This window comes from Rhinoderma darwinii, chromosome 5 (genome assembly GCF_050947455.1).
Source record: "Rhinoderma darwinii isolate aRhiDar2 chromosome 5, aRhiDar2.hap1, whole genome shotgun sequence".
Classification (NCBI taxonomy): Eukaryota; Metazoa; Chordata; class Amphibia; order Anura; family Rhinodermatidae; genus Rhinoderma; species Rhinoderma darwinii.
In genome coordinates, this window is record NC_134691.1 from 143,738,090 (window position 1) to 143,810,178 (window position 72,089).

The following is a 72,089-nucleotide window of genomic DNA, read 5'->3' on the forward strand; positions in this document are numbered from 1 at the left end:
TAAAATATGTAAATGATATGTGACAAATATTAAGAGAGAAAACATAGTCTCCATAGTCTTCATCCACTATCATTTCATACATAGTGTAGCAGAAATACTACATGTATAAAGTAGTGGTTAATAACCTCAAAGGATTTTCCTATATACAGTAAATGATCGATAAAAAGACTGGCCAGGAGTTTACTAAGATGTTGCTAGACAATATGAAAAAATGTGCAAGAGAGGAACGTTGCACTAATAATATTCTCAGGGAAGACAGGGATGAGTTCAATGGAAGAAGAAGAATAGAAAATGATCAAATATATTACATGATATGGAAAGAAGAGAAATTCAGTTACTTACAGCCGTTCCAAACTAGAAATGACACTTACTGCAGGAAAAACCCGACAGTAAGTAGAACTTGTGCGTATTGTGATGTCATATCTGAGTAGAACCTGCACTTTGACCTCAGCAGCAACTTGTATCTCCATAGGAGGAGATGCAGACAGTGTCAGGGAACAGAGAAGACTGCCAAATAATGTATTCAAGAAGAGGAACAGAGTTTCTTTACAGAATTATAAAACAATACAATAAGTGATATATAATACACATCATTCATCATTTTCTATTAACATCTCTGTAAATAGTATTTATATAAACATCACTTTATGATGTCAGAACCGCTTGATTGTACGGAGATAAGTGGCGCTATATAGATGCTGCTCATCTCTTCCTGTAGTGTCTGTCACAGATCACTTTTGTAGTATTTTCCTTATGACATGAAGCTCTCCCTCTCTAAAGCTGCAGTGTATTGTACTACAGTACTGTGATCCAGATACAGAATACAGATGCTGCAGAACATCATAGTAACACACCTCATATCAAAAAGACCATTTGTTTGTGTTTTGTTTTTTCTATCAATCAGTTACGCTCTATTCACACTACACTGGCAGTGCACTTTCAGAATATGCGCAATTAAAGCTCAAAGTGAATACGCCAAACATATGTATGGAGTCCCATTGACTGTCCTTTCGCCATAAGCTAAGAAGCTATGCGTTGGAATACTTTTTTTTTTACTGTATGGAATTGCCGACTACAGTAAAGTCATCTAGTAAAAACTATATACCACGCGGTATACATAACTGTGAAATGGAACCCCTTGGGTGCTTTTTTCGTCTGTATTCCTTTACATTGGCATTCAATAAAACCTTCTGTCAGAGGTATACATTGGGAAATACTTCTGACAGAGCTGCCATCAGGGCAGTACTACTGGTACTGCTGTCAGGGGCCCGGCCACAATGATGAAAAAAAGGGGCCCGCCCGCTTCTCAGCAACTTTAGACATTTGAATGAAGGCCCAAGCGTTAGCCACTTGGGGAAAGGAACAGACCCTGCAATGTAATTGGGCCCATTCCTTACTCTGAAGTAACTAACGCTGGGGCCCTGAAAGGACTTACAGAAGGGGAAGTTGCAGCATGAGAAGCAGAAGCTCCATGTGGAGATCCCGCCCACCAGACACGTCCTTCTCTACAAAGCCGACTGGACCTGCAGGCAGGTGAGTGTCGTCGTCCCCCCTCTCCATGCTGCTTTACATTCCTTCTGACCCCGCTTGTAGAATATATATAGTATAGTATGTTAAAATGTTTTTTATCCCTTTCCCTCGCGTTTTAATGCCGCGATTTCCTTAATTGCGGCAAACATGGCACAGTTTTGCTGAGATTATTTAAACATCACGGCAAAACTGCGTGATTTGTGCCATGATTACCAAAATTGCATAAAAAAAGGATACTAAACATGAAAAAATAGTGCGGTTAGGCTATATTGTCATAGTGCTGTCAAATTACGTTTTTGCCATGATTTTGCAAAAACTGTGGCAAAAGCATGGGATTTGACCGCACTGTGTAACTAGACTAAGGCCTCATGCACACGACCATAGCCATTTGCACGGCCGTGATTTTCGGGTCGGCCGGCCGTGGAGTGACACCCGCGAGCCGCCCGCAAATCACGGGTCGTGCACATGGCCGCGCCCATTATTTCCTATGAGCCTGGACCGCAGAACGCAGCCATAATAAGACATGTCCATTCTTTCTGCAGTCCCGCAAAATCACGTACAGTTACGTGATGGGGACTGGTGTTTTAACGCATTCCCACGTAAGTGAAGGAGATGGAGCTAACTCAGGAGCTGAGCCAGCGTCATCACCGCCGGGTGGCAGCTGTATGTTACAGCTGGCACCCTGATGTAACGGCCAGGACCGGAGCTAGCCTCCAATCCGGCTGATTAACCCCTCCGATGCTGCGATCAATGTAGATCGCAGCATGTGAGGAGTTTTTAGCCACCTGCACCCCAGCATCGTGCAATGTATTAGAACATCAAACAAACAGTTGGAGCTTCAAGTCCCCTAGTGGGACTAAAGAAAAGTGTAAAAAAAAGAAAAATAAAACTTGTAAAAAATACAATAAAAGTTTCAAGTAATAAAATAAAACACAATCGCCCTTTTTCTCTTATCAAGTCATTTATTATTGAAAAAAATAATAAAGCCATACATATTTGGTATCGCTGCGACCGTAACCACCTGAACTATAAAAATATGCTGTTATTTATCCTGCGCTACCTCCTCCGCAGCGCACACAAGCCAGCCATGGAGGATTCAGCCGTGGCCGTTGAGAAGGGAGGTAAGATGGCGGCGCTTCCCGCCACTGCTCCCCCGCTGTACTCACAGGACGACGAGCTGCAGCAGCATCAGTCCCCGTCCTCATATAGTGCAGAGTTCATAGCTTCTCCTGCACCTGTTGATTATATTGCACTGGCTCACGAGGTGGCTAAGCGGATAGCTCCTGACCTGCAAAAAGCACTGGAAAAAACGGTGTAAGCTTCTCTGAACCGCATGCATGCGGATCTGGCACAAATAACTTCCAGGACTGGTGAATTAGAACAGCGTATAACGCTGTTGGAGGATGAAAACGAGCGCCTGCAATCCAAGCTTAAAGTGGTGTTGTCTACTACTACGCAGTTGGGGGACAAGGTGGAGGACCTAGAAAACCGCTCCAGGAGAAGCAACCTGCGACTTGTGGGTCTGAAAGAGGCGGTGGTTCATTCTGATTTGCAGCGTCTGTGTGAGAGGGCATTGCCAGCAGCACTGATTCTCCAGCGTCCCTGCCGGGTGGAAAGGGCGCACAGGGTAGGACCAGACCCAAGAAATCTTCCGTCAACAGACGGCAGCAGTTCGCTTCGCCACAGACAAGTCATCTTTAAGCTGTTGGATTACAATGACAAGGTGGCACTTATGAAGGCATATCGCAGCAGATCTCGACCCTTGGAGATAATGGGCATGAGGGTGCTACTTTTCGAGGACTATGCTATGGAGGTCGCGAAACGCAGTCGCTCTTTCAGCAAGACCTGCACTGCCTTATTCCAAGCTAAAGTGCGCTTTAACCTGCAATACCTAGCCATTTTACGGGTATTTCAAGCGAATGAACGGACCAAGACGTTTACTACAGCGAAGGAAGCTGAGGATGCACTTGTAGAATTATGCAGGAGCCGCCCATCGCATGAGGAGAAACGCAGTCCAGATCACAGTCCACGTCGCAAGTCAAGAGATGTCGGATGGAGTCGTTCGGATTTGGAGCGGACTTGGGCGGAAGCTCTCCTACCCACATCCGGAAGAGAGAGTGGAGGACGATCTAGGAACAGAGGGGACTCTCCGAAGCCGCAGAGGCGGCTGCGGGACCGCACCCGGTCTCCGTCTCCTGATTGATGATTGAAGATTCTTCAGGGCCCTTATATGTTATGGGGTGATTCTGTGGGCGCTGTAGACCAATCGCTGGGTTAAATTTTTTTTGCACATGAGTGCCTTATAGCGAAGCACTTTTTCTATTTCCATACGCTCTAATGTTATAATCTCTGCTTTCTGATATAATGTCATATATCTACTGCAGGGGGTCTGTGTCAGGGCCAGTTCTATGTTCTATCTTTATTTGCATCTCCGATTGATTCGCGGGAAAATTATGCATTTTATGTCTATCCTTAAACGCAAGACTACCGAACGATTGCGATGTGCATACACGGCATTCCTACAAGCCCCATCAACGACTCTGGGGGATGAATGGAGGGAAGCCAAGTGGCAATTTGATCAATGGTTAGATAAAAGACAAAATATTTATCGGTCCCAATTTGACGCTGATCTTATGCGGTTCGGAAATAAAGCGGGCAAATTATTGGCACACCTAGCGAGGGGGAGGTATACACAGTCACAAATTTTAACCCTTAAAGATACTAACGGCATTCCTACATCGGATCCAAAACAAATTAGCACTATTTTGCATACATATTACCAAGCCCTTTACTCAGACATGCCCATTGACTCTCAAAAAGGTAGGGAATTCTTGGAGAAGGTCAATCTGCCTGGACTCACTCAGGAGCAGAACGATTTCTTGAGCGCAGAGGTCACATTGGAGGAAATTACGAGTACCATTCGGACCCTATCTAACGGAAAAGCTCCGGGGCCGGATGGGTTTACCGGAGAATTTTTTAAGTCGCTGAGAGAGGAAGTTAGCCCCATCTTGGTGGAATACTATAATGTTTTACTAACGACAGGTACTTTTCCAGCTGAGGCCAAAACAGCGCATATAAAGGTGTTGCCCAAGAAAGGGAAGGATCCTCTTGACCCGGTGTCCTATTGTCCTATATCATTGATAGACCAAGACCAGAAGTTACTCTCAAAAATTTTAGCAAATCGCTTGGCTCTATATTTACCAACCTTGGTGGGAAAATCCCAAGTGGGCTTTGTTAGGGGTAGGGCAGCAGTGACAAATCTGCGAAAGGTGTTGATGGTGCTAGAAACAGTCAGGCATGATCTCCAGCCAGGTACCCGACCGGCACTCTTGGCGTTAGACGCAGAGAAAGCTTTCGATAACATACAGTGGGAATGGTTGGGTATGGTGCTGGATAAGATGCATGTCCAGGGAGCCTTTAGGATCTTTCTGAAAGGTGTATACGCTAATCCCCAAGCTCGCATTCATTCCTCAGGATTTCTATCGGCTCCCTTTCAATTGTATAAAGGGACATGTCAGGGCTGTCCACTGTTGCCACTATTATTTAATTTAGCACTGGAACCTATGGCTAGATTTCTGGAGGAATCCGCAGTGTTCAGAGGTATTCAGGTGGGGTCTTTGGTAGTTAAGATAGCCTTGTTTGCTGACAATGTTATACTTTATATGTCAAACCCTCAGGAGCACTTATTACCGGTTTTTCGTTTTTTTGCATGACTTTGGGCAATGCTCGGGGTACAGAGTCAATGTAGCTAAGAGTGAACTACTGGAGTTGGGTAAACCGTTACCTAGGACCTTTTGGCAATCCTTGGGATGTGGGATATCTCCGGTTAAACAGTGTATTACTTATCTAGGCATTAAGATAGGGAAGGTGCCTGAAACCCTGTATGGGCTGAATTATCCACCGCTATTTAAAAAAATACTGGCGGAACTCACAAGGTGGCGTCAATTGCCATTATCCCTTCTGGGGAGGTGCCACTTGATTAAGATGGTTAGTTTCCCTAGACTTTTATATCCCTTCCAAACATTCCCGCTTTTGCTGAAGCATGTGGATGTATCCAAATTGAATTCTTCATTTACAAAATTCATATGGGCAGGAAAGCGGCCTCGCATTGCACTCACTAACCTTATGCTAGGTAAAGATGAGGGGGGGCTGAAGTTCCCAAATGTCAGGGGTTATAACGTGATATGTCTCTTCCACCATGTAGTGGATTGGCTCCATGAAACGAGTCATTATTCCAACTTAGACCTGGAAAGGGCGTATGCCTCGCCCTGGAATTTGAAAGCCCTGTTGCACTATAGAGTTGCTTCTCTTCCGTGCCGTCTCAAAAGCTCCATTGTTCTGAGAGACACAGTCCTAGCCTGGAAAGCAGTTCGTAAATTCTTTGACCTGCCTCACTTACTCTCTAAACATATGCCGTTGTGTGGACATCCGGAATTCTTACCGGGAGTAGACAGTGGGGATAGTTTTACCTCTTGGGGGGAAGCAGGCCTTCGCAGCGCAGGTGACCTTATGCATGAAGAGGAAAGGAGATGGTTAACCAGGTCGGAAATCAAGGCCAAACTTAGGCCTGCAGAGGGTAATTTTAATTTTCTCCAAGTTCTCCAGGTGCGTTCATTTTGTACATCTCGACTAAGGGATTTTAATAAAGAAGCCACCACACATACTCTAGATGAGGTCATAGGTCCACCGTCCGTTCGGGCGACTATTTCGGGGTTGTATAGGGCACTCGGGGAAAGTTTTGTTCGCCCACATCCATAATCTATGTTCAAAGTTTGGGAGCAATGGACTCAAGATCCGGCTATAGGGGAGACCATATTGGAAGGTTGGGTGACGGTACGGAAGGTTATCTTGAACGAGAGCTGGAGGGAAACCTATTTTAAGTTAATGCATTCGGCTATTTATGACTTTAATATTCTACCGTCACATTCCTTCCCCGATAGCACCACTGGTTGCCCCAAATGTAGCACCCCCCTGACGAATTTGTGGCACGGAGTATGGGGTTGTGCTCATACTCAACGATACTAGGTGATGGTACACAACTATATTTCGGATCATTGGAAGGCGAAACTTCCAATGACGCCTCAGGCACTGCTGTTCCATCAGGCGCTACCGCCAGAGGACGATAGTAGTCGGGAGACGAGGTCTCCCCCCCCCTTGATACACACAATTTTACTGGTGGCCTTGAGATGCCTTCTCTGTAGATGGCTGGAAGCGGACACACCGGGACTTGACATGATCGTGTTACGTTTGAAACAGTTATTAGCTCTTGAAAGGGTGGAGGTGGAAAGGCGGAAAGAAGCGGGAGCTAAGAAGCTATTTGCTAAATGGCGAATATTTATTGAATCGCAATGCACAGCTGCCGAGGTGGCAGAAATTGTTACGCCTTTTAGGCACACAGCTTGGTATCATACGCAGCTTCTGGCAGGCAATTTAGGTGGCTTGCAAATTTAGCCTTGATAGGGGATGGTAGGGGGGAGATCTCGGGCTCTCGTTAGCACTGGTTTCTTACTATTATAGTCTAGGCACGGTTAATTTTTGCTGACCTAAGTCGCGTTCCGGGGTAGGGGGAAGAACTGTTCTTTCATTTGATATGTGAATCGAGACATATGCCATGTTTGTATGTTATTTTGTATTGTTTGCAGTTGCGTATTTTTCACTTATGACGCAACCTTTATGTGATATGTTTATAAGAAAACGTGAAAATTGTCAATAAAAATTATGTTTAAAAAAAAAAAAAAAAAGTGCTATAAATTAGGTATCGCCGGAATCGGACTGACCCGCAGAATAAAGTTAACATGTAATTTATTATGCATGGTGAACGCTATATAAAAAGAACAAAAAAAAAATGCCAGAATTGCTGTTTTTTTTTGTCACCTTGCCTCCCAAAAGAAAAGGATAACAAGTGATCAAAAAGTCGCATGTACCCCAAAATGGTACCAATAATAACTACAGCTCATCCCGCAAAAACACAGCCCTCATACCACTACGTCTATGAAAAAATAAAATTGGTTAAGGCTCCAATAAGTCAGGAATTAAAAATATCCAGTTGTGCCGGCCCGAGGGGAACATTTCTTCTGTTTCAAGAGGCGAATTATCAAGGCACTAAAATTAGGGAACTAGGAAGGGGAGGGCCCAAACATATCTGCTGGAAGTGAGGGTGCCCACATTATACCAGGACAACACTTCTTAGTAAAATTCCCCAAACTGCAAATGTTCGGAGTGTGGACCAAAAGGAGCATAATGAAGGACATTTATCAGTGCGACATCGGCCTGTACAGAAAGGATTGCTTCACAGCGTAAAACACATCTATGGATTATTTTATTCTTTTTTTTACCTTATTATTATACCACCTGACTATGCCCCTGATGTACTCTGCCCAGTTTACATATGCCCCACATTATAAATGGAAACACCAGTAAGACTCCAAACAAAACTACTACCAAGCAAAATCCATGCTCCAAAAGCCTAATGGCGCTACCTCCCTTCTGAACCCTACAGCGGGCCCAAACAACAGCTTACTTCCACATATATGGCATCCGCATACACGGGAGAACCCTTTTAACAATTTTTGGGGTGTGTGTCTCCAGTAGCATTAGCTGGGCATGACATATTTGCCACTGAAATGGCATATCTAGGGAAAAATTTAACTTTTTACTTTGCACCTTCCACAGCGCAATCATTTATGGAAAAGATCTGTGGTGTGAAAATGCTCACTAAACCCCTAAATAAATGCCTTGAGAAGTGCAGTTTACAAAATGGGGTCACTTGTCAGAGGTTTCTTTTATTGTTTCACATCGGAGCCTCTGCAATTATGAACCAACACTGTTTAAGTTAGGCCTCAATTTTACATGGTACTCTTTCACTCCTGAGCCTGGTCGAATGTTCAGGCAAAAGATTACGGCCACATTTAAGGTGTTTCTAAAACCGGGAAACACAGCATAATAATAAGAGAGCTGTCTTGTTATGGTGGCACAAGCTGGGCACCACATATTGGCATATGTATTAAAAAAAATCCCATTTTAACTCTGCAACATCGAGTGCACACAAATTTCTGCCAAACACCTGCGGAGTTAATATGCTCACTACACCCTTAGGTGAATACCTTGAGGGGTGTTGTTTCCAAAATGGGGTCACTTCTGGGGGGATCCACTGTTTTGGTCCCACAGGGACTTTGCAAATGCGACACAGCACCCAGAAACCAATCCAGCAAAATCTGTACTCCAAAAGCAAATGGCGCTCCTTCCCTTCTGAACCCTACTTTGTGCCCAAACAGCAGTTTATGACAACATGTGGGTTATTGCCGTACTCGGGAGAAATTGTTTTACAAGTGTTGGGGTTCTTTTTTCCTTTATTTGTTGAGAAAATGAAAAATTTTGAGCTAAAACTACGTCTTATTGAAGAAAAAGGATTTTTTTCATTTTCATTGCCCAAATCCAATAAAATCTATGAAACACCTGTGGGGTCAAAATGCTCACTACACCCCCTAGATGAATTCTTCAAGGGCTGTAGTTTAGTGAATGGAGTCACTATTAGGGAGTTGCCACTGTACTGGTACATTAGGGGCTTTGCAAAAGCGACATGGTGCAGAGAAACCAATCCAGCAAAATCTGTGCTCCAAAAACCAAATGGCGCTCCTTCCCTTCTGATCCTTGCCATGTGCCCAAACAGCCGTTTATGACCACGTATGGGGTATTTCCGTACTCCAGAGAAGTTGCTTTACAAATGTTGGGGTCATTATTTTTCCTTTATTTGTTGAGAAAATTAAAAATTATTGTAAAAAAAGGGGTTTTTTTTGTATCTTCACTGCCCAATTCTAATAAAATCTATGAAACCTCTGTGAGGTCAAAATGCTCATTACACCCCCTAGATGGATTCTTCAAGGGGTGTTGTTTCCTAAATGGAGTGACTTTTTTGGCGTTTCCATTGTTTTGGGCTTTGCAAATGTGACATGGCCTCCGCAAACCATTCCTGCTAAATTTGAGCTCCAAAAGCCAAATGGCGCTCTTTCCCTTCTAAGCCCTGCCTTGTGTCCAAACAGCCGTTTATGACCACATGTGGTGTATTGTTTTACTCGGGAGAAATTGCTTTACAAATGTTGCAGTGCTTTTTTTCCTTTAGTCCTTGTGGAAATTAGAAAAAATTAGCTAAACCTACATTTTCTTTGAAAGAATGTAGATTTTTATTTTCACGTACTACTTCCAATCATTTCTGCAAAAAACCTGCGGGGTCAAAATGCTCACTATACCACTAGATAATTTCCTCAAGGGGTGTAGTTTCCAAAATGGGGTCACCTTTGGGGGATTTTCAGTGTTTTGGCACTGCAAGAGCCCTTCAAACCTGACATGGTGCCTAAAACATTTTCTAATAAAAAGGTATGGCCCCAAAATCCACTCGGGTGCTCTGTTGCTTCTGAGGCCTGTGCTTCAGTCCATTACCACACTAGGACCACATGTGGGATATTTCTAAAAACTGTAGAATCTGAGCAATAAATATTGAGTTGCATTTCTCTGGTAAAACGTTCTGAGTTACAAAAAAAAATTGATTAAATATGAATTTCTGCAAAAAAAGAAATTAAATGTGAAAATTTGGCGTTTTTAAATGGGGTGACTTATGGGGGGTTTCTAATATATAAGGCCCTAAAAGCCGCTTCACAACTGAACTGGCCCCTGTAAAAATAGCCTTTTGACATTTTCTTTAAAAAGTTATGCAATGTTAAATAATTTTGTGTCAAAAAAGACAAAAGTATACTAGGTATGATACCTTTATTGGCTAACCATAAAAGTTCTATATGCAGCTTTCAGAGCACACAGGCTCCTTCGTCAGGCAATTTACAAATGAATGACTGAGAAAAAAACACAACATTTAAGATGTTACACAGACAATTAGTACATGAGGTGATACATCATTAAGAAAAGCCGGGGCAATAAAACGGAGGTTATAGGGGTGATGACTTAGGAGTTAAGGCATCTGGAGTCAGTCGGATGGGGGATGTGATGTGTGTCCATGTAGTGGCTCATATATCCAGGTGTTAGATTGAGGCCTTGTGTCAATGACTGGAATTTTATTATCATCTTGAATTCCCACATTTTTCTTTCTCTATTGTTTTTAAAATTACCCTTCAGAATTAGGACCTTTAAATCTGCCAAACTGTGATCTAGTCCAGAGAAATGTTTTCCCACGGGTGTATCCACCTCCTGTTTTATTGTATGTCTGTGAAGATTCATCCTGGTTTGTAGTTTTTGTATGGTTTCTCCAATGTAGATTCCTTTATCTATGTACCTTGTACACAGGATCATGTACACTACATTGGAGGATGTACAGGAGAAGGTGCCAGTGATTTTATAGTCTTGCTGCGTGTTTGGTATGTGGATGGTGTTTGATGACAAGATGTTGGTACACGTCTTGCATTTTCTACTGTTGCAAGGAAAGGTGCCAGTCTCTGATGGTGATGAGAGGGACTTCTGACCAGGAGATTCCTTAGGTTTGGTGGCTGTTTGTATGCAAGGAGATGTAAATCCGGGAATATTTCCTTCAGTTTATTGTCTTTGTTAAATTTAGGTTGGAGATCAGCAGCAATTTTCGTCAAGCTGTTCATTTGTGGGTTGTATATGACCACTAGGGGTACCCTGCTGTTGTCTTCCTTCTTTTTGTACTCCAGAAGATTGCTCCTTTGAATTCTCATTGCTCTGTACATCTGATCATCTATAATCCTTGGGTGGTATCCCTGTTGTAAGAATGTATACCTCAGTGATAGCAGGTGTTGTTTTCTGTCTGAACAGATTCGTATGTACCGCAGAGCCTGGCTGTAGATGATGGATTTCTTTATGTATCTCGGATGGAAGCTGTTCCATCTCAGATATGCTGGACGGCCTGTAGGTTTATGGTAGATTGTGATTTGTATGGTATTGTTTCTCATGTATATGGTCATGTCCAAGAAATGTATTTGAGATTTTGAGTAGTTGGGAGTGAGTTTCATGGTAGGATGGAACTTGTTGAAGTTTTTATGGAAAGAAAGCAGTTCATGTTCAGAGCCTGTCCAGATTATCAACAGGTCATCAATATACCGGAAATATTCTAGAGGTTTAGTTGCGCTGTCGATAAAAACTCCTCCTCTAGTTTGGCCATGAACAGGTTAGCATATTGTGGTGACACATAGAGCTTCCCATACATTGCAGATATATGTCTTTGTCAAATTAAAAAATAATTGTGATGGTGTACGAACCTGATGAGTTGTAGGGCTGGCTCTGTCGCTAGATTGTTCTCCTCATGGGAGATGTTAGAATACAGAGACTCCACATCCATAGTTGCCAATATTGTTCCCTCTGGTAGTGGAGCTAGGGCTGAGAGTTTGCAGAGGACGTCTGTGGTGTCCTGGACATAACTGGCTGTGCACCTTAACAAGGGCTTTAGAAGATTTTCCACCCAGCCAGAAATATTCTCAGTTAAAGTCCCAACACATAAAATGATTGGTCTTCCTGGATTGCCTTCTTTATGTATTTTAGGTAACGTGTAGAATATACGCATTCTGGGATTGTCCGGTATAAGGTCCATTAAACTGTCTGATACAGTGTTGAGCTATTGATGATATGGACAAGTTTGTCTGTGAATTGTTTGGTGGGGTCTTCATTAAGCAGGGTGTAGTATTTTTTGTCTGAGAGTTGTCTGTGTGCCTCCTGGATGTAATCGGATGTATTGAGAATTACTACAGCCCCTCCTTTATCAGCTGGTTTGATAATGATGATGTCTTTGTTAGATTTTAGTGATTTTGTGGCGTTCCCTTCCTCCATGCTGAGATTGTGTGTTACTTTGTGCTGTTGGTCCAAGATCTCAGAGTTAACTTTTTTTCTGAAGCAGTCAAAAAGTTAGAAATTGCTGCTAAAGTTCTTAGCCTTGTAATATCCGAGAAAAATAAACGGTTCAAAAACGATGCCAATCTAAAGTAGACATATGGGGGATGTTAATTAGCAACTATTTTGTGTAGTATTACAATCTATTTTACAAGCAGATACATTAAAATTTCGAAAAATGCTAGTTTTTGCAGTTTTTTGCAAAATTTTAGTGTTTTCACAATTAAATACTGAATGTATCGAGCAAATTTTGCCAGTAACATAAAGTCCAATGTGTCAGGAGAAAACAATCTCAGAATCGCTTGGATAGTTAAAAGCATTCTGAAGTTATTACCACATAAATTGAAACATGTCAGATTTAAAAATGAGGCTCTATCCTGAAGGTCAAAAGTGGCCAAAGAGGGAAGGGGTTAAAGCATCAAACGTTTTTTGATGCGTTTTTTGGAGCTGTTTTTGGAGCTGTTTTTCTATTGACATAATGAAAAACGGCTCCAAAAACGGCTCAAGAAGTGACATGCACTTATTTTTATGGAGCGTTTTTTTATGCGCCGTTTTTTCAAACGGCCGCGTAACAAACCGTCCTGTCTGAACGAAACGGCATCTTTCTCATTGAAATCAATGGGCAGATGTTTGGAGGCGTTCAGCTACCATTTTTTCAGGGCGTTTTTGGAGACGTTTACAACCCGAAAAACGGCTGAAAACACAGCATGTGAACATATCCTAACTCATGTGAATGGGGTTTTCAAAACCCAATGCACATGCAGCAGAAAAAAACATCTGCATGGCATTTAGGACTTGCCGCTAATTTTTAAATCAGCTTTATGCCTATTATGTTGCAGAATTGTAACGTATTTCATACTTCACAATGTAAGGAACATTGAATGACAATGGGACTAATTCTCGTGCGGATCTTCAACACGCTTGTGGCTCATCTGCGTCAGAAATCCAAGGGTAAGCCTCAGATTTTTGCTGTGGAAAAACACATTGAACTTTAACCCTTTAATGGCCGGCCTAATTTAGGCCTTAATGGCCAAGCTATTTTTTACGGTTTTCCAACGTCTCATTCAAAGAGCTATAACTTTTTTATTTTTGTGTCGACATAGCTGTATAAGGTCTTGTTTTTTTGTGGGACAAGTTGTAATCTTTATTAGCACCATTTTGGGCTACATATCATTTATTGATTAACTTTAATTACATTTTTTTTGGGCGGGGGGGGGGAATAGAAAAAAAGCCATCAATTTTGCCACACTTTTTTGCATCCTAAATTTGCGTTGTTTACCGTGTGGTATAAATAACACAATAACTTTATTCAGCGGGTTGTTAAATTTATATATATTTTGTATGTTTTACTTCTTTTACACAGCAAAAACACTTTTTTTTTTTAATTATTTGTTTGTGTGTGAGGGCTTTTGTTTTTTGCAGGATAACTTGTAGTGTTTATTGGTACCATTTTGGGGTAGATACGACTTTTTGATCACTTTTTATCGCTTTTTTTTAAGGCAGGATTCACAAAAAACAGCAATTTTTGTATTGTTTTTTATTTTATTTTTTACAGCGCTCACCGTGCGAGTTAAATAATGTACTAACTTTATAGTTGGGGTTGTTGTGGACGCGACCATACCAAATATGTGTAACATTTGAACTTTTTTTTTGTTTTTTTAACCCCTTAAGGACGCAGTCTAGTTTGGGCCTCAGGGCTCACAGACCATTTTTCAAATCTGACATATTTCACTTTAAGTTGTTAATAACTTCTGAATGCTTTTACCTTGCCAAGCGTTTCTGAGAATGTTTTCTCGTGACACATTGGACTTAATGTTAGTGGTAAAATTTGGTCGATACATTGAGTGTTTATTTGTAAAAAAATAGCAACATTTTGAGTAAATTTTGAAATATTAGCATATTTTTTAATTTAAATGTATCTGCTTGTAAGGCAGATGCTTATACCATACAACATTTTCCATATGTCTACTTTATGTTGGCATCATTTTTTGAACATTCTTTTATTTTTATAGGATGTTACAAGGCTTAGAACATAACCAGCAATTTCCCATATTTTCAAGATGAAATGTTAAATACTTTTGTGTCAAAAAAGACAAAAGTATAGAAGGTATGATACCATTATTGGGTAACCATAAAAGTTTCATATGCAAGCTTTCAGAGCACAGAGGCTCCTTCTTCAGGCTAGTTAACAAATGAATGACTTAGAAAAAAGCACAACATTTAGATGTTACACAAAGACAATTAGTACATGAAGTGATACATCATTAAGATAAGCCGGGGCAATAAAACGGAGGTTATAGGGGTGATGACTTAGGAGTTAAGGCATCTGGAATCAGTCTGATGGGGGATGTGACGTGTGTCCATGTAGTGGCTCATAAATCCAGGTGTTAGATTGAGGCCTTGTGTCAATGACTGGAATTTTATTATCATCTTGAATTCCCAAATTTTTCTTTCTCTGTTGTTTTTAAAATGACCCTTCAGAATTAGGACCTTTAAATCTGCCAAACTGTGATCAGGTCCAGAGAAGAGTTTTCCCACGGGTGTATCCACCTCCTGTTTTATTGTATGTCTGTGAAGATTCATCCTGGTTTGTAGTTTTTGTATGGTTTCCCCAATGTAGATTCCTTTATTGATGCACCTTGTACACAGGATCATGTACACTACATTGGAGGATGTACAGGAGAACATGCCAGTGGTTTTATAGTCCTGCTGCGTGTTTGGTATGTGGATGGTGTTTGATGACAAGACGTTGGTACACGTCTTGCATTTTCTACTGTTGCAAGGAAAAGTGTTAGTCTCTGATGGTGATGAGAGGGACTTCTGACCAGGAGATTCCTTAGGTTTGGTGGCTGTTTGTATGCCTCTGTGCTCTTTAAGCCTGCATATAGAACTTTTATGGTTAGCCAATAAAGGTATCATACCTTCTATACTTTTGTCTATTTTCACACGAAAGTATTTAGCATTTCATATTGTATCTGGCTAACACACTACTACACTATTTTTTACTGTACTTCATATTTTCAAGAAAATTTCAAAAGCCTGTTTTTTTTAGGTACCTGTTCAGTTCTGAAGTGGCTTTGAAAGGCCTCTATATTAGAAACCCCCATGAAACACCCCAATATAAAAACTAGACCCCTCAAAGTATTCAAAACAGAACTTAGAACGTTTTTTAACCCATTAGGCCTTTCACAGGAATTAAAGCAAAGTGGAGGTAAAATTTGCAAATTTAATTTTTCTTGCAGAAATTCAATTTGAATCCATTTTTTTTCTGTAACACAGAAGGTTTGACCAGAGAAACACTACCAAATGTATAATGCCCAGAATATGCGTTTTTTAGAAATACCCCACATATGCCCTTAGTGTGCAAGTAGACTAAAACACAGGCCTCAGAAGCAAAGAAGCACCTAGTGCATTTTGGGGCCTCTTTTTTTTATTAGAATATATTTTAGGCACCATGTCAGGTTTCAAGAGGTCTTGTGGTGCCAAAACAGTAGAAATCCCCCAAAAGTGACCCCATTTTGGAAACTATACCCCTCAAGGAATTCATTTATAAGTGTCGTGACCATTTAGACCCCACAGTTTATCCACAGAACTTATTTGAATTGGGATGTGAATTTAAAAAACCTAAATATTTTCCAATAATATGTAGTTTTGGCTCAAAATGTCTTATTTTTCCAAGGAATAAAATAGCACATTTTGTTGCCCAATTTCTTCTGAGTGCCGCAATACCCTACTTGTGGTGATAAACTGCCGTTTGGGCCCATGGCAGTGTTCTTTGGAGTCCAGATTTTGCTGGATTGGTTTTCGGGTGCCATGTCGCATTTGCAGAGCCCCAGAGGTACCACTACAGTTGAAACCCCCGAGAAGTGACCCCATTTTAAAAACTACTCCCCTAAAGACATTCATCTAGAGGTGTAGTGAGCATTTTGACCCCACAGGTACTGTGTAAAAGATAATGCACAGCAGATGGTGCAGAGTGAGATTTGCGATTTTATATATATATATATATATATATATATATATATATATATATATACCATGTGAGTGTCCAAATTATTGTACCCAGCATGTGCCACCGGAGATACACACCCCATAAATAGTAATGTGGGTTCTGCCGGGTACGCAAATACCCTACATGTGGCTGTTATCTGCTGCCTGGGCACACATCAGGGCTCAGAAGGGAAAGATGAGGGGGATAAGCTGTGCGGAGTGCATCAGGGTAAATTAAAAATCAAGGGATGTGTGATAAATTCTAAAACAATCTTTCATACAGAGCCCTGGTTTTTCAGGACACGTGTCACATTGGTATGTTGTGACCTTCCTTATCCCCCTCTTTGAGCAGACTCTGCAACTCTTTTAACTTTTTCCCTTCTTGCCAGTTTGGGGAACTTCTCCTGGAAAATGTTGCCATGGTACTATGCGTGTGGGCTCGCTTCCAGAAGTACTGGGTGCCCCCCCTTCCTGGTCCCTAAAGATTAGGTTCTTGATAACCACCTCTTGAAATTCCAGGAAAGTTCCCGTCTGGCCTGCACATCGACGTAGCACGTACGCATTGTACAATGCCATCTGTATGATGTGCATGGCCAGCTTCTTATACCACACCCTCGATTTCCACATGTCGCTGTAGGGCTTCAGGACTTGATCTGACATGTCCACCCCTCCCATGTACCTATTGTAGTCCAGGATGCAGTCTGGTTTGGGGGTCTCTGTACTGGTACCTCGTACAGGTACATGGGTACTGGTGTGGCCATGTATAAATACAGGGACATCTCTCCTGTCCTTGTATTTGACACACAATATATTGCTGCTAGATTGTGCCCTTGCTGTCACCCATTCCGAGTGTTTGCCCAAGCAGAGTCTTAGGGAGGCCACTCAGGTTTTTTCTAGCAGTGCCGCATGCCACAGTACTTCTGGAAGCGAGGCACTTGAAGAGTGGGACGCTGGTATAAAAATTATCCAGGTAGAGGTGGTAACCCTGGTCCAGCAGTGGGTGCACCAAATCCCACACAATTTTTGCGTTAATTCCCAGTAGGGGAGGCATTCTGGGGGCTGAATACTCCTGTCCTTCCCTTCATATATTCTAAATTTGTAGGTATACCCTGATGCATTCTCGCACAGCTTATACATCTTCACGCCATACCTTGCCCTCTTACTCGGCAGGTACTGGCGGAATTGAAGCCTCCCTTTAAAATGTACAAAGGACTCATCAACAGAAATACACTTCTGGGTGTATGCTTGGGCAAACTGAGCACTGAAATGGTCTAATAGGGGTCTCCGTTTATACAAACGGTCAAAACTGGGGTCATCTCGGGGTGGGCACTGTTCATTATTAGCATAATGTAAGAAGCAAAGTATTGCCTCATAACGCATCCTGGACATGGCCATTGGGGTCTGGTATAACATGTCTGTACTCCAGTAGGTCCTAATGGACGGCTTTTTCAGAAGCCCCATGTTCAAGAGCAGTCCCCAGAACTTGCCCAACTCTGCTGCGTCTACAGGAGTCCACCTGTGGGATTGGGCATAAAATGATGTGGGGTTCTTTTTATATACTGTTGGGCATATAAATTTGTCTGGAACACCGTAAGCTCTATAAATTCATCCGTGAAATAGAACTTTAAAAAGTCCATCTCACTGAGCCCTGCCGTATTCAATTTTATCCCTGGGCTGCCCGTGTACTCTGGTGTGGTGGTCCTAATGGGGTCACTTCGCTTGGAGGTTTCATTTGTTGCGGGGTCACTTCTCTCAGGGGTTTCAAATGTGGTGGAGGCCCGGGGGCATCTCCTAGGGGGTTCCTCCTCTTCATCACTGGATGAGGAGGTTAATAAATAAAAGAGAGTCTCGCCATCTGACGAGTCCATGTCAGAGGCAAGAAACGCATAGGCCTCTTCAAGAGAAAATGACCTTTGGGACATATTTTATTAGTTATGTGTCACACGTGTAAATTGTGTGCTTAGACACGTGTATTGTGTATACAGCAAAATGTGTTCTTTTGCACAGTACTTTTATTAGTACCAGTAGAAGCAATAGACTGCTACCTAAAACTTTTTTTTTTATAGAACGATTCCTTGACACTAACAAACCCTAATACTAGCTGAGATGCTTCAGATAGCTAAATATCTAAACTTTTTTTTCTACATATATATTTATATATATTTTTTTGTTTTTTTGTTTTTATAGAACAAGTGGACTTCCCTGACACTAAACCTAACTAGGGCAAGGGTTCCTAACACTAAACCTAACTAGATTTTATGTGAACTTCCCTGACACTAAACTTAACTATGGCGACGATTCCCTGACACTAAACCTACCTAGATTATTCCGAGCTTTCCTGACGCTAAACCTAACTACGGTGACGGGTGCCTGACACTAAACCTATCTAGATTATGCCGAGCTTTCATGGCACTAACAACAGTTTTTTTTATGAACTTCCCTGACGCATAACCTAACTACAGTGATGGATCCCTAACGCTAAACCTAACTACGGTGACGGATTCCTAACGCTAAATCTAACTACACAAGTCAATATTTATTGCCCAGAATCTGCAGTTTTTATAAATATCCCTCATGTAGCCCTAGTGTGTTAATGGACTGAAGCACAGGAGAAAAGGACAGCTAGTGGAGAAGTAAAGGAGCAGCTAGTGGATTTTGGGGTCTCCTATTTATTAGAACATATTTTAGTCACCATATAGGTTTGTAGAGGTCTTGTGGTTCCAAAATAGTGGAAACACCCACAAAAAGACATTTGACAAACTACACCCCTTAAGGAATTTATCTAGGTGTATAAGAGCATTTTGACCCCACAGTTTTTTTGCTGAATTTAGTGGAATTAGGCTGTGAAAATGAAAATCTAATTTTTTTACAATAAAACGTAGACATTTTCAATTTTTACACAGCATAAAGGAGAAAAAGCACCCCAACATTTGAAAAGCAATTTCTCTCGATCATTGGAATACCCCATATGTGGTAATAAACTGCTGCTTGGACACACAGGAGGGCTCAGAGGGGAAGGAGCACCCTTTTGCTTTTGGAGCTCAAATTTTGCTAGAATGGTTTGCGGCGCCATGTCACATTTGCAAAGCCCCTGCGGGACCAAATCATTGGAAACCCCCAAAAGTGACCCCATTTCGGAAACTACATTCCTCAAGGAATTTATTGAGGGGTATAGTGAGCATTTTGACCCCACAGGTTTTTTGCTGAATGGTTTGCAAAAGCAAAAAGCAAAATAATAAAGTTTTTCTTTTCATCGGACAACCCCTTAAAGTAAATTTTTATATTTTGATATACTTTGGCCATGGTTCATTTATAGAGATGGGTTTTTGACAAGAATGGCAAGAACAAAAATATCCAAGAAAATTTTGTCACACTAAATATAAACTAAATTATATACTTGTATGTCTTAAATGGGACAAATAAATAAAGCGTTTCAAAACGTGGCTCTGCGTGGAAGTTTTTAAAGCAGTCAATGAGATGCAAGGCTGGGAGTGATGGGCAATCTGGGCAATAATAACGGGTATTATACCTCATTCCTATCTTGGTACATACACAACATGTTTTCTGGGGGTACTTTCTTCACAGAGTTGACGTAATTACTGCAATAAAATGTCGCTCAGTGAGTCTTTTGACAGATCCAGATTCTAATGGATGAGAGGGGCCAACATTTACAAAAACAAGGTCATTTCCTGGTAAATAAGAAAAGTATCTGACGTTCCTGCCTTTTTGTATAACACAAACGAGTTAGATGTGGCAACCTGAAATAGGTAAATAACTAATTTTTTGTACCAGGTATATGATTTTCTTAAAACTGGTATGGCTGTACCTGGTCAGCAAGGTCTAGGGTAGGTTTAGGGTATGTTCACACGCAGAGTCAAAAACGTCTCAAAATACGGAGCTGTTTTCAAGGGAAAACAGCCCCTGATTTTCAGACGTTTTTTGAGCAACTCGCATATTTCGCTGTATTTTTCGCTGCGTTTTCGCTGCGTTTTTTATGGCCGTCTTTGGAGCTTTTTCAATAGAGTCTATGAGAAAACAGCTCCAAAAACGTCCCAAGAAGTGTCCTGCACTTCTTTTGATGAGCCGTCACTTTACGCGCCGTATTTTGACAGCGACGCGTAAAATGACAGCTCGTCTACACAGAACATCGTAAGACCCATTGCAAGCAATGGGCAGATGTTTGCCGACGTATTGGAGCCATTAAACGCCTCCATTACGTCTGAAAATTGGTCTTGTGCACATACCCTTAGAGTGAGCGGTTGGGAACTAGTTAAGCCCTACCGGAGGCAGAAAGGCAGACCTGGTGCCTTCATTAGGCCCCCGGGTTGCCATGACAACCATCGGCACCCCGCGAAAATGTAACGGGGGGCCGACGGCCTGTCGGAGGGGACCGCCTCCGTCTTTCTAACGGCTTAGATGCCGCGATCGCTATTGTCCATGGTATCTAAGTGGTAAAACGGGCAGGGTCAGAGCGATCTCTGTTCCTGGCAATTAGTTTGAGGTGTCAGATGTAATACATGGCTGACACCCACAACGTATGGAGAGGGCTCAGAGCGTGACTCCGCTCCATTCTTTAACGCCCGCATTAGGACCACGGGCACGTCCTGGTGCTTTAATGGGTTAATAAGTTTACTTTTCTTGTTCTGATTGTTATTGAGGTGTGATTTCGCACAGAAATTTAAATATTGTGGAAAACTGAAAATATATGCAATATTTGAGGTTTTATTCACCATTGATCACAATTATACAACATTTTGATTATCCATGAGAATGACACTAGTAACCACACACTGACACTACCACACTTGTAACAACAAGAAAATATATTTTATTTAAATATTAAATATTAAAAATTTTGTTGCCTTTTAATATAAAGATTAAGACAGAAATAAAGCACATTATGTAGTGAAATGACATGATCTCCTTCTATATGGACCCTTCACACATTTGCATTCAGTTACATACATATCTGACTGTTCACCCACAATCTCATACTGATCTCACAGAGATGGGGCGAGATATAATGGAAGGACAGAGGCTGGAGAATCATGGAAGGACAGTGTAATGCTGAGGGTAAATGGATGCGTGGCCGCTCTACGCTTATATCACATCGTCTCATATCTGCACTACCATCAATATTACACTGACTTTATTTACCTATTCATCATGTTCTCTTAAAGGGTCTGAACAAATCCATCATTGTATTATCAGAAAAAGGATGAAATGTGGAAGGAGCTCAGAATCTGCCCAGCCACATCCTAGGTCACGGTTTTCAGGGTAACGTTCCTCATCCGTCTTTGTGTGAAATGTATTCATGACTGATGTCCTTGTGATGGTAGACGAGGGGCAGAATGACAGATCACGTTATCTTCTTCCTATAGTCATAGTCTCTTCTATGTCACCTGTAGGTCTTCATGTGGAGTACTGTATGATGTATTATCAGGGAATGTGATTGAGAGGCCAAAATCCATGGCAGAAAGAAGCGCTGCCACATCTGAAACCACCCTGAAAGGGAACATGTAAACCAAACATGAAAAAGACACATTTTACCCTAGTTAATAAAGGAGTTCTGAACAGATAGTAATTGATGGCATATCACGAGGATGTGATATAAATATGTGCTCCAGACGCTGGATTTTACCATCAATTTAGTAAAATCTTCCGTTCAAGTGAATGGCAGAAAGCTGTAATCCCGGGCACAGTGTACAACTATGGAGTTCATTGTCGTGGCTTCTTCAGTCAGCTGATCAGCGGTGGTGTCGGGAGTCGGACCCCCTCCGATCTGATATTGATGACCTATCCTAAGGAAAGGCCATCAATATAAAAGTCTCAGGGAACACCTTTAATATTTGCACAGAAACTCTTTAAATTACAGTTTACATTCACACACATAAATAGAAGAATGACTCAGACACAGTATGGAAAGTGTAATAATGTGAAATTTATTATATGTATGTGTATGTGTTATTGTTTTTACCTCCCATCACTCACAAAGAGGGTACAGCAACACTCAGGACAGGAAAAACCCCCAGTGGAGGAAACCTGCAGGGAAACCATGGCCGCTGTACTGCCCTTCCTCTGGGCATACTAAGGGAGGTAAACACTATAAAATGTATGTACTGCAAGGTGTATGACTACCTAGTGACTGCATGTGACTACCTACAGTGATTGTGTGTGTATGTATGTATGTTTGTATTGTATTGTATGTGTGTGTGTGTGTGTGTGTATGTATGTGTGTATGTATGTATGTATGTGTGTTTGTATGACTATGTACATGAATGTGTGACAGTGTCTGTGTGCGCATGCGTGTGACAATGAAAAGGATATATCTCCGGTCTTCATCCATCGAGTCTTCTAGATCTTCTTGCTGTCAGGCAGTTGTTGTCCCCATCCTGGCAGTAGTACATCTTAGTTATGAATGGAGAAATAAAGAAAGTTGTTGTACATGTCCATTATAGGAACAAAAGCGTCAATATTACCAAACACTCAGAGAGAAGCGATATGTCGATACTTTATCCAGAAACGAATACTTGGTAGGTAAAATATGATCTGGAGCAATGTGACCGCCGCCAGTGACAACGGATACAATGTACAGAGGACCAGTCATTGGTGTAGAATGACAGCGGATCTAGTGTTATAGCATAGAAAGTAAATCATGGAGATTGTATGTTCTGAATCATATAGTGATGACATTTAATAGATACTGATATCTCTATCATTTCTCCGTGTTTCCATTACTAGGACTGAGGATGTAATAATCTAGAATGATATATTATTCCTACACTCTATGCATTGGCTGCTTTTGCAGGTTCTTAGTGCTCCACATTGCCTATAACGGTCAGTGAGGAGGAGATCCTCTCTCCTCGTATCCTAGTCCTTGTCTAGTTCTCTTCTATATGAAGTTCTCATTAACAATTCATGTATTTCACATTACGGAGCATTCTGACAGATTAAGAAACAATTTTCATACTCTAGTAGCCATATTTATTTTAGCTCAATATATCCAGGCTAGATTTTTAGTTAGGGACAGGTTTTGTATTTAAGATTTTACCCTTAATGACACAGCCAATTTTTTTTTCATTTCCGTTTTTTGCTACTCGCATTCCAAAAGCCATAACTTTTTACGTTTTTTCGTCGACGCAGCCAACATAGCCGTATGAGGGCTTGTTTTTTGTGGGACATGTTGTAGTTTTTCATGCCACCATTTAATGTACCATATAATGTACTCGGAAACTAAATCATATATATTTGTTGGGGTGAAATGGGCAATTTTAATTTTATCTTTTTGGTACATTACTTTACAGTTTCTTTATTTTTTTTAGAAGTCCCCCTAGGGGACTTGATCCAGCGATTATTGGATCGCTTGCACCATATACTGAAATACTAATGTATAGCAGTATATAGAGATTTTGACAGGCTACTATTAAACCCTACCAGAGGCAATTCTTTGCTTTTTGTTTTTCACTCCCCACCTTCCAATAGCCATAACTTTTTTCTTTTTCCATCAATGGAGTGGTGTGAAGGCTTATTTTTTTTGTGAAAGGAGTAGAAGTTTCTATTGGCACTATTTAGAGTACCATATAATGTACTTGGAAACGGAAAAAAAAACAATTGTAGGGTTGAATTGGAAAAAACTGTGATTCCCCCATTATTTTTTGGGTTTTGCTTTTACGGATTTTACCGAGTGGTAAAAGGACAACTAAACATTATTCTGCAGCTCAGTGCGATTACGGTGATTTTTTTTAAATGTGACTACTTTTTCAAAGAAAAAAAACATTTGTTAAAAAATAAATGTGTTTGTTTCACCGCATTCTGAAAGCCATTCATTTTTTGGTCGATTGAGCAGTGGTGAGGGCTATTTTTATGGGGCTGCAGTTTTTATTGGTTCCCTTTTTTAGTACATACAACCTTTTGATCACATTTTCTTACATTCTTTTTTAGAGCTAAGGTGACCAAAAAACAGTGATTTTGGTGTTTTTAATGTTTTGTTTTTATGCCGTTCACCGTAGTAAATGATTTTGCATTGTAATAGTTCAGACTTTTACGGACACGGCGATACCAATTTTGTTTATTTTTTACATTACTTTAGAGGGAAAATGGGAAAAGGGGAGTTTTTTTAATTGTTCATTATTTTGTAATCTTTTTTTTTTTACTACTGAAGACTTTATTTAAAAAAAATGTACACTCTTTATGAGTCCCCCCAGGGGATTTTAACCACTGATCGTTAGATCGCTGGTACAATACACTGCAATACTAATGTCTAATAACTAATACTATGTCTAATGACATAATCACTCTATAGGAAAAAAGGGAACAAAGCGCACATAGTGCATGAACCTGAAAAATGTGAGGAGAAATGATAAAAGGTGGTCAATTAAGCTGACCTGATGTTGTTATGCTAGGAGCATAATAATGACATAATGACTAATACTAATGACGATTAGAAAGAAGACGGCCCCATGAAGGTTATCAGAGCAGCCCAGGGGGCTAATGAAAGCCTCCAGGACTGCCTTCTTACTGCCTCTGAAAATGTACTACAATACATTAGTATTGCAGTACATTTTCAGAGGCAGTAAAAAGGCAGTCCTGGAGGCTTTTATTAGCCCACTGGGCTGCTATGATAACCTTCATGGGGCCGCCCTCTTTCTAATGGCTTAGATGACGCGGATGCTATTGACCGCGGCATGTAAGGGGTTAAACGGCATGTAAGGGGTTAAACAGAGCGATCGCTGTTCCTGGCCGTTAGTTCAGGGTGTCAGCTGTAATACACAGCTGACGCCCATAGCGTATGGAGTGAGCTCAGCGCGTGAGCCTGCTCCATACTTTATGTCCAGGTGTGCTATTACATTCAGTTGAGCGAAGGGGTTAATGGCTGCCACGTACATGTATGTGGCATGTCGTTAAGGGGCTAACACTCTTCTTCCACACCAGCTATTTACTTACCACAGATGTTTATGACTCTGCGGTGCCGGGTTCCTCCATTGTGTCTGCCTGGCAAACTTCCCTCTTGCATGGATGGAGAAGGATGGTCTCACAGAGGGAGCAGGATGGAGGGATGCTCCATGGGCCATGGATGGTGAATTCCCGCTTATCTCTCCTCAAATAGGGAACTGCCCAGCAATGATGGATCTGCCTCTCTCTTCTCCATGCCCAGTGCAAAGGGTCTTCTGCCATGATCTGGAATTAAACAGCATATGAATTAGAATGACATTATCACCGCAGAATCTTCATGATAGACTATATTTTTGTTTTATTTTTACTAACCAGATCATAGGTGGCCCGGTCCACCCAAGCTTTATATCCCATCCGGAGGAGCAACAGGCTGCGCTTACGAAATAATTCTTCCGTCTTCGTAATCCAACGCCGTCCTAAGGCCCAGGGGTAGATCTCCCGACGAAACCGGTCTTCTTCCTCCTCATGCTGGTTGGCTAAGAATCTGGCAGAAAAAAGATAAACCAAATAAATGATGTAATATTTCAGAACAGTGTAGATCCGAGTAGTTGTATAAAAAGCAGAGACCTGGAAGGAAGGGGAGACCTACTAAACGCTAGTATAAGTAAATGCCATGGAGGCCTCGGTACATTCCCCACATTTCCCTTTCATATACAAGTAAATACATATTGGTTAAAATAAAAGAAACTCACAATGCTGGAAAGAAGTTCTTTCTATATTCCTTGGTACTTAATCCGGCTCTCCTGAAGTACACAAGGACCATCGCCAGGAGATACTAGGGGGATGAGAAGGACACTTAGAGACTGGTAGTAAATTTACTTCTGAATAATATTTTATTATATATGAGGTCAATATATTCCTGTGATTACTAATAAGGAAACAATGTAACTGCACTGTATGTGGTTATATAATGTCCCCTCTTATAGATGGCTGCAGGTCTATCACATCAGCATAAGCCCTTTTATTTAACCCCTTAAAGACGCAGGCAGTTTTGTTCTTAAGGACGCAAATTTTGTTTTCATCGTTCCTTCATCTGTGAATTTTGAAAGCCATAACTTTTTTACTTTTCCGTCGACATACATCCATATCAGGCCTGTTTTTTGCATGACGAGTTGTATTTTTAATGGCATCATTTTGGGGTACATATAACGCTAACAAAAACAAATTGGGGGTGCTGGTTAAATAAACACTTTGCTGCTGCTTTCCAAGGCCCATAATAATTTTATTTTTCCATCAACAGGGCTGTGTGAGGACGTGTTTTTAGCGGAATGGTTTGTAGCATTGGTGACATTTTAGGGCACGGGTGACTTTTCAATCACTTTTTATTCCTCTTTTTGGAGAGCAGGATAAGCAAAAAATAGCAATTCTGGCATTGGTTGTAAGTTGTTTTTTTTTTTTACGCCGTTCACTGTGCAACACAGATAACATGACAATTTTATAGTTTGATGAAAACTAAAAAAGATAAAAGACGCAGCGCCTCATTGTGCAGGTCACCTAGTAGCAGCGTGGTGCAGGATACAGATATAGTTGTGCTCACTTAAGCAGGTTGTGCAAGCAAAAGTCACAACCCTGGTGTGTGCAAAAGCAGATGTGCGTCAGCTGCAGCTAGATTCTGACCGGCAGGCACAGCGCGCCCCCGCTGGTAGCAGGAGCAAGGGGCAGGAAAATCGGAAACCTCTATAACAGCGCTGCTGACTAGAAATGAGACGGTAGTAGTATTGAATATTTATTTATTGTCGCCCACAATAGCCACAATAAATATTCAATACTACTGTCTCATTTCTAGTCAGCAGCGCTGTTATTCCAATTCTCTTACACTTTGCTGCTCCTTCAAATTTTATAGTTGACGATACCAAATGTGGAGGTTTTTTAACTATTTTGCTATAAAAAGACATTATGTACAGAAAATAGTGTTTATTTACTTGGGATTTTAGTTTTTTCTCTTTATTGATCTTTTTACGCATTTCTAGTAATGCCACTATTGGACTTGACCATGTAATTGTTTGACCGCATTTATAATGCACTGCAATACTTCAGTATAACAGTATATTATGCCTGCCAGTGAAAACTGACAGTGATCCTATTAGGCCCGTACTCTGGTAAGGTCTAATAACAGTACTTAGATATCAGACCCAAAGAGTTTAATGGAAACCTAACGGCACCCCACGACAACTCCCCTGTCTAACCGCTTAAACGCTGCGGCATCTAAGGGGTAAAAGGCAAGAACCGCAGCTAGCGCCGATCCCGGCCGTTGCAGCAAGTTTTTAGCATATGTTACAGCTGACACCCTCTGCTACATTGCAGGTTTAGATCCCGGACCCCTCCTTATTGTGCTGTGCATTACCTACCAGCTGCCAGTGCCATAAATGTGTGGCACAAGATGGGAAGGGGTTAATTATGGTGGATATTGTATAATCTGGCAGATTTTCTGTTTCTTCTCTCACTGTTATATTACCTTGTCCGAGATCTTCAAGCAGCTGTCCCTGGCAAGAAACAGCCTGATGTGTTTATCCTCTAGAAAAAGAACAGAAATATCATTATTTCAATTTTATCTATTTATTCAGTAAATTTCATGATATTAGATGGAAATACAGAAAAGTAATAAAATATTAATCCTCTGGGACATAACATTGAAATAAGCAGCAGAGGAGGACAGTGAACCAGTTCTGTATTTCTACAGTAGCTTTCCTAGAAAACATAGAGATCACAAGTGGTGACAGTGTCACAGAGACGGGTGATATGTCATTTATCTACGTCCATGAGGGGTGATAGATAATAGGGCTTGGATATATAGTCCTGGTTAGAATGAATGATAGAGAAGACAGTAAAGTGTCAATAGATGGCAGGTCTGATTGTTACATTAGAGGTGTGACCCAAGGCATAACCTGGGTATAAACTTCTGTGGGGGGTGAAGACACTAAAAACACCAAATAGTTCTCATATATGAAATAATATAAATACATAATGGAGGAGGACGGCTTCATGTGATTAAGTTGGATAGTGTGTACATGGTTCAAGGCTGGAACCACTGGAGAGCAATGAGTCTTACCAAGGAGTCTGAAGAAAGCAGCCATCTCCTCCTGCTGCTGGGTCAGGTCGTCCTTCCTCTTCTTCTGGGTCTCTTCAGCGGCAGCAGATGGTGAACTGTGGTAGAAGTGTAAAATATCACATTAATAACAGTCCAATGTTAAAAATCAGAATAGAAGCCATGATGCATGTGTGAACAGAGCCGTACCTAGAGTTTTACAATAATCCATTTATAATGTTATAAATGTTTTGACATGTTATCGTAAAGGTTTTTTTCTCATGAAGACATCTACTTTTTAAAAGGAAGCTGGTGGTTCCTCTTACCCGTGCTGTTCTCACCAGGGAAGACATTTCTGGCTGTACATGTCCCCTGTAGCATACGCTTGCCGTTGTAATGAATGGCTAATAATGTAATCCATGGACATAGGGCCTCTACATTACGCCTCTTAGAAGGGAGTCTCATGTGGGAGAACCCCTCTATGACTTCTAAACTTCTGAATATGGCATAAAGAAGGGTTGTCTTTATGAGACAAATCCCTTAAAAGGCTATGTACACCTTTGAGGGCATTTTTGTTTCTTTAATAAATAGATTAGTCAGTCTGATAAGTGGGACTTTGTAAATAGTTTTTATTAAAAATTAGTTTTACTTTTGGAAATACAGCAGTTCTGTATTCTCTATACAGAACAGCTGTATAGATCGCTTTAAACTGAATCCGTCAGTCCCGCGGACGTGACGGGTTCAGTGTTGGTGGATCCACCTGTAATCGATCAAAGTTCTTAGATGTGATCGAGTACAGGTGGATCCTGCGTGTTAAAGACAAGCAGGACCCGCTGACACTGAACCTGTCACGTCCATGGGAATGCCCTCAAAGATGTACATAGCCTTTAAAGATTTGTCCCCTGTTCATAAAGAGCCACCCCAGTAGAAATTGGTTGCAAGGCTCATGCCACCCCTCCGTGATTGTGTGTCTAATTGTCATTGATATAGCACTCTGGGCGTTGTGCACTCATATGGGGCTATGGGTCTCTTTCTTTCATATACGTTGTACAATACCATATAGAATGTATTAGGCGCCAGGCACGTGCAGTTTTCTACTTTTGCTTTCTGCAGATGTTTTGATGAACATGGTTCTAGGTGGATAACGCTTGAATTTTATTTTATTTTATTTCTTACTTATTTTTATCTCTATCTTGCTGTGACGCTACAGCATATAAGATGTGTTGTATGATTTTCTCTTTATAATATAATCAGACTTTTGTTCTGGCCGACGTCGTATTGTTATTCTTTTGTAGGCCACTTATATGCATCGAATTGTCCATGCTTGTATTACATTTCCTTTTTTCATTTTGTCTTTCTATGAAATTGTCAATAAAAATGTTATATTGAAAAAAGAGCCACCCCCAGTGACCAGCCACACGTGTCAGTAAATGGGAGCCCATGTGTAGCGTCCATGGCCGCGGGCCGTCGGTTATACTCACCTCCCAATGCCCGCAACCATGGATCCATGAGCGCTGGTCCCCATCTCCTTCCTAGGAGACGCCAGCGCTCACTTCCGCTCCGTTCTGCTGTGTCCCTTAAAGGGCCAGCGCGCGCACAGAGGAAATCATCATCAACTGCCATGATTTCCTGGTCTATAAGAAGGGCCCAGGCCTTCTGATCCTTGCCTGAGCATTGTTAGTCTATTCCAGTCTGTCTTGCAAATGGTCCCTTAGTGTTTCCCCGTTCCAGTTGTTACCCGTGCCCTGTTAACCGTTCCTGTATCCCGTATTGTTCTTGTTCCTGTGCCTACCAGTGTTGGAGTCGTGTCTACTGCACCTGCTTTCGTTTGACACGTCCAATGTCTTCTGCCACGACAAGTGTCTTATGCCACGTCCAGTGTCTTCTGCCACGTCCAGTGTCTTCTGCTACATCGGATACTGCCCTCCACGTCCGGCGCTAGCTGCCGCACCGGCCTCCATCCGTGCTGAAGCCACAGCCACCGTCTGGACTAGTTCAGGTACCCAAGCATTGCTATCTGCTATTGACTTTCGTGTAGACTGTGACCTGGTCAGCTGCCTCCCCGCTACGGTGGAGCGGCCTAGTGGGTCCACATACCTTGTGACCGTGACACCATGTAATACATTGTTGTGTTGTCTTCCACTTACGTCTCTTCTTCATAAAGAGCGATGAGTTCTCTCTTCCTCTTCCGGGCGGTCTCTCCTGGAAGTCTTAAAGAGAAGGAAATATTTTCATGAATATGTGAGAATATGACTCTTTGTAAAGAAGATTGATATATGTGTATTTTTATACTAAAAGCTGCCGCTACCTAAGGGCATGGTCACACGTGGCGTATCTCTGCAGACACTGTCCGCATCAGTGCCGCACATAATCAGATTCCTTTGCACCTTTGCCTAAAATGTGCAGTAAATTGCTGCGGATTAGTCGTTGCAGATTAAGGTGAAGAGTTCATCCTGCTCTCTTTTAAAACATTCCTTCTCAGTCCGGCTATAGACCTCGAAACACATAGGTCCAGCCAGAATGATTAAATATCCTGTTCGTAAAAGAAATCCGCAACGCAACACACATAACATCTGCAGATTTCATTGCGTAATTTTGCAATTCCATTGAAGTCAATGGAGAAATTCCGCCACAAGTACGCTTCAAGTCCGCAACAGCCAGTGTATCTGCGGACACCAAATTCCGCACCCCAGCCTGTGGTCCGCAGCGGTGTTTTCTGCAACGTCTGCACAAAGATAACTAAAAAGGTGTGTAAACCAATGGACAGACTGTCTGCTGCGGATTTCCAGTACGGACTGTCCGCAGCGGAATTACACAGCAATTCCCCCACGTGTGAACATGCTCTTATACTAAAGCCCAGACCCCTCCTGAATGCCCTAAACTAAAGATATTATACATTCCAATAAACCGGGGACATTATGTGACTACAAATTAAATACAGATGAATTAATGTCTATTTTAACATTTGTAAATGCTTCAGCCCTAATGACGCTACTATGACGTCCTTAAGACATAATAGGGGATATGGAAAGGGGTCACTCTGTTAGGACAAACACTTTATAGTTTACCTGACAATTATAACTAAATTGATCCTGTTTATAACATAAGATAGAAATGCTGCACTTGTATCTGCTATGGTGGATCACAGTCCAGTCACTACAGGCCCTGTCATATCTGTATATGTCCTGTCCCTCCCTATATAGTAACTGAATCACTACAATAAACTTCATAGCTTACCTGGAGCTCATGTCGTCTCTTCTAATCAGAAACAAATACACAAAAAAAATGTTAATAAAAATCTTCCATTCAAATACAACACATATAATGCATGAAAAATAATGACAGGAGCGCTCCACCGAGATATAATAGTAATGGTGTCGTCACCTATATGTGTATGCTATACATATTACATACAGAGTAATAGTGGCAGAAGCGCTCCACCGAGATATAATGGTAATGGTGACGTCACCTATATGTGTATACTATACATATTACATACAGAATAATAATAACAGGAGCGCTCCACCGAGATATAATAGTAATGGTGACGTCACCTATATGTGTATACTATACATATTACATACAGAATAATAATGACAGGAGCGCTCCACCGAGATATAATAGTAATGGTGTCGTCACCTATATGTGTATACTATACATATTACATACAGAGTAATAGTGGCAGAAGCGCTCCACCGAGATATAATAGTAATGGTGACGTCACCTATATGTGTATACTATACATATTACATACAGAATAATAATAACAGGAGCGCTCCACCGAGATATAATAGTAATGGTGACGTCACCTATATGTGTATACTATACATATTACATACAGAATAATAATGACAGGAGCGCTCCACTGAGATATAATAGTAATGGTGACGTCACCTAAATGTGTATACTATACATATTACATACACAGTAAAAATGGCAGGAGCGCTCCACTGAAATATAATGGTAATAGTGAGGTCACCTATATGTGTATACTATACATATTACATACAGAATAATAATGACAGGAGCGCTCCACTGAGATATAATGGTAATGGTGATGTCACCTATATGTGTATACTATACAAATTACATACAGAGTAATAATGACAAGAGTGCTCCACCGAGATATAATGGTATAGGTGACGTCACCTATATGTGTATACTATACATATTACATACAGAATAATAATGACAGGAGCGCTCCACCGAGATATACTGGTAATGGTGACGTCACTTATATGTGTATACTATACATATTACATACAGAGTAATAATGGCAGGAGCGCTCCACAGAAATATAATGGTAATGGCGACGTCACCTATATGTGTATACTATACATATTACATACAGAATAATAATAACAGGAGCGCTCCACCGAGATATAATAGTAATGGTGACGTCACCTATATGTGTATACTATACATATTACATACAGAATAATAATGACAGGAGCGCTCCACCGAGATATAATAGTAATGGTGTCGTCACCTATATGTGTATACTATACATATTACATACAGAGTAATAGTGGCAGAAGCGCTCCACCGAGATATAATAGTAATGGTGACGTCACCTATATGTGTATACTATACATATTACATACAGAATAATAATAACAGGAGCGCTCCACCGAGATATAATAGTAATGGTGACGTCACCTATATGTGTATACTATACATATTACATACAGAATAATAATGACAGGAGCGCTCCACTGAGATATAATAGTAATGGTGACGTCACCTAAATGTGTATACTATACATATTACATACACAGTAAAAATGGCAGGAGCGCTCCACTGAAATATAATGGTAATAGTGAGGTCACCTATATGTGTATACTATACATATTACATACAGAATAATAATGACAGGAGCGCTCCACTGAGATATACTGGTAATGGTGACGTCACCTATATGTGTATACTATACATATTACATACAGAATAATAATGACAGGAGCGCTCCACCGAGATATAATAGTAATGGTGTCGTCACCTATATGTGTATACTATACATATTACATACAGAGTAATAGTGGCAGAAGCGCTCCACCGAGATATAATAGTAATGGTGACGTCACCTATATGTGTATACTATACATATTACATACAGAATAATAATAACAGGAGCGCTCCACCGAGATATAATAGTAATGGTGACGTCACCTATATGTGTATACTATACATATTACATACAGAATAATAATGACAGGAGCGCTCCACTGAGATATAATAGTAATGGTGACGTCACCTAAATGTGTATACTATACATATTACATACACAGTAAAAATGGCAGGAGCGCTCCACTGAAATATAATGGTAATAGTGAGGTCACCTATATGTGTATACTATACATATTACATACAGAATAATAATGACAGGAGCGCTCCACTGAGATATAATGGTAATGGTGATGTCACCTATATGTGTATACTATACAAATTACATACAGAGTAATAATGACAAGAGTGCTCCACCGAGATATAATGGTATAGGTGACGTCACCTATATGTGTATACTATACATATTACATACAGAATAATAATGACAGGAGCGCTCCACCGAGATATACTGGTAATGGTGACGTCACTTATATGTGTATACTATACATATTACATACAGAGTAATAATGGCAGGAGCGCTCCACAGAAATATAATGGTAATGGCGACGTCACCTATATGTGTATACTATACATATTACATACAGAATAATAATAACAGGAGCGCTCCACCGAGATATAATAGTAATGGTGACGTCACCTATATGTGTATACTATACATATTACATACAGAATAATAATGACAGGAGCGCTCCACCGAGATATAATAGTAATGGTGTCGTCACCTATATGTGTATACTATACATATTACATACAGAGTAATAGTGGCAGAAGCGCTCCACCGAGATATAATAGTAATGGTGACGTCACCTATATGTGTATACTATACATATTACATACAGAATAATAATAACAGGAGCGCTCCACCGAGATATAATAGTAATGGTGACGTCACCTATATGTGTATACTATACATATTACATACAGAATAATAATGACAGGAGCGCTCCACTGAGATATAATAGTAATGGTGACGTCACCTAAATGTGTATACTATACATATTACATACACAGTAAAAATGGCAGGAGCGCTCCACTGAAATATAATGGTAATAGTGAGGTCACCTATATGTGTATACTATACATATTACATACAGAATAATAATGACAGGAGCGCTCCACTGAGATATACTGGTAATGGTGACGTCACTTATATGTGTATACTATACATATTACATACAGAGTAATAATGGCAGGAGCGCTCCACAGAAATATAATGGTAATGGCGACGTCACCTATATGTGTATACTATACATATTACATACAGAATAATAATAACAGGAGCGCTCCACTGAGATATAATGGTAATGGTGACGTCACCTATATGTGTATACTATACATATTACATACAGAATAACAATGACAGGAGCGCTCCACCGAGATATAATGGTAATGGCGACGTCACCTATATGTGTATACTATACATACTACATACAGAATATTAATAACAGGAGCACCCCACTGAGATATAATGGTAATAGTGAGGTCACCTATATGTGTATACTATACATATTACATACAGAATAATAATAGCAGTAGTGCCCCACTGAGATATATTGGTAATAGTGACGTTACCTATATGTGTATACTATACATATTACATACAGAATATTAATGACAGGAGCGCTCCACTGAGATATATTGGTAATAGTGAGGTTACCTATATGTGTACACTATACATATTACATACAGAATATTAATGACAGGAGCGCTCCACTGATATATAATGGTAATGGCGACGTCACCTATATGTGTATACTATACATATTACATACAGAGTAATAATGGCAGGAGCGCTCCACTGAGATATAATGGTAATGGTGACGTCACCTATATGTGTACACTATACATATTACATACAGAATATTAATGACAGGAGCGCTCCACTGATATATAATGGTAACAGTGACAATACCTATATGTGTACACTATACATATTACATACAGAATAATAATGACCATGCATTTGTTGTTAGTATGGATAAGCTTTTATTTTTATGTTTTTTACATTTATTACAATGGTATGAGTGTTCTTATATCATTATTACAGAAATGATACTCTTATCACTGGGCCCAATAAGATGTTCTCACAAGACACACTTAATACTATGTGATACTATGTGACTTTATAACTAGTTGTCTTCTGCCACCACTGCAGTCCTGGTACAGATTCTTACCAATAACCATAGAATAATAGATATATTAACACCTCAAATCCTTGTTGTCAGGTTGTAATATTGCAGTATATTGAGACATCACACAAGTTTATCTAGCCTTATCTATAGTAAGTTCCTCCATATTTATTTCTAGTCAGCCAAGTTCCTCCATATTTATTTCTAGTCACCCAAGTTTCTCCAGCTTTATCTATTGTAACCCATTTTCCTCCATATTTATTTCTGGTCACCCAAGTGCTTCCATTTTATTTCTGGTCACTCAAGTTCCTCCATATTTAATAATAGTCACCCAAGTTTCTTTATATTTTTTCCTAGTCACCCAAGTTCCTCCATATTTATTCCTAGTCACCCAAGTTTCTACATATTTTGGCTATTTTGGTTAAAGCCATTGGTCAGTATCAGTTTTCTAACAATATGGAGGGACCAACTGTCGCTATCTGGGATGACATAAATCAGCAATTCCATTTATCAGATTAGGGTATTTTACCTTTCTGGTCCTGCAGTTGGCGGTAAATCTCCCAACGCGCTGATGTAGATCCGGGTCTCAGTAGAAATAAACGTTATAAGTCGCTTTGTAGCAATAAAAAGGAGCCTGTCCTATCTCTATAAAGAGCGTTCACAGACTGGCACCAACTGATGGTTTTTTTCCTACTTTAGATTCAAATCCTGCGTTTCTATTGGTTGTTGTTTGTGGCACCTGCCATGATGATTCATACAGCAGAAAATTTAAAGGGCAATGACATTTTTATAACGTTATGCTACATTTTAATATATTATTTTTAAATGACTGCTTAAAACTTTAAGTTATTGTTATATTTATTATCCATATTTTATCTAGGATCATTTGTGGATGCTGGCATGTTGTTTGCTTGGGTTAAGTACAATTTGTTTATAGTATTGATATATTAAGACCATATTCACACATGATAGTTTCCGTGCGTTTTTCCCGCAGCCTCTAAATGTTACATTGTAGTGAATAGAATACTACGGGGCAGATTTACTGATGGCGGCTTATCTTCAGACAGCTAAGAATTAGACTAGATGCACCAAATTTATCACAGTGGCTCATGCTGGGTGATAACTTTGGTGCACGTTCAGGCACTTCTGTCAACTTTATACCACCTTTTTAACCCCTTAACGACCAGGCCTAGTTTGGCTTCAATAACCAAGCATTCGTTTTTATTTTTCTCATCTTCACGTTCCAAGAGTTATACGTTTTTTATTTTTCCGTCGACATAGGCGTATGAGGGCTTGTGTTTTGCAGGACGAATTGTGTTTTTCAATGGCTCCATTTTTTGTTGCATATATTATATTGATTAACTTTTATTAACTTTTTTGTGGGGAGGGAAGTGAAAAAAACCCCTATTCCTGTATAGTTTTACGCATTTTAAATTTACGCCGTTCACTATACGGCATAAATAACATGTTACCTTTATTCTATGTGTCAGTACGATTACGACGATACCACATATGTAGGTGTTTTATGTTTTACTACGTTTGCACAATAAGAAACCTTTTAAACAAAAATAATACATTTTTGCATAACTGCATTCCAAGAGCCGTAACGTTATTATTTTTCCGTTGATATCGCCATATTGGGGCTTGTTTTTTGTGGGACAAGGTGTAGTTTTTATTGCTACTATTTTGGGGTGCATGGGAGTTATTGATTAACTTTTATTATATTTTTTTGGTGGGGGAATGGAGAAAAAAAGTAATTTTGCCGTTGTTTTTTTTTTTATGTTTGGCGTTTACTATACAATTGAATTAATGTGTTAACTTTATTCTTCGTGTCGTTATGATCACAGCGATTCCATATACGTTTACTTTTCATGTCTTTTTTTACAGTTTTATTAAATAAAACCAATGTTTATGGAAAAAAATGGTTTTAGTTTAATTTTACTGTTCACGTTTTTTTTATTTTTTCAACAACTTTATTTAACTGTTTTTAATTATTTTTTGAAGTCCCACTAGGGGTCTTCACCATTCGATCTACTGATCGCAGATATATTGCTTTGGTATACTTAGTATACCAAAGCATTATTGCCTGTCAGTGTAAAACTGAGAGGCAATATATTAGGCCATGTCTCTGGCACGGCGTAATAGGCATAAAGCAGGGCAGGACTGGAGGCTGTTGTTAGGCCCCCGGCTGCCATGGCAAGCCGGCGGCGGCCGGAGATCGCGTTCACGGGGCCGGCGACGGGTGATAGAGGGAGCTCCCTCCCTCTGTCAAAAGATTTAAATGCCGCGGTCACTATAGACCACGACATTTAATGGGTCAAACAGCTGAGATTGAAGGTTTCTTCAATCTCAGCTGTTGCAGTGGGAGCCCGGCTGTCAGTCACAGTTGGACTTCTGCGATCACGATCCCGTACATGCACGTGGGAATGCGCAAACAGGCCGCATTCCCCCACGTACATAGTAACATAGTTTTTATGGTTGAAAAAAGACACATGTCCATCAAGTACAACCAAGGGATGGGAAAAAGGGAAGGGAAAAATTTTTACACACTCACATAGGAGCTGATATTTTTTCGTTTTAGGAAATACTATCCTTGCTGTGACCTGCAGTAGACTATTCCATAGATTCACAGTTCCCACAGTAAAGAAGGCTTGTCGCCTCTGCAGGTTGAACCTTTTTTTCTCCAGAAGGAGCGAGTGCCCCCTTGTTTTTTGAAGGGGTTTTACGTGGAACAGGATTTCACCATATTTTTTGTATGTGCCATCCATATATTTATATAAGTTAATCATGTCATCCGTTAGTCATCTCATTTCAAGGCTAAACAGGTTTAATTCTTTTAATCCTTCCTCATAACATAGATACCCCATGCCCCTTATTAGCTTAGTTGCTCTTCTTTAAATTTTTTCTAACTCCAGGGCATCCTTTCTATGAACTGGAGCCCAGAACTGAACTGCATATTCTAGATGAGGCCTCACTAATGCTTTGTAAGGTGATAATATTATAACCCTGTCCCAGCTTGTGCACCATGAAAATACATCTCTCTAATTATTATGCTGTGCTTTCCAGTTTTAGAATCACCCTACATGTGGCCCTAATCTTTTGCCTGGACGTTCAACCAGGCTCAGGAGTGAAAGGGTGCCATGTAAAATTGAGGCCTAATTTGGCGACTTACACAGTATTGGTTTCTCAATTGCAGAGGCTACGATGTGAAATAATAAAAGAAACCCCTGACAAGTGACCCCATTTTTGAAACTGCACCCCTCAAGTCATTTATTAAGGGGTGTAGTGAGCATTTTCACCCCACAGGTCTTTTCCATAAATGATTGCACTGCGGAAGGTGCAAAGTAAAAATAAATGTTTTCCCTAAATATGCCATTTCAGTGGCAAATATGTCGTGCCCAGCTTGTGCCACTGGAGACACACACCCCAAAAATTGTTAAAAGGGTTCTCCCGGGTATGGCGATGCAATATATGTGGAAGTAAACAGCTGTTTGGGCACGCTGTAGGGTTCAGAAGGGGGGTAGCATCAATTGGCTTTTGGAGCGTGGATTTTGCTTGGTGGTAGTTTTGTTTGGAGTCTCACAGGTATTTCAGTTTATAGTGTGGGGGTCAGTGGCGTAGCTATAGGGGTCGCAGCGGTCGCAACTGCGACCGGGCCCTGTAGCTAGGGGGGCCCGCAGGCCCCCCTCACCACACTAGCGCTGCAATGATTACTCTACATTGCTGGGTCCCTGCTGTGGTACAAAAGAGACCCAGTAATGTAGCTTAAAGCATTGGTGGCAGCTCAGCTGTCAGAGAGTCATTGCGTGGAGGGGGAACAAGAGGGTGGAAAATGAATGATAGATGAATCCACTCATCTTACGAGACTCAGGCCCTCCCACTGTACTGTCCGCCCAATCAGCTCACTTCTTGCTGTTTCCCTCTTCCTCGTGACCTGTTCAGAGAGAAAGGAATGGCTACAGCAAGAAGATGGTGTGCGTGTCTGCTGCTCCCCTGCAGTACGAGCTGCTCTCTAACCCCACAGCAGATGTAAGTAGCAACTAGTAATCCAGCTCTTAACCCCTTCACTGTGTGTATGTATGTCTGTCATGCTGAGCGGTCACACCTCAGGGCTGACAGTTTAGCATAACAGACAAAGTATCTATCTATCTATCTATCTATCTATCTATCTATCTATCTATCTATCTATCTATCTATCTATCTATCTATCTATCTATCTCATATCTACACTGGCGTAGCTATAGGGGTCGCAGCGGTCGCAATTGCGACCGGGCCCCGAAGCCAGGGGGCCCCACAGCCCCCCACACCACATCAATAAGAAGTTACTATAGTAACTCAGGCCGCGGGCCCCTGTTACTATAGTAACAGACTGACCTTACCTTCCTGGTTCCGGATCGCAGCGGAGGTCCTGACGTCACAGCGCTATGCGCCGCGCACAACATCGAGAGGACAGAACTTCCGCCGCGGCTGAAGAGGAAGGTAAGATTAGTTGCCCTGACTGGCGGGGTCCGTCTCCCGGGACCCGCCAATCAGCTGTTTTGAAGGGGCCGCAGCACTCGTACGAGAGCTGCTCCCCTTCATTCCGGTCACACTGTGAATCGGTGTCGGCGATTCAGTGTGAGCGAGTAGTGAAATGAAGGGGAAGCAGCTCTCGTACGAGTGCTGCGGCCCCTTCAAAACAGCTGATTGGCGGGTCCCGGGAGTCGGACCCCGCCAGTCAGGGCAACTAATCTTACCTTCCTCTTCAGCCGCGGCGGAAGTTCTGTCCTCTCGATGTTGTGCGCGGCGCATAGCGCTGTGACGTCAGGACCTCCGCTGCGATCCGGAACCAGGAATGTCCCGGGAGTCGGACCCAGACACATCAGCTATTCATGGCCTATCCTGAGGACAGGCCATCAATGTTTAGGGACTGCAAAACCCCTTTAAGCCTACGATGTAGCAGGCTTAGAGGGCCCATGAGACAGGATCGCAGATTGTGTGATCCTGTCTGCTGGGCCCTGTATCTAAGACAATCACATGGTAGGCTTAGATACATGGCCCATGTGTGATCCTGTCTGTGGGACCCTGTATCTAAGCCTACCACACTGTCGGTTTAGATACAGGGCCCCAGCACACAGTAATCTTATACTGTATAAGATTACTGTCTGCTGGACCCTGTATCTAAGCCTACCATGTGGTAGGCTTAGATACAGCGTCCCACAGACAGTATCACACATGGGCCCTGTATCTAAGCCTAACACATGTGTTACTAATAGTTTTTAGTGTGTTTTCTTACAGGTTCGGGCGTTGGACTACGTCGGATTCCAGGACTACTTCGATGACGGCTTTTTATATTATCAATAAAATGGTTAATGAGGGTTGTGTGTTTTTTTTTTTTATTTCAATAAAATATTTTTTCTATGTCTTTGTGTTTTTTTTTAAACTATATTACTACCGCCTTAGTAATGGCCGCCGGCTGATTGACAGCATCCATTGCTAAGGCGGGGCTTAGTGTTAGCCGGTGCAGAGGCTAACACTAACCCCCTTTATTACCCCGGTACCCACCGCCACCAGGGGTGCTGGGAAGAGCCGGGTACGATCCAGTACTTGACCATCTGTAGTGATGGTCGGCCACTGGGGTGGCCGCAGGCTGGTAGTATCAGGAGGGGAAAGGCCAAAAACAGTGGCCCTTCCCACCCTGGTAATGCTAGGCTGCTGCTGCTTTATTGTATCTGGCTGGTTATGAAAAATGGGGGGGAACTCACGTCATTTAAAAAAATAAAAAATAAATTATTGGAAAGAACGATGTGGGGTCCCCCCCGAATTTTCATAACCAGCCAGATACAACACAGCAGCAGCAGGCAGCATTACCAGGGTGGTAGGGGCCACTGTTTTTGGCCTTCCCCAGCCTAATACTACCAGCCTGTGGCCACCCCGGTGCCTGACCGTCACTGCAGATGGTCGTGTACTGGTTCGTACCCGGCTCTTCCCAGTACCCCTGGTGGCGGTGGGTACCGGGGTAATAATGGGGGTTAGTGTTAGCCTCTGCACCTGCCAACATTAAGCCTCGCCTTAGTAATGGAAGTTGTCAATCAGCCAGCGGCCTTTACTAAGGCGGTGATAATAAAGTTTAAAAAGATACAAGCACATAGAAAAAATATTTTATTGAAATAAAAAAACAACCCTCATTAACCATTTTATTGAGAATAAAAAACGCCGTCATTGAAGTCCTCGTATCCGAAGTCCAACAACCGAACCTGTAAAAAAACACAAACACACAAAAATAATCAGTAACACATAAAGAAGCAAAATTATTATTCTTACCTTTCCTGGGTCCAGCGCTGGAGCTGCAATGTCAGCGAGCTGGGCCCTGTATCTAATCCGATCATGTGTGATACTGTCTGCTGGGCCCTATCTCTAATCCTATCATGTGTGATACTGTCTGCTGAGTCATTGTATCTAATCCTATCATGTGTGATACTGTCTGCTGAGCCACTGTATCTAATCCTATCCATAGTTTATAGGGTCGTAGTGCTATAGATATGCGGTCTCCTATACACACATTTTTTTGGGCAGACACATATGTATTAGGGCTATTTCCCCTGACATTTTAAGCCCTTAGTGACGCCCCAGCTGCTAGTGCTGCATTGTTGGGTCACTTAGACCCAGCGATGCAGCTGAAAGCTGCGGACCCTCGGCCATGAGAAGTCTGCGAGGGGGGGGGGGCCCAATAAGAACTTTTGCATCGGGGCCCATGAGCCTTTAGCTACGCCCCTGGTGGGGGTACATATAAACCGGCAGAGTACATCAGTGGCATAGTCAGGTGGCATAATAATAAAATAAAAAAAAGAATGAAATAATCCATAGATGTGTGTTACGCTGTGAAGCAATCCTTTCTGCACAGGCCGGTGTCACACTGATAAATGTCCTTCCTTATCCTCCTTTTGGTCCACACTCCGCACTTTTGCAGTTTTGGGAATTTTACTGGGAAGTGTTGTCCTCATATAATAGGGGCACGCTCGCTTCCAGCAGATTTATTTTGGTCCTACCCTTCCTGGTTCCCTAATTTAGTGCCTTGATAATTAGATTCTTGAAACAGAAGAAATGTTCCTTTCGGGCTGCACAACTGGATATTTTTATTTGCTGACTTATTGGAGCCTTAACTAATTTTATTATTTCATAGACGTAGTGGTATGAGGGCTGCTTTTTTTGTGGGACGAGCTGTAGTTATTATTGGTACCATTTTGGGGTACATGTGACTTTTTGATCACTTTTTATCCTTCTTTTTTGGGAGGCAAGGTGACAAAAAAAACAGCAATTCTGGCATATTTGTTTAGTTCTTTTTATATAGCGTTCACCATGCGTTATAAACTACGTGTTAACTTTATCTGCGGGTCAGTCAGATTGATCGCTTTTTATTTTAATTTTTGGAAGACAAAGTGATAAAAAAAACAGCAATTATGGCAGTATTTTTTTGCTTTTCTTTTACGGCGTTCACTACATAACATAATATTTTTATAGTTCAGGTTGTTACGGTCGCAGCGATACCAAATATGTATGGTTTTATTATTTTTTTTCAATAATAAATGACTTGATAAGGGAAAAAGGGCGATTGTGTTTTATTTTATTACTTGGAACTTTTATTGTTTTTTTTACAACTTCTATTTTTACTTTTTTGTACACTTTTTTTTTACACTTTTCTTTAGTCCCACTAGGGGACTTGAAGCTCCAACTGTTTGTTTGATGTTCTAATACATTGCACTACCTATGTAGTGCAATGTATTAGAACTGTCAGTTGTTCACTGACAGCAAGCCGATCAGGCTCCGCCTCCGGACAGGGCCTAATCGGCTTCCGTAATGGCAGACAGGAGGCCATTGTTAGGCCTCCTGTTGCCATGGTAGCAGCCGCCAGCCTTGCCATCGCATGGCAGGCTGCCGATTTGCTACAAAAGTAATAAGATGCAGCGATCACATTGAATCTCTGCATCGAAGGCGTTAATGGCAGGAATCGGAGCTAGCTCCGGTTCCTGCTGTCACAGTGGGGTTTTAGCTGTAACATACAGCGGACACCCACTGCTGATGACGCCGGCTCAGTTTTTGAGCCAGAAGCGGTGCCGGGGCCATCTTGCTGATGGTACCGGAAGCCTTTTAGGCCCCGCCGCCGAGCAGGGCATAGGAAGCTTCCGTTGCTAGCTGACCGGGAGGCCAGTATTAGTCCTCCGGTTGCCATTGCAGTCACCGGCAACCCAGTGTTCACGTTCTGCGATCTCTATTGATCACAGCATCTGAGGGCTTAATCGGCCAGATCGGAGGCTAGCTTCGATCCTTGCCATTACATCAGGGTGCCAGCTGTAACATACAGCTAGCACCCAGTGGTGATGACGTTGGCTCAGCTCCTGAACTAGCTCCATCTCCTTCACGTACATGTGATTTTGCGGGAAGGGGTTAAGAACTCTAGGGTGTAACCCATCTGGTCCCAGGGACTTGTGTACATTTATTTTATTTTATTTAGCTTGGACCATACCTACATTCATCCAATTCAGTATATCAACTAATATATTAACAGCACTGGCACCGGCTATATCAGCTGCTCTTTCTTCTGTTGTATATACAGATATAAAGAAGCCATTTAGTAACTCTGCCTTCTCTTGATCCCCTGTGACCAACCCCCCATTACTACTATTTAGAGGTCCTACATGTTCAGACCTTGGTTTCTTCACATTTATATACTTGAAGTTTTTTGGGGGATTTGTTTTACTATCCTTGGCCACCTGCCTTTCATTTTGTATTTTTGCTGATTTTATTACTTTTTTGCCAATTTTATTATTTTTTTATTATTTTTATAATTTACAAAGGCTACAGCTGTACCCTCAGATTTTTATTTTTCAAATGCCCTTTTTATTGTCATATATTGCCCTTTTTACAGAAGGTGTAAGCCATGTGGGGTTTAATTTTAGTCGTTTATACTTGTTACCTATAGGAATAAATTTTGCACTATAATTATACAAAGTGGATTTTAAAATCTCCCTCTCTTATCATTTGTACCGTTATTTAACATTAGTTCTTCCCAGTCTATATCCTGAATTGCAGTCCTTAACCTGGGGAAATTGGCCTTCTTAAAATTAAGTGTTTTTGCCCTCCCAGCCTGTGTTTGTTTTTTACAGTATAGGTAAAATGTAACTATATTATGATCACTGTTACCAAGGTTTTCATGAACATTGACATTCCCAACAAGCTCTGCATTATTAGAAATGACCAGATCCAACAGAGCTTCACCTCTAGTCGGATCTTCCACAAACTGACCCATAAAATTTTCCTGCAACAGTTTGAGTAAATGTCTTCCCTTTGCAGTTGAAGCCGAACCGTGACACCAATTAATATCCCGGTAATTAAAATCTCCCATTATTACTACAGAACCCCCCTGTGCAGCCCGCTCCATCTGTTTATATAGCTGATCTTATATCTCCTCAGTTATATTGGGGGGTCAATAGATTACACCAAATGTAATTTTTTTTCAGTGTTTACCTCCCTTTGTAATTCCACCCACAAGGTTTCAACCTCCTCACAATCTTCACCCACTATTGTCTCTTTCACACTCACCTTCAGATCACTTCTCACATACAGACATACACCACCGCCTTTCCTATTTGTCCTGTCTTTCCGAAACAGTGTAAAACCCTGTAGATTTACAGCCCAGTCATGTGAAGAGTCTAGCCATGTACAAGTACGTGAAAATGCGGGAAGGGGTTAAACCACTGTTTTGTGGCAAAATTTTGTTGCATTTTGTGCTTCTTAAACCCTGCCCCCTTTACAGTTAAGCCACGCCCCCTTGTAAAGAGAGTGGCAAACATCTGTTTCTTTTTTTTTTTAAATTAATTGATAAATGTGGCTAAAATGATTTGCGCCATAACTAAGATGCCACTTAAGCTGGAATTCTGTTGCAGCACCAGTTGTAAATCTGCAGCCAAAGTTTTTTAACCCTAGCATTTCCCATTGGTCAAATTATTATGGTGCAATTTTGACCAAGTTATGACCTATTTTAGACTTATGCTAATGACTTTCTTAATGCCCAACTGGGCGTTTTTTAGCTTTTGACCAAGTGGGCGTTGTAGGAGAAGTGTTTATTTCACTGACCAATCAGCGTCATAAACTTCTCTCCATTCATGTACTCAGCACATAGTAATCTTGCGAGATCACTATGTGCTGTCACTTACTCACACATTAACGTTACTGAAGTGTCTTGAGAGTGAATAAACATCGCTTCCAGCCAATACGCGATGTCTATTCACAGTCCATACACTTCGGTAACGTTTGTGTGGGACTTAATGACAGCAAGCGTTATCTTGCGAGATCACGCTGTAAATCACGCTTGCTGTCATTAAGTCCCACACAAACGTTACCGAAGAATTGGGATTGTGAATAGACATCGCGTCTTGGCTGCACCCTAACCAAAGTCAGAGTCAGTATCAGTATCAAAGATCAGCAGCAACAACTTAAAATTGCAAAGAAGCCACCCTGGCATGTTTCGGGTATCATCGGGCAGCATCGGCATTTGCAGGTAAGTCGATGTAGCTACTTACCTGCAAACGCTGATGCTGCTGCAGAATCAACTGTAGCCTCTGATGCCGGTGTCCTCGCTCGTCTGACACGATGCAGGACCTGTGAGTGACGACACAGCGTGATCTCTCGAGAACACGCTGTGTGTCTGCACTGCCAGAAGCTGGGCGTTCTGAAGAGAAGTGGATGATACTTCTCGTCAGAACGCCCAGCTAGTAAAAGAAGTAAAAACGCCCCGATGTACGCACATAATACACGCCCAGTTGTACTTTTACTTTTAAACACGCCCAGTTGTACTTTTGCAAGCCTCATTTACATAAATACAAAAATGGTCATAACTTGGCCAAAAATGCTCGTTTTTTAAAAATAAAAACGTTACTGTAATCTACATTGCAGCGCCTATCTGCTGCAATAGCAGATAGGGGTTGCAAAATCTGGTGACAGAGCCTCTTTAAGCGGGTTCTCTCGGGTATGGCATGCCATATATGTGGGCGCAAACTGCTGTTTGGGGACGCTGCAGGGCTCAGAAGGGAGGGATGCCATTTTGCTTTTGGAGTGCAGATTTTGCTTGGTAGTAGTTCTGTTTGGGGTATTTCTGGTATTTCAGTTTATAATGTGGGGACATATGTAAGCTGGGCGGAGTACATCAGGGCATAATACGAGGGTATAATAATGCGGTAAATAAATAATAATTCATAGATATGTGGCCGGTGTCGCACTGATAAATGGCGCCCGATATCCGATTTTGGAACACTCTGCACATTTTGCATCGCCATATTCTGAGAGCCAGAACTTTTTTATTTTTTCACCACCGGAGCTGCGTGAGAGCTTATTTGTTGCAGGACAATCTGTAGTTTTCATTGGTACCATTTTGGGGTACATGCAATTTTTTTGATAACTTTTTATTCAATTTTTTTGCAAGCCGGGTGACCAAAAACAAGCAATTCTGACAATGTTTTCTAGTTTATTTTTTGCAGCGTTCACCGTGTGCTATAAATTACAGTTTTACTTTATTTTACGGGTCTGTACGATTACGGCGATACCATATGTATATAGGTTTCTTTATGTTTTGCAGCGTTTGCGCAATAAAATCACTTTTTTATAAAATAATTTATTTTCTGTGTCACCATATTCTGAGAGCCGTAACTTTTTTATTTTTTAGTCAAAAGAGCTTTGTAAGGGCTTGTTTTTTGCGGGATGGGTTGTAGATTTTATCGGTACTATTTTCGGATACATGTCACTTTTTTATCACTTTTTATTCTCTATTTTGGGAGGGGTGGTGACCAAAAAATAGCGATTCTGGTGTAGTTTTTGATTGATTTTTTTTTGGGGTGTTCATCGTGCGGGAAAAATAACATAATAGTTTTATAGTTTGGGTCGTTACAAATGCGGCGATACCAAATATGTGTACTTTTTTTCATGTGTTCATATTTTTTCCCATAATGAATGTCTTATAGGAAACAAAGCATTTTTTGTTTATATAACTCATAACTTTTATTTTTACACTTTTTTTAAAACATTTTTATTACTTTTTTTTTACTTGTCCCACTAGGGGACACTTAGAATCGCTGCTAGAGTACATTACACTACCTACGTAGTGTAATGCATTCCAACTGTCATTGTGACGTGACAGTCACACTGACAGGAAGCCTCGGAGGACCGGCCGGAGGCTGCTCCTACGAGGCTTCCGTACATGGCAACCCGGAGGTCAATGTCTGGCCTCCAATTGCCACGACAAGCATTGGCAGCCCCCACAATAACTTAGTGGGGGCTGCCGATGTGCTTCAAACCCCTTAAATGCGGCGAACGCAATCTGTCGCCGCATTTATGGGGTTAATTGACTAAATCAGCGGTGTTGGTCCGCTGACCGGCAAGACTGGAGTGTAAGCTGTCGGGGACTGCTGACCTCCCGTTTCCCGGACACTGTCCATTAAGACAGTGTGCGCCGGAAACTACTCCGCAACTGTACGTCCTGATGCGGGAAGCAAGCCCTCTGCAGGACGTACAGTTGCGGCGCAGCGCGTGAAGAGGTTAAGGGAGAACTTTACTTACAACTCTATCTTTTACTTGTAATGTATTAGCATTATCTTGGTTGCCCTTCTCTGCTCCCGCTCAAGTTTAACTATGTTCTTCTTAGGGTATGTTCACACGGCTTATTTTCAGAAGTTTTTCGGGCCGTAAACGGCCGAAAATCGGAAACAGAACGCCTCCAAACATCTGCCCATTGAATTCAATGGGAAAAACGGTGTTCTGTTCAAATGGGCCATTTTTTTACGCGGCCATTTTGAAAAACGGACGCGTAAAAAAAGTCTGCAAAAAAGAAGTGCATGCCACTTCTTGAGCCGTTTTTGGAGCAGTTTGTTCATTAACCCTATACAAAAACAGCTCCAAAAACAGGCTGTAAAAAACGGCCCAACAAAAACACGAGTTGCTTAAAAAACGGCTGAAAATCAGGAGCTGTTTTCGCTAGAAAACAGCACCGTATTTTCAGACGTTTTTTATTAAGCGTGTGAACATACTCTTATACAGAATTAAAATTAGTTTTCTCTGCCGTAGAGCATAACCTTACATTTATCCACATTAAACTTAAAGAGGCTCTGTCACCAGATTTTGCAACCCCTATCTTCTATTGCAGCAGATCGGCGCTGCAATGTAGATAAGAGTAACGTTGTTTTTTTTAAAAAAAACGAGCATTTTTGGCCAAGTTATGACCATCTTTATATTTATGCAAATGAGGCTTTCTAAAGTACAACTGGGCGTGTTTAAAGTCAAAGTACAACTGGGCGTGTATTGTGTGTGTACATCGGGGCGTTTTTACTTCTTTTACTAGCTGGGCGTTGTGAATGGGAGTGTATGATGCCGACGAATCAGCATCATCCACTTCTCATCGTTAACACCCAGCTTCCGGCAGTGCACAGACACACAGCGTGTTCTCCAGAGATCACGCTGTGACGTCACTTCCTGCCCCAGGTCCTGCATCGTGTCGGACGAGCGAGGACACATCGGCACCAGAGGCTACATTTGATTCTGCAGCAGCATCGGCATTTGCAGGTAAGTCGATGTAGCTACTTACCTGCAAACGCCGATGCTGCTGCAGGATCAACTGTAGCCTCTGGTGCCGATGTGTCCTCGCTCGTCCGACACGATGCAGGACCTGGGGCAGGAAGTGACGTCACAGCGTGATCTCTCGAGAACACGCTGTGTCTGCACTGCCAGAAGCTGGGCGTTCTGAAGAGAAGTGGATGATGCTGATTCGTCAGCATCATACACTTCTATTCACAACGCCCAGCTAGTAAAAGAAGTAAAAACGCCCAGATGTACGCATATAATACACGCCCAGTTGTACTTTTACTTTAAACACGCCCAGTTGTACTTTAACTGTAAACACGCCCAGTTGTACTTTTACTTTAAACACACCCAGTTGTACTTTAGAAAGCCTCATTTGCATAAATATAAAAATGGTCATAACTTGGCCAAAAATGCTCGTTTTAAAAAAAAACAAAAAACGTTACTCTTATCTACATTGCTGCGCCTATCTGCTGCAATAGGAGATAGGGGTTGCAAAATCTGGTGACAGAGCCTCTTTAATTTGCCATTTTTCCGCCCAAGCCCCCAACTTCCCCAAGTCCATTTGTAATATCATATTATTCTCCTCTGTGTTCATTACTTTACAAAGCTTAGTATTATCTGCAAATATTAAAATTATACTCTGCAAACCCTCTAAAAGGTTATTAATAAACCTTATAAATAGAGGAGGGCCCAATACTGATCCCTGTGGTACCCCACTAGTAGTTATGACCCAATCTGAGGATACACCATTAACCCTTTCATGACCAAGGGTCAATGATACCAGTGTCCAGGTCAAATTTTCCTTTTCTGATATCCAATTCTTTAAATGACAATATTTTTGCAACCGCTTAGAATATCTTAACTTTTTTAACTTTGTTTTTTTACAAGTCATACGAGGCTTTCATATTCTAGATTAGTTTAATTAATTCCATGTTTTTTATTTTTATTATGAACAGACAAATCGCTAAAAATGTAAAACAAATAATTTGTAATTTTACCCACTTCAGTTTTTTTTATTAATAGCACAATTTAATAAACCTATACCAAAATATGTTAACTTACTACTCTGGAGTAATATAATATCTGAATTGTGGTTCTAAACCACTGCCAGGACATGTTATCATGCCAAAAAGTAAAGTGGTACATTTTCACTTTGTTTTCTCAAGGTTAATTTTATGCCACCATACTGTCGATGCAATGTGTCTCTGCAATAATGACACCATAATAGGCCCAAAAAGTACACTATTAACCCCTTCGCGCTCAGCGACGTAATAATCCGTCGCGCTAACTATATCGTTAGCGCTCAGCGACGGATTATTACGTCGCGGGGAAAATGCATCGCCATTTTCCCCCGGCGCGTGCACGAGCTGTGACAGCTGCTGTTTCCAACAGCAGGCTATCACAGCTCAATACGCCGGGACCTGCCGCGATGGTCCCGCCTCCACGATCGCCTGTATTGGACAGTTAGTGAGCAACTGTCCAATAGTGGCGATCAGTCGCTTCACTTCCTCTCCCTGACCTCACATCCGCCCTGAACGCCCTGTTGGAGTTAGCGAGGCGTTCAGAGCGGTTGTGAGAAAAAGAGAGAGAAGAGAAAGTGTGAAAAAAGTCAAATTACAAGTTAAAAAACAACTTTTTTGTGCTTCCCACCTCCCCAATCCACTACCCAGTCCTGTACCCTTCCTCTTTGTGTTCCCCCCACGTTTTTGGTCAGTGATCTCCTATCACTGACTACTTCTTAGTCTTAAGGACCGATTTCTTGGTCCCTGGGGATTATTAATTTTTTTTTCTTCATAGAAAACAAAAAATAAAAAAACAAACAAAAAAAAAATAGTTATTTTAGCCAATTTTGACAATTTAACTGGTTAGTTTAGTATTAGGGTTAGTTAGTGTCAGGGAACCGTCAAAAAGCGTAGTTAGGTATAGCGTCAGGGAGTTTAGCGTCCGTAATCCGTCACCGTATTTAGATCTAGCGTTAGGGGTCCGTCACCGTAGTTAGGTTTAGCGTCAGGGAAGCTCGTAATAATCTAGATAGGTTTAGTGTCAGGTACCCGTCACCGTAGTTAGGTTTAGTGTTAGGGAAGCTCGGAATAATCTAGTTAGGTTTAGTGTCAGGGAATAGTCGCCGTAGTTAGATTTAGTCTCAGGGAAGTTCAAATAAAATCTAGTTAGGTTTAGTGTTAGGAACCCTCGCCCTGGTTAGGTTTAGTGTCAGGGAAGCCCACTTGTTCTATAAAAACTAATTTTTTTTCGCTGGTTTAGCAGCCTATTGGGAAGGAATCAAACATGTCCCAACGGACATTTACTGCCGAAGAGGCGTATTCATTTCTTGCCTCCGACACAGAGTCGTCGGGTGGTGAGACACTGTTCTATTTGTCTACCTCCTCATCCAGTGATGAAGAAGAGGAACCCCCTAGGAGACGCCCCAGGACCACCACTGCAGTTGAAGTCCCCGAGCGAAATGACCCCGCCGCAGCTCAAGCCCCCGAGCGAAGTGACCCCATTTGGACCCCCACACCAGACGTTTATGAGCCCCAAATCCCAGAGTACACGGGCAGCTCAGGGATAAAATTTAACACGGCAGGGCTCAGTGAGATGGACTTTTTCAAGTTCTTCTTCACTGATGACTTTATAGAACTAATGGTCACCCAGACTAATTTATATGCCCAACAGTATATAACAAAGAACCCCACATCATTTTATGCCCAGTCCCACAGGTGGACCCCTGTAGATGCAGCAGAGTTGGGCAAGTTCTGGGGACTTCATTTGAACATGGGGCTTCTGAAAAAGCCGTCCATTAGGACCTACTGGAGCACGGACATCTTATACCACACCCCGATGTACCGTATGGCCATGTCCAGGATGCGTTTTGAGGCAATACTTCGCTTCTTGCATTATACGGATAATGAGCAGTGCCTACCCCGAGATGACCCCAGTTTTGACCGTTTATACAAACTGAGACCCCTATTAGACCATTTCAGTGCCCGGTTTGCCCAAACATACACCCCCGAGAAGTGTATTTCTATAGATGAATCCCTGGTACATTTTAAAGGGAGGCTTCAATTCCGCCAGTACCTGCCGAGTAAGAGGGCAAGGTATGGCGTGAAGTTGTATAAGCTGTGCGAGAGTACATCAGGGTATACATATAAATTCAGGATCTATGAAGGAAAGGACAGCAGTATTCAGCCCCCAGAATGCCCCCCCTTACTGGGAATTAATGCAAAAATTGTGTGGGATTTGGTGCACGCACTGCTGGACCAGGGTTACCACCTCTACCAGGATAACTTTTATACCAGTGTCCCACTCTTCAAGTGCCTCGCTTCCAGAAGTACTGTGGCATGCGGCACTGCTAGAAAAAATCTGAGAGGCCTCCCTAAGACTCTGCTTGGGCAAACACTCAGAAGGGGTGAGAGCAGGGCACAATCTAGCAGCAATTTATTGTGTGTCAAGTACAAGGACAAGAGAGATGTCCTTGTATTGACAACAATACATGGCCACACCAGTACCCATGTACCTGTACGAGGTACCAGTACAGAGACCCTCAAACCAGACTGCATCCTGGACTACAATAGGTACATGGGAGGGGTGGACTTGTCAGATCAAGTCCTGAAACCCTACAGCGCCATGCACATTATACAGATGGCATTGTACAATGCGTACGTGCTACATCGATGTGCAGGCCAGAGGGGAACTTTCCTGGAATTTCAAGAGGTGGTTATCAAGAACCTAATCTTTAGGGACCAAGAAGGGGGGGCACCCAGTACTTCTGGAAGCGAGGCCACACGCATCGTACCAGGGCAACACTTTCCAGGAGAAGTTCCCCAAACTGGCAAGAAGGGAAAAAGTCAAAAGAGGTGCAGAGTCTGCTCAAAGAGGGGGATAAGGAGGGAAACAATATACCAATGTGACACGTGTACCGAAAAACCAGGGCTCTGTTTGAAAGATTGTTTTCGAATTTATTATACATCCCTTGATTTTTAATTTACCCTGATGCACTCCGCACAGCTTATCCCCCTCATCTTTCCCTTCTGAGCCCTGCCGTGTGCCCAGGCAGCTGATAACAGCCACATGTAGGGTATTGCCGTACCCGGGAGAACCAACATTACAGCTTATGGGGTGTAGATCTCCGGTGGCGCATGCTCGGCACCCTATATCGGACACTGACATGCCATATATATATAGAAAATTGCAAATCTCACTCTGAACCATCTGCTGCGCATTATCTTTTACAGAGTACCTGTGGGGTCAAAATGCTCACTACACCTCTAGATGAATGTCTTAAGGGGTGTAGTTTCTAAAATGGGGTCACTTCTCGGGGGTTTCAACTGTACTGGTACCTCAGGGGCTTCTTCATACATGACTTAGCACCAGAAAAGCTTCAGTAGGCCAAATGGTGGTCCTTTCCGTCTGAGCCCTGCCATGGGCCCAAACGGCAGTTTATCTCCACAAATGGGGTATTGCCGCACTAAAGACAAATTGGGCAACAAAATGGGGTATTTTGTTCCCTGTGAAAATAAGAAATTTCGAACAAAAATTACATCTTATTGGAAAAAAAGGCATTTTTTTAATGTCACAGCCCAATTCAAATTGGTGCTGTGAAAAAACTGTGCGGTCAAAATGCTAACAACAACCATACATGAATTCCTTGAGGGGTGTAGTTTCCAAAATGGGGTCACTTTTGGTGGGTTTCCATTGCTTTGATACCTCTGGGGCTCTACAAATGCGACATGGCACCCGAAAACCAATCCAGCAAAATCTGGACTCCAACAAACACATAGCGCTCCTTTCCTTCTGAGCCCTCCCATGGGCCCAAACGGCAATTTATCACCACAAATGGGGTATTGCCACACTAAGGACAAATTGGGCAACAAAATGGGGTATTTTGTTCCCTGTGAAAATAAGAAATTTTGATCAAAAATTATATCTTATTGGAAAAAAAGGCATTTTTTTAATGTCACAGCCCAATTCAAATTGGTGCTGTGAAAAAACTGTGCGGTCAAAATGCTAACAACAACCATAAATGAATTCCTTGAGGGGTGTAGTTTCCAAAATGGGTTCACTTTTGGTGGGTTTCCATTGCTTTGATACCTCTGGGGCTCTCCAAATGCGACATGGCACCCGAAAATCAATCCAGCAAAATCTGGACTCCAACAAACACATAGCGCTCCTTTCCTTCTGAGTCCTCCCATGGGCCCAAACGGCAGTTTATCACCACAAATGGGGTATTGCCGCACTAAGGACAAATTGGGCAACAAAATGGGGTATTTTGTTCCCTGTGAAAATAAGAAATTTTGATCAAAAATTACATCTTATTGGAAAAAAAGGCATTTTTTTAATGTCACAGCCCAATTCAAATTGGTGCTGTGAAAAAACTGTGCGGTCAAAATGCTAACAACAACCATAAATGAATTCCTTGAGGGGTGTAGTTTCCAAAATGGGGTCACTTTTGGTGGGTTTCCATTGCTTTGATACCTCTGGGGCTCTACAAATGCGACATGGGACCCGAAAACCAATCCAGCAAAATCTGGACTCCAACAAACACATAGCGCTACTTTCCTTCTGAGCCCTCCCATGGGCCCAAACGGCAGTTTATCACCACAAATGGGGTATTGCCGCACTAAGGACAAATTGGGCAACAAAATTGGGTATTTTGTTCCCTGTGAAAATAAGAAATTTTGATCAAAAATTACATCTTATTGGAAAAAAAGGCATTTTTTTAATGTCACAGCCCAATTCAAATTGGTGCTGTGAAAAAACTGTGCGGTCAAAATGCTAACAACAACCATAAATGAATTCCTTGAGGGGTATAGTTTCCAAAACGAGGTCACTTCTGGTGGGTTTCCATTGCTTTTATACCTCAACACCTCTTCAAACCTGGCATGCTGCCTAAAATATATTCTAATAAAAAAGAGGCCTCAAAATGCACTAGGGGCTTCTTTGCTTCTAGGGCTTGTGTTTTAGTCCACGAGAACACTAGAGCCACATGTGGGACATTTCTAAAAACTGCAGAATCTGGACAATACATATTTAGTAGTATTTCTCTGGTAAAACCTTCTGTGTTACAGAAAAAAATTGAATAAAATTGAAATTCAGCAAAAAAAATGAAATTTGCAAATTTCACCTACACTTTGTTTTAATTCCTGTGAAACGCCTGAAGGGTTAAAAAACGGTCTAAATGCTGTTTTGAATACTTTGAGAGGTCTAGTTTTTAAAATGGGGTGTTTTATGGGGTTTCTAATACATAGGCCCCTCAAAGCCACTTCAGAACTGAAGAGGCACCTTAAAAAAAAGGCTTTTTAAATTTTCTTAAAAATATGAGAAATTGCTGTTTATGTTCTAAGCCTTGTAACGTCCAAGAAAAATAAAAGAATGTTCAAAAAATGATGCCAATCTAAAGTAGACATATGGGAAATGTGATCTAGTAACTCTTTTGGGTGGTATAACCGTCTGTTTTACAAGCAGATGCATTTAAATTCTGAAAAATGCTATTTTTTCCAAATTTTCTCTAAATTTTGCAATTTTTCACTAATAAACACTGAATATATCGACCAAATTTTACCACGAACATGAAGCCCAATGTGTCGCGAGAAAACAATCTCAGAATCGCTTGGATAGGTTTAAGCATTCCGGCGTTATTACCACAAAAAGTGAAATATGTCAGATTTGAAAAATGGGCTCTGAGCCTTAAAGGGAATGTGTTGCCAGCAAAACATGTTTTTTTTTTTAGTTAAACAATTAGTGTGTGGGTGATTAAACATTGTTCAAATTTTTTTATTTTTTTCACGAGTCAGGAAATATTATAAATTGGATTCAATTTATAATATTTCCCAGCACTGGTCACTAGATGGAGCAATTCCCAAAATTGCAGCATTGCATGTGGTAAAGCAACCACATTGCTTTATGCTGCAAAATTGGGAAAAAATCCCTCGCTCTAGTGAGCTCTCAGAATCCCCCCCTCCTTTATCCTGGCTAGTGCCGGGAGAAACGAGGGGTTTGAACGGTCTAACCTCCTACACTGTGTGTCGCCATTTTTTGAGCTAACACACAGTGTAGAAGGTTTACATACACTAGTAAAACACACTGAAACACGAACATACATAGAAATCACTTACCTGCTCCAGTCGCCGCCGCTCCCTCCGGTCCGTCCGCTCCATCTGCTGCCGCTGCTCCATGTGCACAAGTCCGGAAGCCGCGACCGGAAGTAGTAATCTTACTGCCCGGCCGCGACTTCCGGTCCACAGGAAAATGGCGCCGGACGGCTCGCATTTCAAATCGGACTGTGTGGGAGCGGCGCATGCGCCGTTCCCACACACACGGCGTACACCATAGTGGATGGAACGGGCCCCGTTCGCAGTCCCTATGGGACTGGAGCTGCCGTATTCCATGTCTGTATGTGTCGTTAATCGACACATACAGAAATGGAAAAAAAAATGGCAGCCCCCATAGGGAAGAAAAAGTGTAAAAATAGAAAAAAGTAACACACAAACACACAAATAAATATAAACGTTTTTAATAAAACCCTAACATAAAACTGATATAAAAAAAAAAATGTTGGTGACACTGTTCCTTTAAGGCTAAAACAAGGCTGCGTCCTTAAGGGGTTAAACAAAATAGACCTTTCAATGTATTCAGCAATGGGCATATTTTAATTCTGGCGCTTTCCATTTTTTACCATCTTTTGTTAAAAAATTGCACGAAAATTTATAATTTTTTTTCCAATTTGATGTCGAGTTATGCTCATACTGCAAGTTACTAAATAAAACTATGTGGAAATGCATCCCAATACCAATACAGTAAACACTTTCGAGCTAGAAGATACCTCATTTGTGTACATAACCCACTGCTAGGGCATTTTATGGAGGCCTAAAGCGGTACATTTCAAGTGGCATTTTTTCTATAGGCTCTTAGATACCATACAGTCCTTGCACTGGGGCTATGTAACAAAAACATTATAAACCACACAAAAAAGACAGAGACCCTTAAGGGTATTCAGTGAGGGGGAATATTTTAAAATTGTTGTTTTTTTATCCTTAACTTGGCTGGCAAATGGGGTAACCATAAAGCTTTTTTATCATAAGACAAAAAAAATTAGCATTCCACCTAAGCCTTATGCTTGAGTATTTACAAAAAAATTAGATAAAGGGAATACAAAAAAGTATTGTCACAACAGAGATTATTTGTCTTTAGCGATTAGCAATTTTAAAAGCGATCCCTTGTGTGATAGATTTTGAAGCAGTCTCCAATACACGTGGTGGCAGAGAAGGGCACTCAGGCAAAAATATCTTGTGCCTCGTCTGAAACCTTGTTTCGTACAGACACGGCACCTTCTTTGAGGATGTCTTTGGTTTTCTGTTGGAGGAATAGTTGCAATAAAGTGCCTTTCAATCAGTCTCTTTATGTCCTCTGCTTGAAGTGGTAACTTGGGGACCGTAGTGGGGTACATCAATTTCTCGAAAATTATTTCTTGATATAAAAGAAATGTATTTGTTCCTCCAGACTGTTTATACAGTACATAGAAGTTGTACATTGCCATCTGCATGAGATAGATGGATCATTTTTTTGTGCCATAGCTGGGATTTGCGCATTACCTTGTAGGGTTTAAGCGCCTGGTCAGACAGGTCAACATTCCCCATGTATTTGTTGTAATCTACAGCACAAACTGAATTTATTTTTTTCAGTGATTGACCCCATTTCTTTTACTGGCAACGTGACTTCTGTGTGAATCTTACTCACCAGCGTCTCCGTAGCGTAGTGCCATTAAGTTGCCGCTATGAAGGCTATCTGATTCTCCTTTTTATAATTTCTTGGCCAACAGCGATTGCGGAAATCCTTTGCGGTTTTTCCTGAATGTGCCACATGCTCCCGTATTTGCGTCTTGCAGGCATTGTAAAAATGGAAATGCTTGTGTACCAATTATCAATATATAACTTGTACCCTTTCTCCTAAACAATTTTTGCATTTGTGCCTAATCCAGCTGGGCATCCGAGGGGGTTTAGTTGGCTATCCTTCCCTTGGTACACTCGAAACGCAGAAGTGTAGCCTGTTGTGCTTTTGCACAATTTGTATAGTTTTATTCCATATCTGGCCCGCTTTGATGGAAGGTACTGTTTGAAATGCAACCTTCCTTTAAATTTAACGAGTGACTCATCAATTGATATGTTTTCAGAAGGGATATTGACTGTTAAAACATTTTCAGACAGATGATTTAGAAGCGGCCTCATTTTATACAACTGGTCAAAATCAGGAGAAGAACTTGGTGGACATTGACTGTTATCAGTGAAATGGAAAAATTTCAAGAGTGTTTCATATTCATAGCGATATCTGGGCATAACAGACGAAAAACTTGGGGTGCTATGGACGGAGCTCGCTTCCCAATAAGACCATATTGTAGTTTTTTTTTTTTTTACAATAACCATTACCAGTGTTAACCCCAGAAATGTTTTGAATTCTTCCACATTTGTGGCTTTCCAATGTCCAGGCCTGGCATAGTAAGAGGAGGGATTTTGGGAAATAAATTGGTCTCCATATAAATTAGTCTCTCTAACAAAAATCTCAAATAGATTATCGGTTATGAACAGCTGAAAAAATTGTAGCTTGTCAAATCTTGGGACATCCAAATTAATACCAGCCACAATATTACAGTCTGGGACAAAGGGGGTGCCAGTGCTTGGTGGTTGCCAATTAAGAATGCGAATTTCATGGAGCTCTTCTGGTAAAAGTTCAGCAGACACTTTCTTCTGGTAGTTGGCATGTCTCTACTGGTGCTAGGCATGTCTTACATCTGTGCCCTGGTTCTGCGGGCTTTCGCTAATAGGCCAGCATGCACACTACTGTCAGAGCTCCCTGTGCCACTCTCATCCAAGCCCTTAAAGCTGATGTCACTACCATTATCAGATTGCTCATTGTCCGAGCACAACAGTGCCTATGCCTCCTCTGCACTGTACAATTTGTGAGACATGAACAGCATGACTGCTAAAATGAGATCTAATAAAATCTGTTAGAACCTAGAACTACAGTAGAATAAAATCCCTGTGAATATATGTATATATAATTGTATGTAATTGTAAAGCTACTTGTGAATGCACCTAACTGACCTATGTATATAAATGTATATACAGTACAACAACTGATTTAGGAACAGGGTATGCAGAGCAGAGAAAAAATGTATATCTATATACTAGTCCTTCTCAATGAATTAGAATATCATCAAAAAGTTAATTTATTTCAGTAATTAAAATCAAAAAGTTAAACGCCTATATAATATACTAAATATCACTGCCTATATGAACGATTAAAATTGAATTTTATTGTAGACATCAATGACTAAAATTGGGCTAGATAACCAAAAATACTATTCAAGGCATAAGCACGGCGACCAATCGGGGGGTGCAAATGGATACTGTATTTACCTGCTATCTGCATACACCTCCAAATGCATAAAGATTTCTGGCCCTTCAAATTATGATATAAAACCTGGTCATCCCTGCCACTAGAACTGTGTCCCAACGCGTTTCAGCCCCCCCTGTTGGTGGGATGCATCATCAGGGGTCACAATGTATTTTTATTTAAAACACCAAGAGGCCGGTTAGCACCAGTTGCGTGCTTTAACGTTCACCTGGCTCGTGCACGACACTAGTCAGCTGGTCGAACACGAGCGGGGTGATCGCCGGCCATATATAGTACTAGTCCCTCCCACCATGCGAGGACACGGCGCCCGGCTGGCCAATTCCATACAAGCACACGCCGATGACGTAACCTGCATGAGGCGAGCCCCCGAACGCGCAGTGAGACCGCGCGTGAGAGAAAGAAAGTGTCCCTAGTAACCAGGAATCATTAGGCGGCCATGTAAAGAACTGGCAGACATTTGTTGGCAATAAATGGGATAAGAAAGATGCCTAAACAGAAAGAGGGACTGAATCATTAAATTGACCTGGTTGTGAAAGATAACAATCAACTATTGTAGGGCTGCTCTATTAGTTGTTAGATGGTAGGATGATGCACATACAGTGAAGGAAATAAGTATTTGATCCCTTGTTGATTTTGTGAGTTTGCCCACTGTCAAAGACATGAACAGTCTAGAATTTTTAGGCTAGGTTAATTTTACCAGTGAGAGATAGATTATATTAAAAAAAAAAAAGAAAATCACATTGTCAAAATTATATATATTTATTTGCATTTTGCACAGAGAAATAAGTATTTGATCCCTTTGGCAAACAAGACTTAATACTTGGTGGCAAAACCCTTGTTGGCAAGCACAGCAGTCAGACATTTTTTGTAGTTGATGATGAGGTTTGCACACATGTTAGATGGAATTTTGGCCCACTCCTCTTTGCAGATCATCTGTAAATCATTAAGATTTCGAGACTGTCACTTGGCAACTCGGATCTTCAGCTTCCTCCATAAGATTTCGATGGGATTAAGGTCTGGAGACTGGCTAGGCCACTCCATAACCTTAATGTGCTTCTTTTTGAGCCACTCCTTTGCTGCCTTGGCTGTATGTTTCGGGTCAGTGTCGTGCTGGAAGACCCAGCCACGAGCCATTTTTAATGTTCTGGTGGAGGGAAGGAGGTTGTCACTCAGGATTTGACGGTACATGGCTCCATCCATTCTCCCATTGATGCGGTGAAGTAGTCCTGTGCCCTTAGCAGAGAAAATCATCAAAACCAAAAATGGGGTGTCAGTACTATGTGTAATACGTGGAGGGATAATGTGCTGGTCGTCAGGCATAGCATATATTGCCGAATCACAGCCTATTTGTAACGCCGCTACTGTTAGCTAAAGCGGGCTGCTCTGCATGCCAAACCAAACGCCAGCACATCATACCCTCCCAGCATATAAGACCTGGCTGCGTCCTGAAAAAAAGGTATACACAGTAAAAAGTATCCATGGGGTATTAGTTGTTATTTTGGACAAAATACGCAAAGCTCGCAACCCAAAGTCAAGGGTCCCCAGTGCCTTGCGAGTCCCTAACTAGAATTTTCGTTCCTAATTTAAAAACAGAAGCAGAAAAAAATGGGACATATATAACATCAAAACCACAAAAAAGGCCATACTTACTAGGTGGGTGGGTGGGTGAAAACCCGTTCCCAGCAGGACGCAGACAGGTCAAAAAATGCTGCAGAAGGAGTGTGCATTAAATAGTGATAGCCACTCCCACTAATCTTGAGTGGAGTGGCGAACTAAGTGCTCAAAGGTGTGCGATAAATGAGTGTCAGTGTTAGTGTAGTGCTAGGGTGTGAATGTATGGTAAAAAAGAAATGTGTATGTATGGAAGTGTCAGAACTGTGTGATAATGTAATAAAAATAAATAAATAAATAAATAAATGTGATGAATGGGGGTCAGTGCTGTGAATAGTACATGGGGTGTCAGTACTATGTGTAATACGTGGAGGGATAATGTGCTGGTCGTCAGGCATAGCATATATTGCCGAATCACAGCCTATTTGTAACGCCACTACTTTTAGCTAAAGCGGGCTGCTCTGCATGCCAAACCAAAAGCCAGCACATCATGCCCTCCCAACATATAAGACCTGGCCGCGTCCTGAAAAAAAGGTATACACCCCCAAAACATAATGTTTTCACCTCCATGCTTGACAGTGGGGACGGTGTTGTTTGGGTCATAGGCAGCATTTCTCTTCCTCCAAACACGGCGAGTTGAGTTAATGCCAAAGAGCTCAATTTTAGTCTCATCTGACCACAGCACCTTCTCCCAATCACTCTCAGAATCATCCAGATGTTCATTTGCAAACTTCAGACGGGCCTGTACATGTGCCCTCTTGAGCAGGGGGACCTTGCGGGCACTGCAGGATTTTAATCCATTACGGCGTAATGTGTTACCAATGGTTTTCTTGGTGACTGTGGTCCCAGCTGCCTTGAGATCATTAACAAGTTCCCCCCGTGTAGTTTTCGGCTGAGATCTCACCTTCCTCAGGATCAAGGATACCCCACGAGGTGAGATTTTGCATGGAGCCCCAGATCGATGTCGATTGACAGTCATTTTGTATGTCTTCCATTTTCTTACTATTGCACCAACAGTTGTCTCCTTCTCACCCAGCGTCTTACTTATGGTTTTGTAGCCCATTCCAGCCTTGTGCAGGTCTATGATCTTGTCCATGACATCCTTAGAAAGCTCTTTGGTCTTGCCCATGTTGTAGAGGTTAGAGTCAGACTGATTAATTGAGTCTGTGGACAGGAGTCTTTTATACAGGTGACCATGTAAGACAGCTGTCTTTAATGCAGGCACCAAGTTGATTTGGAGCGTGTAACTGGTCTGGAGGAGCTGAACTCTTAATGGTTGGTAGGGGATCAAATACTTATTTCTCAGTGCACAATGCAAATAAATATATATAATTTTGGTAATGTGATTTTCTTTTTTTTTTATTATATATAATCTATCTCTCACTGGTAAAATTAACCTAGCCTAAAAATTCTAGACTGTTCATGTCTTTGACAGTGGGCAAACTTACAAAATCAGCAAGAGATCAAATACTTATTCCCTTCACTGTAACGTGGTAAAAGACTGGGGGTATAAGGATAGTTAGGGGAATTAGTGTAAATGTGTATATAAGAAGTGTAAGTGCCTCAATTGAACATACCAGGTGGAATAATGGGGGTCGGATTATAAGAAACAGTTGAAGGAAAGCTGTTCATTGAGGCCCGCAGGTTTCATAGTCTGCATACGAAAAATCCATTGGGCCTCTTTTTGTAAAATCCTCTTATCTAATTCCCCCCCCCTGGGCGAAGGGCGTATATGCTCAATCCCCTGGAATTGGATGACGTTCGTATTGCCAGCATGGCACTCCCAAACATGCCTTGCCACTGGAGTATCCTCATTTCTGCAGATGTCCCTTATGTGGTTCCTAATCCTTCTCCTGAACTCTCTCAAAGTCTTACCAATATATTGCAGCCCACAAACACACAAAATGAGCTAGACAATTCCTCTTGTTCTACAATTGATGAACGACCTATTAACAAAAGTCCTCCCTGTAGTGTGACTATTAAAATTCTTGCGGCATAGTATGGAGTCACAAGCCTTGCATGATCCACATCTGAAGGTACCCTTAATGTCATGTGTGAGCCACGACGTAGGAGAGGTAGGTTGCAAGTGGCTGTGTACCAGGCGGTCCCTGATGTTTCTACCCCTCCTGTAAGTCACCAAAGGTTTATCACCCACCATGCTTCCAATGTCGGGGTCTGTTTTAGGAATCCCCCAATAGGCTTGTAGGGCACTAAACACCTCCTTGTTCAATGAGTCATTCATCCCTACAATGGGTATCTGCTCATCAATCGACCGTTTCCTGGGAAAAAGGAGATCACTCCTGTTGCAACTCAAAGCGTTTTGATATGACGATCTCAAGACTTTGCGAGGATAGCCTCTCCGAAGGAATCTATTTTGTAGATCTGTTGCAGCTATTCCAAAGTCTGTGATGGTAGAGCAATTCCTTCATACCCTTAGGTACTGTCCCTTGGGTATCCCCCTTTTTAATGGTACAGGGTGCCAGCTCTCCCACCTCAGAAGACTATTGGTCGCTGTGTCCTTCCTATAGATGCTAGTTTGAATACATCCTTGTTCAGTCTTGAAGATATTGATGTCAAGGAACGTCATTTTGCTGTCATGGATTTCAGAGGTGAAAAAGAGCCCCATCTCATTGACATTAAGGATGGCCATGAATTCATTGAACTGTTCCCTGGTTCCCGTCCAGAGAATCAAGACATCGTCAATGAATCTTAGCCACAGAGGAATCAATTATGTCCATTTATCCATGTCCTCATTGAACACAACCTTTCTCTCCTACCAGCCCAGATATATATATTAAATTATACTACCATAACCTTCACCCTAGATTGTTACTAACTATACCCTAATGCTTGTATATCCTAATCACCTAGCCTAACCTTAACCTAACCCTAAATCCTATCTAACAAGGCAGAATAATGGGAGTGGGGGAATTTATTATATTGTTTATCTTATGTATGTCAAATACTGTGATATTTGCAGATGTGACACTGTCTCTCCACGGTTCGCTCTCTGATAGAACAGCAGGGAAGAGACAGTGTTATATATACAGGGTGGGCCATTTATATGGATACACCTAAATAAAATGGGAATGGTTGGTGATATTAACTTCCTGTTTGTGGCACATTAGTATATGGGAGGGGGGAAACTTTTCAAGCTGGGTGTTGACCATGGCGGCCTTTTTGAAGTCGGCCATTTTGTATCCAACTTTAGTTTTTTCAATGGGAAGAGGGTCATGTGACACATCAAACTTATCGAGAATTTCACAAGAAAAACAATGGTGTGCTTGGTTTTAACGTATGATTTCGCACAGAAATGTAAATATTGTGGAAAAACTGAAAATATATGCAATATTTGATGTTTTATTCACCATTGATCACAATTTTACAACATTTTGATTATCCATGAGAATGACACTAGTAACCACACACTGACACTACCACACTTGTAACAACAAAGGAGAAAAAACATTTTATTTAAATATTAAATGTTACTAATTTTGTGGCCTTTTAATATAAAGACAGAAATAAAGCACATTATGTAGTGAAATTACATGATCTCCTTCTATATGGACCCATCACACATTTACATTCAGTTACATACATGTCTGACTGTTCACCCACAATCTCATACTGATCTCACAGAGATGGGGCGAGATATAATGGAAGGACAGAGGCTGGAGAAACATGGAAGGACAGTGTAATGCTGAGGGTAAATGGATGCGTGGCCGCTCTACGCTTATATCACATCGTCTCATATCTGCACTACCATCAATATTACACTGACTTTATTTACCTATTCGTCATGTTCTCTTAAAGCGTCTGAACAAATCCATCATTGTATTATCAGAAAAAGGATGAAATGTGGAAGGAGCTCAGAATCTGCCCAGCCACATCCTAGGTCACGGTTTTCAGGGTAACGTTCCTCATCCGTCTTTGTGTGAAATGTATTCATGACTGATGCCCTTGTGATGGTAGACGAGGGGCAGAATGACAGATCACGTTATCTTCTTCCTATAGTCATAGTCTCTTCTATGTCACCTGTAGGTCTTCATGTGGAGTAGTGTATGATGTATTATCAGGGAATGTGATTGAGAGGCCAAAATCCATGGCAGAAAGAAGCGCTGCCACATCTGAAACCACCCTGAAAGGGAACATGTAAACCAAACATGAAAAAGACACATTTTACCCTAGTTAATAAAGGAGTTCTGAACAGATAGTAATTGATGGCATATCACGACGAGGATGTGATATAAATATGTGCTCCAGACGCTGGATTTTACCATCAATTTAGTAAAATCTTCCGTTCAAGTGAATGGCACAAAGCTGTAATCCCGGGCACAGTGTACAACTATGGAGTTCATTGTTGTGGCTTCTTCAGTCAGCTGATCAGCGGTGGTGTCGGGAGTCGGACTCCCTCCGATCTGATATTGATGACCTATCCTAAGGAAGGGCCATCAATATAAATCCTCAGGGAACCCCTTTAATATTTACACAGAAACTCTTTAAATTACAGTTTACATTCACACACAGAAATAGAAGAATGACTCAGACACAGTATGGAAAGTGTAATAATGTGAAATTTATTATATGTATGTGTATGTGTTATTGTTTTTACCTCCCATCACTCACAAAGAGGGTACAGCAACACTCAGGGCAGGAAAAACCCCCAGTGGAGGAAACCTGCAGGGAAACCATGGCCGCTGTACTGCCCTTCCTCTGGGCATACTAAGGGAGGTAAACGCTATAAAATGTATGTACTGCAAGGTGTATGACTACCTAGTGACTGCATGTGACTACCTACAGTGATTGTGTGTGTCTATATGTTTGTATTGTATGTGTGTGTGTATGTTTGTGTGTTTGTATGACTATGTACATGAATGTGACGGTGTCTGTATGTGCATGCGTGTGACAATGAAAAGGATATATCTCCGGTCTTCATCCATCGAGTCTTCTAGATCTTCTTGCTGTCAGGCAGTTGTTGTCCCCATCCTGGCAGTAGTACATCTTAGTTATAAATGGAGAAATAAAGAAAGTTGTTGTACATGTCCATTATAGGAACCAAAATGTCAATGTTACCAAACACTCAGAGAGAAGCGATATGTCGATACTTTATCCAGAAACGAAGACTTGGTAGGTAAAATATTATCTGGTGCAATGTGACCGCCGCCAGTGACAACGGATACAGGGGCGTAGCTAGAGGCTCATGGGCCCCGATGCAAAAATTCTTACTGGGCCCCCCCCCCCGCAAACTTCTCATGGCCGACGGTCCGCTTTCAGCTGCATCGCTGGGTCTCCTAAGTGACCCAACAATGCAGCACTAGCAGCCGGGGGCGTCACTAAGGCTGGGTTCACACACACTATTTACGGACGTAATTCGGGCGTTTTAGCATTGAATTACGTCCGAAAATGCGGCTCAAAAGCGTCGGCAAACATCTGCCCATTCATTTGAATGGGTCTTACGATGTTCTGTGCCGACGGTCATTTTTTTTTACGCGTCGCTGTCAAAAGGCGGCGCGTAAAAAAGTGCCTGTCACTTCTTCAGACGTAAATGGAGCCGTTTTCCATGGACTCCATGGAAAACCAGCTTCAGTTACTTCCGTAATGGACGCAGCAAAAGACGCCTGCACATGCCATTACGGCTGAAATTACGGTGCTGTTTTCTCCTGAAAACAGCACAGTAATTTTAGCCGTAACGGACTCTGCCGTGTGAACATACCCTCAGGGCTTAAAATGTCCGGGAAATAGCCCCAATACATATGTGTCCGCCCCAAAAAAAGTGTGTATATGAGACAGCATAGCATATCTATAGCACTACGACCCTATAAACTATGGATAGGATTAGATACAGTGGCTGAGCAGACAGTATCACACATGATAGGATTAGATACAGTGGCTCAGAAGGCAGTATCACACATGATAGGATTAGATACACAGCTCAGCAGACAGTATCACACATGATAGGATTAGATACAGTGGCCCAGCAGACAGTATCACACATGATAGGATTAGATACAGTGGCTCAGCAGACAGTACCACACATGATAGGATTAGATACAGTGGCTCAGCAGACAGTACCACACATGATAGGATTAGATACAGTGGCTCAGCAGACAGTACCACACATGATAGGATTAGATACAGTGGCTCAGCAGACAGTATCACGCATGATAGGATTAGATACAGGGCTCAGCAGACAGTATCACACATGATAGGATTAGATACACAGCTCAGCAGACAGTATCACACATGATAGGATTAGATACAGTGGCTCAGCAGACAGTATCACACATGATCGGATTAGATATAGGGCCCAGCAGACAGTATCATACATGATTGGATTAGATACACAGCTCAGCAGACTGTATCACACATGATAGGATTAGATACAGGGCCCAGCTCGCTGACATTGCAGCTCCAGCGCTGGACCCAGGATAGGTAAGAATAATAATTTTGCTTCTTTATGTGTTACTGATTATTTTTGTGTGTTTGTGTTTTTTTTACAGGTTCGGTTATTGGACTTCGGATTCGAGGACTTCAATGACGGCGTTTTTTTTATTCTCAATAAAATGGTTAATGAGGGTTGTGTTTTTTTATTTCAATAAAATATTTTTTCTATGTGCTTGTATCTTTTTAAACTTTATTATCACCGCCTTAGTAATGGCTGCTGGCTGATTGACAACCTCCATTACTAAGGCGAGGCTTAATGTCAGCCGGTGCAGAGGCTACACTAACCCCCATTATTACCCCGGTACCCACCGCCACCAGAGGTACTGGGAAGAGCCGGGTACAAACCAGTACCCGACCATCTGTAGTGACAGGCAGGCACCGGGGTGGCCGCAGGCTGGTAGTATTAGGCTGGGGAAGGCCAAAAACAGTGGCACCTACCACCCTGGTAATGCTGCCTGCTGCTGCTGTGTTGTATCTGGCTGGTTATGAAAATTGGGGGGGACCCCACATCGTTCTTTCCAATTATTATTATTTTTTTTAAATGACATGGGGTCCCCCCCATTTTCATAACCAGCCAGATACAATAAAGTAGCAGCAGGCAGCATTACCAGGATGGAGAGGGCCACTGTTTTTGGCCTTTCCCCTCCTGATAATACCAGCCTGCGGTCACCCCAGTGGCCGACCATCACTACAGATGGTCAGGTACTGGAACGTACCCGGCTCTTCCCAGCACCCCTGGTGGCGGTGGGTATCGGGGTAATAAAGGGGGTTAGTGTTAGCCTATGCATCCGCTAACACTAAGCCCCGCCTTAGCAATGGATGCTGTCAATCAGCCGTTGGCCATTACTAAGGCGGTAGTAATATAGTTTAAAAAAAAAAACACAAAGACATAGAAAAAATATTTTATTGAAATAAAAAAAAAACCCACACAGCCCTTATTAACCATTTTATTAATAAAAAAAAAAGCTGTCATCGAAGTAGTCCTGGAATCCGCCGTAGTCCAACGGCCGAACCTGTAAGAAAACACACAAAAAATGATTAGTAACACGTGTGTTAGGGTATGTGCACACACACTAATTACGTCCTTAATTGACGGACGTATTTCGGCTGCAAGTCCCGGACCGAACACAGTGCAGGGAGCCGGGCTCCTAGCATTATACTTATGTACGACGCTAGGAGTCCCTGCCTCGCTGCCGGACAACTGTCCCGTACTGAAAACATGATTACAGTACGGGACAGTTGTCCTGCAGAGACTCCTAGCTATGATGCTAGGAGCCCGGCTCCCTGCACTGTGTTCGGTTCGGGACTTGCGGCCGAAATACGTCCGTCAATTACGGACGTAATTAGTGTCTGTGCACATACCCTAAGGATTAGATACAGGGCCCATGTGTGATACTGTCTGTGGGACCCTGTATCTAAGCCTACCACAAGGTAGGCTTAGATACAGGGTCCAGCAGACAGTAATCTTATACAGTATAAGATTACTGTGTGCTGGGGCCCTGTATCTAAACCTACAGTGTGGTAGGCTTAGATACAGGGCCCAGCAGACAGGATCACGCATGGGCCATGTATCTAAGCCTACCATGTGATTGGCTTAGATACAGGGCCCAGCAGACAGGATCACACAATCTGTGATCCTGTCTCATGGGCCCCCTAAGCCTGATACATCGTAGGCTTAGGGGTTGTGCAGTCCCTAAACATTGATGGCCTATCCACAGGATAGGCCATCAATAGCTGATGTGTCGCCCGGGACCCGCAAATCAGCTGTTTTGAAGGGGCCGCAGCACTCGTACGAGAGCTGCTTCCCCTTCATTTCACTACTTGCTCACACTGTGAATCGCCGACACCGATTCACAGTGTGACCGGAATGAAGTGACAGGAATGAAGGGGAGCAGCTCTCGTACGAGTGCTGCGGCCCCTTCAAAACAGCTGATTGGCGGGTCCCGGGAGTCGGACCCCGCCAGTCAGGGCTAACCTTACCTTCCTCTTCGGCCGCGGCGGGAGTTCTGTCGTCTCGATGCTGTGCGCGGCGGCATAGCACTGTGACGTCATGCGCTGCGCACAGCGCCTGACGTCAGGACCTCCGCTGCGATCCGGAACCAGGAAGGTAAGTAAAGTATGTTACTATAGTAACAGGGGCCCGCGGCCCGAGTTACTATAGAAACTTTTTATTGATGTGGTGCGGGGGGCCGTGGGCCCCCCTGGCTTCGGGGCCCGGTCGCAATTGCGACCGCTGCGACCCCTATAGCTACGCCAGTGAACGGATACAATGTACAGAGAACCAGTCATTGGTGTAGAATGACAGTGGATCTAGTGTTATAGCATAGAAAGTAAATCATGGAGATTGTATGTTCTGTATCATATAGTAATGACATTTAATAGATACTGATATCTCTATCATTTCTCCGTGTTTCCATTACTAGGACTGAGGATGTAATAATCTAGAATGATATTTTATTCCTACACTCTATGCATTGGTTGCTTTTGCAGGTTCTTAATGCTCCACATTGCCTATAACGGCCAGTGAGGAGGAGATCCTCTCTCCTCGTATCCTAGTCCTTGTCTAGTTCTCTTCTATATGAAGTTCTCATTAACAATTCATGTATTTCACATTACGGAGCATTCTGACAGATTAAGAAACAATTTTCATACTCTAGTAGCCATATTTATCTTAGCTCAATATATCCAGGCTAGATTTTTAGTTAGGGACAGGTTTGGTATTTAAGATTTTACTTAACCCCTTAATGACACAGCCAATTTTTTTTTCATTTCTGTTTTTTGCTACCAGCAATTCCAAAAGCCATAACTTTTTACGTTTTTTCGTCGACGCAGCCGACATAGCCGTATGAGGGCTTGTTTTTTTGTGGGACAAGTTGTAGTTTTTCATGCCACAATTTAATGTACCATATAATGTACTCGGAAACTAAATCATATATATTTGTTGGGGTGAAATGGGCAATTTTAATTTTATTTTTTTTGGTACATTACAGTTTCTTTATTTTTTTTTAGAAGTCCCCCTAGGGGACTTGATCCAGCGATCATTGGTTCGCTTGCACCATATACTGAAATACTAATGTATAGCAGTATATAGAGATTTTGACAGGCTACTATTAAACCCTACCAGAGGCAATTCTTTGCTTTTCGTTTTGGAAACGGAAAAAAAACAATTGTAGGGTTGAATTGGAAAAAAACTGTGATTCCCCCATTATTTTTTAGGTTTTGCTTTTACGGATTTCACCGAGCGGTAAAAGGACAACTAAACATTATTCTGCAGCTCAGTGCGATGACCGTGATTTTTTTTTTAAATTGTACTACTCTAAAAAAAAATATTTGCTAAGGAAATAAAGGTGTTTGTTTCACCGCATTCTGAAAGCCATTCATTTTTTGGTCGATTGAGCAGTGGTGAGGGCTATTTTTATGGGGCTGCAGTTTTTATTGGTTCCCTTTTTTAGTACATACAACTTTTTGATCACATTTTCTTACATTCTTTTTTAGTGCTAAAGTGACCAAAAAACAGTGATTTTGGTGTTTTTAATGTTTTGTTTTTATGACGTTCACCGTAGTAAATGATTTTGTATTGTAATAGTTCAGACTTTTACAGACACATCGATACCAATTCTGTTTATTTTTTACATTACATTAGAGGGAAAATGGGAAAAGGGGAGTTTTTTTAATTGTTCATTATTTTGTAATCTTTTTTTTTTTACTACTGAAGACTTTATTAAAAAAAAATGTACACTCTTTATCAGTCCCCCCAGGGGATCTTAACCACTGATCGTTAGATCGCTGGTACAATACACTGCAATACTAATGTCTAATAACTAATACTATGTCTAATGACATAATGACTAATACTAATTAGACGATTAGAAAGAGGACGGCCCCATGAAGGTTATCATAGCAGCCCAGGGGGCTAATGAAAGCCTCCAGGACTGCCTTCTTACTGCCTCTGAAAATGTACTACAATACATTAGTATTGCAGTACATTTTCAGAGGCAGTAAAAAGGCAGTCCTGGGGACTTTCATTAGCCCCCTGGGCTGCTTTGATAACCTTCATGGGGCCGTCCTCTTTCTAATGGCTTAGATGACGCGGATGCTATTGACCGCGGCATGTAAGGGGTTAAACGGCCAGGAACAGAGCGATTGCTGCTCCTGGCCATTAGTTCAGGGTGTCAGCTGTAATACACAGCTGACGCCCATAGCGTATGGAGTGAGCTCAGCTCGTGAGCCTGCTCCATACTTTATGTCCAGGTGAGCTATTACATTCAGTTGAGCGAAGGGGTTAATGGCTGCCACGTACATGTATGTGGCATGTCGTTAAGGGGCTAACACTCTTCTTCCACACCAGCTATTTACTTACCACAGATGTTTATGACTCTGCGGTGCCGGGTTCCTCCATTGTGTCTGCCTGGCAAACT

The 72,089-nt window shown here is 41.7% G+C and overlaps 3 protein-coding genes across 4 annotated transcripts in view; all 3 read right to left on the minus strand.

The window, feature by feature from the left end:
• The window catches only part of LOC142652513 (uncharacterized), an 18,066-nt gene extending 17,596 nt beyond the window's left edge, over window positions 1-470 (minus strand). Inside the window, exon 1 of the mRNA XM_075828164.1 lies at window positions 372-470. Coding sequence (XP_075684279.1) covers window positions 372-470 — 99 coding nt within the window. The remainder of the gene's footprint in view (window positions 1-371) is intronic.
• A 20,765-nt stretch (window positions 471-21,235) lies between these two features.
• On the minus strand, window positions 21,236-36,251 carry LOC142652734 (speedy protein 1-A-like). Of its 2 annotated transcripts, XR_012847909.1 has the most exons (10): window positions 36,131-36,251; window positions 31,583-31,603; window positions 30,493-30,555; window positions 28,370-28,464; window positions 27,776-27,834; window positions 26,013-26,095; window positions 25,633-25,804; window positions 25,312-25,545; window positions 22,010-22,775; window positions 21,236-21,873 (listed from the first exon to the last, which is right to left on the minus strand). XR_012847909.1 is itself a non-coding variant. In XM_075828405.1 (9 exons), exons 2-8 carry the CDS (start codon window positions 31,591-31,593, stop codon window positions 25,321-25,323), a joined length of 708 nt encoding a protein of 235 aa, XP_075684520.1. In that variant the 5' UTR covers window positions 31,594-31,603; window positions 36,131-36,251; the 3' UTR covers window positions 21,941-22,775; window positions 25,312-25,320. The 2 variants fall into 2 exon arrangements, 1 of the variants encoding a protein (XP_075684520.1); XM_075828405.1 differs by lacking the exon at window positions 21,236-21,873 and having other exon boundaries at window positions 21,941-22,775.
• A 29,573-nt stretch (window positions 36,252-65,824) lies between these two features.
• Window positions 65,825-72,089, minus strand: part of LOC142652735 (speedy protein 1-A-like) — a 15,900-nt gene continuing 9,635 nt past the window's right edge. The window contains exons 8-9 of the mRNA XM_075828406.1: window positions 72,032-72,089; window positions 65,825-66,228 (exon numbers count right to left, since the gene is read on the minus strand). The exon at window positions 72,032-72,089 is cut by the window's right edge and continues 176 nt beyond it. Coding sequence (XP_075684521.1) covers window positions 72,041-72,089 — 49 coding nt within the window. The 3' untranslated portion in view covers window positions 65,825-66,228; window positions 72,032-72,040. The remainder of the gene's footprint in view (window positions 66,229-72,031) is intronic.

Excerpts from the sequence above, each read along its gene's own strand:
- LOC142652734 (XM_075828405.1), bottom strand. Across the intron at positions 27,835-28,369 it reads TGCTTTCTTCAGACTCCTTG|AGGATAAACACATCAGGCTG; the intron begins GTAAGACTCATT and ends TTCTTTTTCTAG. Across the intron at positions 25,546-25,632 it reads ACCGGGCCACCTATGATCTG|ATCATGGCAGAAGACCCTTT; the intron begins GTTAGTAAAAAT and ends GTTTAATTCCAG.